The 72,089-nt window shown below is 45.9% G+C and overlaps 5 non-coding genes and 2 pseudogenes across 5 annotated transcripts; 3 read left to right on the plus strand and 4 right to left on the minus strand.

Moving 5' to 3' along the window:
- Positions 1–12,895: 12,895 nt before the first annotated feature.
- Positions 12,896–13,009, minus strand: LOC125993388 (U5 spliceosomal RNA). The gene has a single exon (XR_007490182.1). It is a non-coding gene; the product is annotated as a U5 spliceosomal RNA (small nuclear RNA).
- Positions 13,010–14,411: 1,402 nt separating this feature from the next.
- trnas-gcu (transfer RNA serine (anticodon GCU)) lies at positions 14,412–14,493 on the plus strand. Its single transcript has one exon. It is a non-coding gene; the product is annotated as a tRNA-Ser (tRNA).
- A 4,757-nt stretch (positions 14,494–19,250) lies between these two features.
- LOC125993384 (U5 spliceosomal RNA) lies at positions 19,251–19,362 on the minus strand. The gene has a single exon (XR_007490179.1). It is a non-coding gene; the product is annotated as a U5 spliceosomal RNA (small nuclear RNA).
- Positions 19,363–26,094: 6,732 nt separating this feature from the next.
- On the minus strand, positions 26,095–26,204 carry LOC125993377 (U5 spliceosomal RNA). The gene has a single exon (XR_007490171.1). It is a non-coding gene; the product is annotated as a U5 spliceosomal RNA (small nuclear RNA).
- A 19,112-nt stretch (positions 26,205–45,316) lies between these two features.
- On the plus strand, positions 45,317–45,482 carry LOC125993390 (U1 spliceosomal RNA). Its single transcript, XR_007490184.1, has one exon. It is a non-coding gene; the product is annotated as a U1 spliceosomal RNA (small nuclear RNA).
- Positions 45,483–46,783: 1,301 nt separating this feature from the next.
- On the plus strand, positions 46,784–46,868 carry LOC125993370 (U5 spliceosomal RNA; annotated as a pseudogene).
- A 4,618-nt stretch (positions 46,869–51,486) lies between these two features.
- On the minus strand, positions 51,487–51,694 carry LOC125993361 (U2 spliceosomal RNA; annotated as a pseudogene).
- Positions 51,695–72,089: the final 20,395 nt, after the last annotated feature.

Here is a 72,089-nt window from a genome sequence, read left to right on the forward strand (position 1 = left end):
CATATGCAAAAGTTTCATTCGTATGCAAAATCAATTTCAAGATTTTCCTTTATAAATCATTGGCTGTTCAGATCAGCAATATCAGTTAAATATATCATATAACGGACAGAGACAAAGATATTTGAAAAGTGAAATGAAGTTCATGGGAGTTACAGATTTGTCAAGAAGAATGGTCCAATATACCTTCAACCAGAATCCACACTCACATTAGAAGCAGCTATAGAAGCTTTAGGAAGTATCTAGAGCAGTGGTTCTTAACCTTGTTGGCGGTACCAAACCCCAGCAGTTTCATATGCGCATTCACCAAACCCCTCTTTAGTGATTTTTATTTTTTTTTTTCAAGACAGAGATGTTTTTACTGGTGCACAAAATGAGCCGTGCATAAACATCACCTTGTTCAAAGAATAAAACAAACACAATGCATGAATTCACAACAAATGACATACCAGCAAATCAGTGTGACTTCTGCTTTTGCCTTTGCGAGACCAGTTCAGATATGTGGATATATAAATCAAGTGTGTTCGGACCTCTGCAGTGGAGGCTCTGTCGAACCCCTGAAAACCACTCACCGAACCCCCAGGGTTTGACCGAACCCAGGTTAAGAACCACTGGTCTAGAGGCTGTTATTTCTGCAAAAGGAGGATCTACTAAATTTATGTACCTGCCTACCTTTGTTGAAATAATGATTGCACACTGTCTGCAAATCCAATAAACTTCTTTTCACTTCTCAAATATCACTGTCGCCATCCACCGTGTATGGATTCGGGCTAGCCCCCAAGATTAAATTGGGCTAGTTGATCAACAGCAATGTTTTAAAGAAGGGTTCGTCTGGGAGTTGAACCCAGGACCTCCCACACCCAAAGCGAGAATCATACCCTTAGACCAACGAACAAGAATGAGGGCTTGCGGACCATGTTACATTCCGTGTAACGTTGGCCTGTCAAACGCTCCACATAATGATAGACAACAGTGTTTGCAAGAGGAGCTTGTCCGGGAGCTAAACCCAGGCAATCATGCACCCAAAGCAAGAATCATGCAAGAATCATTCCCCTGTACCAATGAGCCCCATAGTCGACCAGCTGACCCCGTTACATTCCGATTGGTAGCCCATGTGACATGGACCTGAAGACTGAATGTCAGTGATTAATGGAATAAATGGAATCTGGTTGGCCTAATGCTCCTAATTCCCTAACTTCAAGCCCTAACGCTAACTCTAAAACCCTAATAATAACCAAACCCTAATAATTAACCCCTAACCTGCTAACTCGCTAACGGTAACCCCCTCACATTTAACCCTAACCTTCAATGCTCCCCCTAAAGGTAGTGCCCTCTAAACTTGAAGGCAGGCATATATGAACCAGACCAGCAGATTGTCCCATTTCAGTACTGTTTTAGAAACCTTTACAGATGGTTAAAATCCACATAATAGGTATATGCGCATGTGTTCCGTGAGCGTTCTCCTTTCTGTCCCCTCCCTTTCCTTTCTTCCGCCAAGCAGTGCATCTTGCCCCAACACAGGGCATGTTCCTCGTTAGTATCGTGAATAGTATCTCTGCTTGTTGCGTGAAAGACCGGGGTTCGCTTTTCAACCCAAGTGCGTTAACCTATGTTTGCAGCAGAGTTATTATATAGCTGCATTGGTTGTGCGTGCGTCTGAACTTGAGTGACCTTTAAGTTTTTCAAATTGAACTGAAACGTTCATCTGTAGCCACCTTCTACTAAATCAGTGGTCCCCAACCTCTTTTGTGCCACGGACCGGTTACGTGTCAGAAATATTTTCGTGGACTGGCCTTTATATAAATAAATAACACATTTATACACCGTATGTTTCGGACTATAAGTCGAGGTTTTTTTTCATACTTTGGGTGGGGGGGCGACTTTTACTCAGGAGCGACTTATATGTGAATTTTTTCACAAATTTTTACTTTATCATTAACACTTTACTTATTTACTAGTATAGTTGATCACTTCACATGTTATTTTCACTTTTTAACCGCATGAGGGGGCACTATGGCTGTGGAATAATTGGAGCCTCACTGACAATGAGTTCCATTTACTGACTTCCGAAGTCGGGAGATTTAGTGATTTGGAGTTATACAGATTATTCGATAAACTTGTTATTTATTTTATAGTTATTTGATATATAGTTTATTTAGAGTAGCAACGTGTATGTTGTTAGACTTCAGTAGTTTCCGATTTTTTAGGGAGGCCGTGAAGGCAGCAGGGCGTGGGGGGGGCGGAAAGAGCGATCCTGGGCGCTTGCGTGTGTTGGCTCACATGTTGAGCTCTTGATTTGTGAAATAAAGAGCCGGCCTGTTACCAAACCCACGTCTTGCCTGGTACTTCTGTAACGCTACGATATAGTTATATATGTAGATCTGTGGAATAATTGGAGCCGCCAACTGAAAATGAGGCTGACATCAGCGCCGCACGTAGGTCCGGAATCGACAGCTGTTTATTTTGGGGGTTTTTTTACACATAGGATGAATATTCCGGTGGATTTAATGATTTGGAGTGACACGGATGGTTTGTTAAAATTGATGTTTATATTACATTTATTTGATATATCTAGTCTGACGTCCGTGGCACACGTATTCTTTCCGGCGTCAATTTTTTTTCTTTTTTTTTTTCTCAAGTGACACGGAAGACGAAGATTCTGATGGATTTATTGATTTGGAGTGACATGCATGGTTCGATAAAATAGTTGTTTATATTTTTGTTATTTCATACATAGTTTATATATTGTTATATGGGCCTGTAGCAAAATTTGAACTGCAACGCGCCGCTGACATCGGACTTGTTGACTTGACTTAAATCACTGACATTCAGTCTTCAGGTCCATGTCACATGGGCTACCAATCGGAATATAATGGGGTCAGCTGGTCTAGTATGGGGCTCATTGGTGCAGGGGAATGATTCTTGCCTAGGGTTCTTTGATTACCCGGGTAAAACTCCCGGACGGACTCTTCTTTGAAACACTGTTGTCTATCGTTGTATGGAGTGTTTGACAGGCCAATGTTACACAGAATGTAACATGGTCTGCAAGCTTTCTTTGAGGCTCGTTGGTCTAGGGCATGGGTGTCAAACTCATTTTTGTCGCGGGCCACATTGTAGTCAAAGTTTCCCTCGACGGGCCATTATGACTGTCAACCCAAATAAATAAACGCCTCATATTATATACAGTATAAGCTACAAAACAAACTGACAAATAATTGCTTTTTCAAATCAGACTCGTGGAAACTTTTCACATATTTCAAAAATAATTTTAAGAAGATTCTTAAAAGTTCCGACAATTTGCAATGTTAGTATGACATAGATTTAATGCACAATTTGTCGTTGCGGGCCACAGAAAATGATACGGTGGGCCATAACTGGCCCCCGGGCCTCGAGTTTGACACCAGTGGTCTAGGGGTATGAATCTTGCTTTGGGTGTGAGAGGTCTGGGGTTTAACTCCCAGATGATCCCTTCGTTAAAACATTGCTGTTGATCAACTAGCCCCATTTCATCTGAGGTGCATGTCACATGGGCTGTCAATTGAAACGAAACGGGTTGTGTTCATTTACCTTGGGTCTCTTGAATCTGTTGTTTCGATTCTCATCACTTGAATCTGCTGTTAGGGTTTTCCAGGTTATCTTTATCATAGGATTATGTTGGAATGTAGACTGTAATGATTAAATCAATCCTGTCTGGCCCTCACAATGTAATAATTAAATCAATCACGTCTGGCCCTCACAATGCAGAGTCTGTTTCCCACAATAGTGTAAAACACCCCCTGCTCTGATCTTCAGGGGTTCACCAAACCTGTCCACTCCCACCCCCACTCTGTTCCTCCTAATAAATATGCCCTTGCAGGGAGGAGACTTTTAGACTTCATTCCTGTAGCGAGTGAACTCTCCACCTGCAGGTGTCTAAAAGAACTTGCCTGTCTCCTTGTGGTTCTTGCAAAATAAGTTGGAGTAAGCAAATCTCTAACATTTTGGTGCCGAAACCCGGGACCCTCATACCCATCATCTGGCTGACGGAGGACGACGCGCTGTACACCGTCGACGGGCCAGCGTCCACTAGCCGGACCTGGTAAAGAAAGACCTGGGAAGGAAATTTTTCGCTGGGCCAGCATCTTAGGTCTGCCTTCGTCTGACAGAGGTGGATTGACGGGACCCGGCAGTGCAACGAACCAGGGGACAAGTAAGTTAAAGGCTTGAAATTGTGTTGTGTTGTTAAACGCGTAACACATAGAGGTGCACGGGAGATAGCTTGGGTTCAAGTCCCAGTGGAAGAAACAGGCTAAGAAAGGCAGAGCTTCTTTTTCGTTCATCGAAGAAGTGTGTAGACTCTTCTTTGTCTGTTTTTCCGAGCTGAGGGATCTGGCTTGGGTTAAAGTCCCAGTGGAAGGAACGTGCTAAGAAACACGGAGCTTCTTTTTTGTTAATCAAAGAAGGGCGTAGATTTTTCTTTGTATGTTTTTCCAAGCCAAAGAATAGCTTGGGTTCAAGTCCCAGTGGAAGAAACGGGCTAAGAAAAACAGAGCTTCTTTTTCTTAATTGAAGAAGGGCGTAGATTTTTTCTTTTGTCCGTTTTTCCAAAGCTGTTTGGGAGGGTTTTACACCCATCCCTGGATAGGCCTAAAAAAGCGCTGGAGTTTGTGTGATTGAGTGTGTGACTGGTAGGATAAATTGACTAAGAAGCAGTTCTAGCGTTGATCCATGGCAATAAAACAGGCTAGTAATTTGTTGAAAGGTCAATTTAAACCTGCATTGAGGATCCTCAAAGAAAAAAAAATTGAAAAAAAAAAAAAATTGTAAAACCTTAAGCTACTAAAATTAAGATGGGAAATAAAAACGGTAAATCTCTACCTCTTGACGGAGATGAGAAGTACATGGCGAGTAGATTTCTTAATTGCATGCAATATATGCCGAAGTGGAAGAAAAAGTATGGAGTAGAAGGGAAGTTGAGAGTTGAAGTGTGGAAGATAGTAGTTGATGTTTTAGAAGAGAGTGTGGATAAAAAGAAAAATGGACTGAAAAAGAAAACAAAAGAAAGAGAATTGGATTGTGCTAAAGTGTGGTTGAAAGCTTCACAAGAGAGAAAAGAACAAATCCAAAAGACAAAAGATAGAAAGATGAAAGGTGATGAGGCTGAGACTATGTTTGTCAGGCCGGAAGACAATGAGGCCGGAGTGCGCAGGCGCACTGCCGCGGCCACGGCTCCCGCCGACGCTGAAGGCGCAGCTCGAGCAGAGGAGCAAGAGGGGCCTTCCGCTCGTACACAAAACTTGTATCCAAGCTTAACAAACCTGCAGCCCCCCCCATATAACAACAAAAGAAGTCAGGGTCACATTACTAGAAGTCCTGTACAAACAAGAAGTTTGACCACTGCTGCTAGATTTTCTCAAAATTTGGACAAGGTTGATGTGTGCCCAATGATACAGGTGCCAAACCCTAATGTAGGGGAAGGCCAACTCCCACATACATATGTTTTCCGGCCATGGACTTTGGAAGAGGCAAGAAAAGCTGTTGAAGGGGTTACCCCTGTTGCTGAAGACCCAGCTATATGGGCAGAGGACATGGCTGGAATTATACATTCCTATAGACTGAATGGACATGAGGCAGGAGAAGCTGCAATGTCCTCCTTGGGAAAAGACTGGGCAAAGGTTAGGGGAAATTATACAGGTAGAAATAATCAAGGGCCTTTTCCCTATCCCGTTGAGGGAAATCAATTGGGAGGGGAGTATGCAGCACAATGGAATGGTCTTGTGCAAAGAGTGCGAACTATATTTCAAAGACGAGCGAATTATGGTCATTTGGCAGGAATAAAACAGAAGCTTGGCGAAGATACTGATGATTTTCGTTTGAGATTTGAAAAAGAATTCAGGGTGCATAGTGGCATCCCATTCAATGATACAGCTGAGAGTGCTTATCAACAACAGCTTAAAAATGCGCTCCTCACTAATTTCCGCCCTGAAATAGGCAACTGGGTGAGGAAACATTTGGTGGAAGTGGATGTTGCAAGTGTGACAACAACTATGCAATGGGCCAGACATGCTGAAAAAGTGATCAAAAAAGGCAAAAGTTCTGATGTATTTCATCTAGATAATGATGATGATGAACTAGATGAAGATACAACAGTCTTCTTCCAAGGGTCCCAGGAGGTTAGAGGGAGAGGTAGAGGCCAACAAGGTCGCAGGCCGCCATATAATTCAAAACCCCCACGAGATTCTGACAACTGTTGGAACTGTGGGAGACGAGGACACTTCGCACGAGAGTGTCGTTTTGCAAAACAATATCAATCAAAGGGTAGAGGAAATAGCAGAGGAGAAGCCAAATTTTTAGCATGACAAGCTTCCTCCTCTTTGACCGCTTATGCTCATACAGAGAAAGAAAGAATAGATGCCCATATGACAGCAAAACATGTCATTGTCAGATTATTAGAATTTTTTTTAGATTTTTAGAAGTCCTGTCCATCCAAGAAGTATGACAATGCTGTTTGTATGCCCAAATTACAAATGACTAGAGCTCAAATTGTGTTACACTGAAGTTAAAATATGCAAATCAAGTGGTAAAGAAATGCAACTTGCTTCTAGAAGATAAATAAATAAAATTAGAATGTGCTGTCCTCGTGTGCATGGGAGGGACCAGCTCATGATCGACCACAGGAAATGGCCAGCCTGTGACGAATCATTGTTGCTGGGAACTACCTTTTGCATGCGAGAGCTGTGCATGTGTGTGCGTATATGTTAAAATGATGAACATTGGCTAAAGTTTTAGTATAAAAAAAAAATTGCTAGACTGTGGTCTATCCAATTTGCACCGCAGAACAGAAATGATTTTGAAAGATAAAAATGAGAGGAAAAAGAAATCTGTTTGCAAGCAGAAACTAATCCACACTAGTCGAGCCCACATGAGAAATTCGAAAAAAAAAAAAAATGACAGAACATGCTTTCAGGAATTGGAAGAAGCTAAATTGTGAATTTAAGATTTTGCAATGCTACATTTAATAGGAATAATTGATTGGTTGTGTTATAAGATTATACAAAATTCTAAATGCAAGCTAAATCTGAGAGATTGGGTTCTTCAAATTTAAAAACAAAGAAAAAATTCAGATTAATTTGCCAGTTGGTTGTTATAGTTAAGTTTTTTTGAATTGGTGGATTGTTCTACCAGGAAACCTGAGTTGAAAATGATATATGAATGTTGTGTGGTGAGCTTGGATGAATTGGGACCAATGTAATAGAAAGACTCCTTTTTGGAGACTGCGTGTGAGATGCAAATGAACATTGATGAATGATAGCCTGAATGAAAAGAAATTACAGGTTGAATGTTAGAAAGAAACACGTAGCTTTTGGATTGATAATTAACTAGAAAAAAACTGGAGAACCAGTAACACATGTAGAAGATGTGTGAACTGAGAAATTGAGAAGCGTTTTGGAAAGAAAGTCAAATTAAATGATGATGGAATCGTATGTAGTAAAGAACGCATTCTCCCAAAAAGTTTGTCAAGGTGTGAGGCATGGGCGTTGCCAAGCCTCAAAAGGGGGGGGAGCGAGTAGGACAGATAGTGGAAGATAGTAATAAGACAACACTTTATGATGAATTTTCGAATACATTTGGTGTTATATTGTGGTAATTTTTTTGTTCTGGTGTAGATAGTTTAGCAACACGAGAGATTTAGAGGTTCAAAAGAAAGACAGTTAAAAGAAAACATTTTTGATTTGGACAATTGCAGGCTAACAGGAACATGAGAAAGATAAGAACTACGAGGTGGGATCCAATTTCATTGGGGAGATTGAGAATTCACAGCACCATACTCTAAGTCACATTTTTGAGCAAGCATGACAATAACATGTGAGAGGTCAAGACATACAGATCAGGGCTTGATGTGGAAAGCAGACCTCGATGAGTTGATTTTCAATAATGATACAGAAGACAACATACTGTCTGATTAAATTGGAACTATAGATAAAATGTAGCTCAAAAAAATAGGATGAGTTGCAGGATTTACGATATAAAAACGAGACCTCTGTTATTAGAAGAATTTGAAGTTTGGTAAACAAACATTACCAGCAAATTGATGGAAGCAGCTACATTTGGAGATAGTCTTACAAGTGTTCAAACCAGCCTGTCATTCTCAGTGTCAGGGCCCCTGAAACCCAATCCGAGTCTTCGCCTGCAGCCGTGAACAACTACAAAATGGTGCCTGGCTCTGAAGCACCTTTGACCTTTGGCGAAGGACAAGAAAAGACTGCTGTTGTGCTTGGAGGAGGACAAGTACACTCTGGAGGAAATACAACATCCTCGGGGACGAGAAAAGACAGTGAAAAGCGGAGGAACTCACAATGATGAAAATTGACTCATTTGAACAATGGACTCATTCAAGAGTGATGGATGGGGTCGCTCTGAAGCAACAACAAAAGAACACCAACTTGATAGGGTGAAGTGCGGCAAAAAGATATGGACTTGGAGTGTCCGACAACCAAATCGCACTCCTTGCTACGGCGTTCCCAAATTTGGTGGAGCTTGGTTCAAAGTGGAAGGGAGGTTCATTGTGCACTGAGTTTGACAGAACTGAGGAGATTTGATAAATAAATAAATAAATAGAAATTTGAAAAATACGTAGGGCTACAGATTATAATCAGAGATTGAACGGATTTGGATAAAACAAATAGGCTAAAACGGTAGGAAACAAGAGCAAGATCTTATATTTTGGCTCATCAAGCTTAAGACGTAGAGGTCGAGTTATATAAATTTTAGAACAGGACATTTGGCAGTCAGGAGGAAGCTAGGTTGCTCAATGTACCTACTCAATACAATAGTAAGGGTTTTTATACCACAGTGGAGGTTGGATGGTCAGAAAGTTAGGTACGTTCAATTTTTGACATTCACACAGTCATGCATAGGAGTCACAAGGCGACAGTTAACAAGACAATGACTGCAATAGGGGCCACCTACGACTGCACCGACATGAAAAAGTAGAAGTGAGAGAGCAGAGTATGGGATTATATGCTAAAACGTCTGCTATACAGTTACCAACAGGAGATTCTATCAAGAGAAGCTACATGAGAGATGGATTAGAATCTCTTTGTCTGCGTGGGTGCGTGTGTGTGTGTGTGTGTGTGTGTGTGTGTGTGTGTGTGTGTGTGTGTGTGTGTGTGTGTGTGTGTGTGTGTGTGTGTTCACACCCTGTGTGGGTGCGAGCGTGTGAGGACAAAGAAGGCATGGATAAGACAATCTCTTTTAAACCAGGAGGCAATAAATGGGAACGCCCCTGTCATAAATAGTTTTTGGTTAAAGGGAATCATTAGGAAGTGTTCAAACTCTTCCCGCAAACATTCCTATTTGCCAGTTAAATGGGCACTACAATTGACTACGAGAGTTGCAAACAACAGATGAAGAGCAGTCCTTGGCAGATTATATGATCAGGACGCTCAAACTGTGTCAAAGACAAATTTACTGCCGCTTGATCTTTCCTCCTCACAGGTCGACAACCCCATAAATCCAGTAGACTGGGTCTACATCGAGGTCATCAAAGGAAGGAACTGGGCCAGCCACGACGGGAGGGACCATTCCAAGTCTTGCTGACTACACATGTTGCACCCAAGGTTGCAGGACCCACAAATGCATTAACGACGACTGCTCTCCAGGAGGAAACTGGATGGGAGCTTTGGACATCACCGCTGTGTGCCAGGATGAGAGAGCTGTTTTCAAGGTGTAAGGGCTCTACTACCAACATGGCTGCACCATCGGACGGGACCTACTTCAGCCAGAAGTTCAGAGGCACTGCCCCACCTGCATCCTATGAGTGCACGTGCCTGTTCAGTACGGATCATGGTTTTGTGGTCACAGGAGTTGTCCGATGCTGCCTGCCAACTGGACAAGAGTGTGTGCGCCAGTGTGTGTGACAGACCTCACCTACAGACTAGAACATCATCAGCTGACGAAAACACGAGCACATATACAACTTCTTAGACGTGACAGACGTGATAATGATAATGAGACGTGGATTGCGTAGATGCTGTTCTGTTGAGCATGTTTTACAGAAACTTGATGATTTGACCATCGAAAATGCTTCGCAAGTGATGGATACAATGATGTACTGTTTCTGTGTTTTTGTTTTTTATTGATAGCATTCTGGTCGTCTTAGGCAAAGGGACCGTGTAAGAATTTTCCTGCTAATGACATCTGGCCAGCAGGTTTTTCGCTTACACAATAAGTTTGATCTGGGGTATTAAGGTAATGCCTCATCTTCACTGGAAAGTGTTGCTATCATTGTTTGTTGTTTTTATTTTTCCTATTCTTCTTTCTTCATTATACATATATATGTGTTTTTTTCTTACTTGTCTTTGTTGTTTGGGGTAGCATAATCATATGATAAAACAGGAGGGAGATGTTAGGGTTTTCCAGGTTATCTTTATCATAGGATTATGTTGGAATGTAGACTGTAATGATTAAATCAATCCTGTCTGGCCCTCACAATGTAATAATTAAATCAATCACGTCTGGCCCTCACAATGCAGAGTCTGTTTCCCACAATAGTGTAAAACACCCCCTGCTCTGATCTTATCAGAGGCCGGGGGTTCACCAAACCTGTCCACTCCCACCCCCACTCTGTTCCTCCTAATAAATATGCCCTTGCAGGGAGGAGACTTTTAGACTTCATTCCTGTAGCGAGTGAACTCTCCACCTGCAGGTGTCTAAAAGAACTTGCCTGTCTCCTTGTGGTTCTTGCAAAATAAGTTGGAGTAAGCAAATCTCTAACATCTGCCGTCATGTGTCATCCATTGCGCCACTCACCCTACAAGACTGTATCGACTGTAAACTTGTGTGGAAAACTGTCATTGTCCAAAGGAAGGCTGTTTAGCAACAGTGACCAGCAGACAAATTCAACAAGGTCATTTGATTATACCATAACCCGGATTCGAATCGAACATTAACCACTACACGATCATGGCCTGTACGCAGTAGCGTTAATAAGATGCACATGTTGGCCATGATCGTATAGTGGTTAGTACTCTGCGTTGTGGCCGCAGCAACCCCGGTTCGAATCCGAGTCATGGCACACTCCAATTACTGTGTGGAATTTGTCCCTTTCTTACTATTGCTAAACAGCCATCTTTTGGACAATGACGATTTTCCACACGTTTGCGGTCGATAGCCTTAACTTGTAGGGCGAGTGGCGCAATGGATAAAGCATCATGGCGTATTCAAATAATGTCACCCATTTTTTATTTTTATTTTCATTTTTTGCAAAAGCTTACAAGCCACATATTCCCGTGGGGCTCGTGGAGCAATGGATAACGAACGCATCTGTCTACAGATCAGAAGATTCCAGGACTCCTGGCCAGCTCACATGCCATTTTGTGGTCAACATTAGCTATGTGTAATTTCTGTGAACTATTGGGTTGAAGTAACTCACAGACACTGTCAACCAATAGTCTTTCCAATTTTGTCTCATCTCGAGACTTAGGGATCTTCGGATCTGCGTAGTTATTGGATAGTTCCACCAACATTTTAACATCAACAATCTTTCATGGTCTGCTTGAGTGTCGTGGCTGAAGATCCTAGAGAAAAGACCCTAAACATGCAACTGCATGTTGGCCATAATATAGCATTGAGGCGGCTGCAACCCCAGTTTGAATCTGGTTAATAGCCGAATGAACTTGTTGCAGTTATTTTTTATTCACCCTCAACAGTCTTACGTTGGACCATGACAAATTTACATACACGCAAGCTTACAGAAAATGACAACTTCCCGTGGGGCTAGTGGCTCGTTCCTTGCTCTGAACGGACAGCCAAAACGATTCCTAACACTTACTAATTAAGTCCTAACCAATTCCTGTGTGTGTATGGGGGAGGGGGGGGGGGGGGGGGGGGGGCAAAGGAACCAATCAGATGGCCCGAATCCATGCATGGCCGATGACGGCAGTGATCAACACAGTGATATTTGAGAATTGAAATGAAGTTTATAGGATTTGCAGACAGTGTACAATCATTATTTAAACAAAAGTAGGCAGGCGCATACATTTGGAAACCCCAACAGAAAAATGACATCAATATTTAGTAGTTCCTCCTTTTGCAGAAATAACAGCCTCTGAACCAGTGGTTCTTAACCTGGATTCGGTCAAACTCTAGGGGTTCGGTGAGTCGGTCTCAGGGGTTTAGCAGAGCCTCCCTCCACTGCGGAGGTCCGAACACACCTGATTTATAAATTCGTGATAACGCATATCTGAACTGGTCTCGCAAAGGCAACAGCAGAAGTACTACTGATTTGCTGGTATATCATTTGTCGTGAATTCATGCATTGTGTTGGTTTTATTCTTTCAACAAGGTGGTGTCCATGCACTTCTGCATAAGTTCCGCTCTAGTCTTCTGGCCCAACTCTTTCGTACATATGATGACCATGGAAAGTTCTTTGCGAATGATCAATCTTTGCCTTTCATGTTCATCGGGACTACCCTTTTAATAGGTACCTACACTGTGTATTTGGATAGAGACTGCTGAAAGGGGACACATATATGCCTCGTGAACTACATGCATTACTGCGGGTGAAGAAGAGTGAACAAATAAGTCAGCAGACAAGCTTGCCGATTTATTAGTGCCCAGAAGAGCAGCACTCTGTTCCGTACTGTAACCTGCTAGGTTTGTTCCCGGTTCTTTATCTTTAATGCTCGATATGCTAACAGCAATTACCAAGAGGCAGCCTTCACAGTTTAACTCTTTAATGTATGCCAGAATGATCGATGCACAGCTGTGGAGCCCTTTCTGCCAGATGCGAAAGAAGGTCCCTCTCTCAGCGCCAAGGTTCCTGCTCTTATACTACTCTGGGCCGCCTTCCTGCAAGGAGGCGACTCTGCCTAATCTGTATGATAACGTGTGACCTTGTCGTCTTAACTGAGAGCGAATTCTACATATGTGCAAAGGGTGTCATAGAGAAGAGAAAGCTCTTATTGTTCCTCCCCACGGAAATCTTTAGTAAAAGGCGAACGATTTATTCGATCTGAAGAGAAAAAAGAATGAGCTGATAATCTGGGTGAAAACGGGCCACCCCACTGCTGGTCTCACCAAATTCACAGGCGGTCTCACACTCAAATTGCAGCAACCATTCCTTCTAATACAAACAATAGACGTTCATAGATTTACTATACTTAGAAGGCCTCAACCTAAATAGAAGGTTTAAACGAACGAGTATTTTGTGTTCATTAATGTCTTTTTTACTTAAAACATTGTTGGCGCACAGGATTGTAGGTACCTGATCGAACACATTCTTTCAAACAGCGATTGGGCGTCTATTTTGAGTATTGAAGGTAAAAACAGTTGTATGTCTTGGTACGTGTACTTTTGATATCAGAGAATGGGAAATGATCCCATATCTGTGTTTTATTTGAAAACATGTGATTTCATAACGACACAAATCGGGAAAGAAAATACGATCGTAATTTCTCAAATGATTTCTCAAATTTCAGAAGTGCTCGATATCTCTCGTGTCGCAAATAATTGAGGCTTTTGTCGTTGCAGTGGAGGTGAATTTGGAGTGTAATTCACCTCCACTGCGACGGTGGCGTTCGAGATTTGACATTTGAATATAAATCTGTCCGTTACATTCCGATTGGTAGCGAATATGACATGGACCTGAGGACTGCATTTTAGTGATGAACGAATTCTGATTAATATCATAGCCGGTTTGGGCGTGCCCTTTCAGGGTCATATTTTGTTTCTACCGCTGCCTCGTGGCAGCCAGGCCTAAAAAAAGATGGGAACACCTGAAGGAGGGAGTTTCACCAAGATGAATTTGGAAGAACTTTATGAAATAAAGTTGATGTTAAAACATAGGTGGACGTAATGTCTGGAAGCCTGCGTTCAACAGAAGGCTGTTTGGCAACAGTGAACAACGGACAAATTCAGCAAGGTAATTTACTGACGCCATGACCCAGATTCGTTCCGGTGATGCTACGGCCACAACACTATACGATCATGACCAATATGCAATCGCATACAATAAGTTTAGGGTCTTTTCTTTAGGATCTTCAGCCAAGACACCCATGAAAGAATGTTGATGTTAAAATGTCGGTGGAACTATCCAACTGTGCAGATCCGATGATCCCAAAGATTTGGGGTGAGACAACATTGAAAAAACGTTTTGCTTTGTTTACAGTGTCACTTATTTTGTGGCTTACCTTTTCTTCGTTACACATCTAAAGTATCGTATCATTTTACCTTGCGGCTTATACTACACCGTACATACCATATCACGTCGCCTATTCAACTCATGCATGAGATGCGATCGCTGAAATATTTAGGCGATGGGTTGCTACTCCATTGTGCTCTCCACTCATCATTTCATATCACATCCTCGTCGGTTTCACATTCACATCCAAAGTATCTTGGCACAACATACGTAACATGACTTATCAACACTAGACGAGGTGGCCGAGAGGTTAAGGCGATGGATTGCTAATTCGTTGTGCTCTGCACGCATGGGTTCAAATCCCATCCTTGTCGAAGGCTTGCTTTGAGAGAATATTTGCCACAAACTAAACAGGAAAGAGGGTTCTTACCTGTGTATGTGTTTTGAACTGTTGCTTCTCTGAGAATCTTTGACCACAAACTGAGCAGGCAAAAGGTTTTTCTCACCAGTGTGGGTTCTTGTGTGTCTTTTGAAGTTTCCCATCTCTGAGAATCTTTGGCCACAAACTGAGTAAGAAAAAGGCTTTTCACCTGTGTGTGTTCTTGCATGTGTTTCTAAATTTACCTTCTGAGAGAATCTTTGGCCACAAACTGAGCAGGAAAAAGGGTTCTTACCAGTGTGGGTTGTTGTGTGTCTTTTCAAGCTTCCTTTCTCTGAGAATCTTTGGCCACAAGCTGAGCAGGAAACATTTTTTTCACCTGTGTGTGTTCTTCCATGTGTTTTTAAGTTTACCTTCTGGGAGAATCTTTGAAATTCTGCTGGAATGTAATGGGGTCAGCTGGTCTACTATGGGGCTCATTGGTGCAGGGGAATGATTCTCGCCTAGGGTTCTTTGATTGCCCGGGTTAAACTCCCGGACGAGCTCTTCTTTGAAACACTGTTGTCTATCGTTGTGTGGAGTCAAAGTCAAAGTCAAAGTCAGCTTTATTGTCAATTTCTCCACATGCCAAAGACACACAAAGAAACCGAAATTCCGTTCCCCCCTATCCCACGGTGACAAGACATGGCTCACAACAGACAAACAAGTAAACAAGTATAACAAAAGCGTGCTGAATAAATAATGAATAAATAACACAACAATAATAAATAAATAAATAAATAAATAAATAAATAAATAAATAAATAAATAAATAAATAAATAAATAAATAAATAAGAGGAGCAGAAAAAAAAGGAGCAAGTGCGCGTACAGCAGACATTCCCGAAAATAGCGCAACAGTGCCGCACGCTACGCAGAAGGGGGTAGCGAGTTCAGGGCCCTAACAGCCTGGAGAAAGAAGCTGTTGGCGAGTCTGGTGGTGCGGGAGCGCAGGCTCCTGTACCTCTTCCCAGAGGGCAGAAGGTCAAACAAAGAGTGAGCCGGGTGACTCACATCTCTGGCAATCGAGGATGCCTTGCGGGCGAGATGGGAGGTGTAAATGTCCTTCAGGGAGGGGAGCGAAGCACCAATAGTCTTACCAGCCGTATTCACTATGCGCTGCAGGGCCTTCAAGTTCTGTTCAGTGCAGTTACCACCCCAGACAGCGATGCAACTGGTGAGGACGCTCTCAATGGTGCCATGGTAGAATGTAGACAGGACTGCCTGAGGAGCACATGCACGCCTGAGCTTCCGCAGGAAGTACAGGCGGCGCTGAGCTTTCTTTGCCAGTGACGAGGTGTTTGCGGACCAGGAGAGGTCCTCACTGATGTGCACCCCCAGGAACTTGGTGCAGCTCACCCTCTCCACCACAGCACCGTCGATGATCAGCGGCAGGTGTGTTGTGTGACCCTTCCGGAAGTCAACAATGATTTCCTTGGTCTTATTGACGTTCAGCAGGAGGTTGTTGTCCCTGCACCACGTGGTCAGAAGGTCAACTTCCGACCTGTACCGAGTCTCGTCGCCTTTCGTGATGAGACCCACCAGAGTCGTGTCGTCAGCAAACTTCACTATGTGGTTGTCGCTGTAGGTCGCAGTGCAGTCATGCGTCAGCAGGGTGAAGAGCAATGGACTGAGCACGCAGCCCTGGGGGGCCCCCGTGCTCAGCGTGATGCTGCCGGAGATTTTGTCGCCAACACGCACCACCTGAGGCCTCTGACAGAGGAAGTCCAGTATCCAGTTGCAGAGGGAGGTACTGAGGCCCAGCTCATCGAGTTTGCAGATGAGTCGCTGCGGCACAATGGTGTTGAAGGCAGAGCTGAAGTCCACAAACAGCAACCTCACATATGAGTCCTTTCTCATATGACAGGCCAATGTTACACAGAATGTACCATGGTCTGCAAGCTTTCTTTGAGGCTCGTTGGTCTAGGGCAGGGGTGTCAAACTCATTTTTGTCGCGGGCTACATTGTAGTCAAAGTTTCCCTCGATGGGCCATTATGACTGTCAACCCAAATAAATAAACGCCTCATATTATATACAGTATAAGCTACAAAACAAACTGACAAATAATTGCTTTTTCAAATCAGACTCGTGGAAACTTTTCACATATTTCAAAAATAATTTTAAGAAGATTCTTAAAAGTTCCGACAATTTGCAATGTTAGTATGACATAGATTTAATGCACAATTTGTCGTTGCGGGCCACAGAAAATGATACGGTGGGCCATAACTGGCCCCGGGCCTCGAGTTTGACACCAGTGGTCTAGGGGTATGAATCTTGCTTTGGGTGTGAGAGGTCTGGGGTTTAACTCCCAGATGATCCCTTCGTTAAAACATTGCTGTTGATCAACTAGCCCCATTTCATCTGAGGTGCATGTCACATGGGCTGTCAATTGAAACGAAACAGGTTGTGTTCATTTACCTTGGGTCTCTTGAATCTGTTGTTTCGATTCTCATCACTTGAATCTGCCGTCATGTGTCATCCATTGCGCCACTCACCCTACAAGACTGTATCGACTGTAAACTTGTGTGGAAAACTGTCATTGTCCAAAGGAAGGCTGTTTAGCAACAGTGACCAGCAGACAAATTCAACAAGGTCATTTGATTATACCATAACCCGGATTCGAATCGAACATTAACCACTACACGATCATGGCCTGTACGCAGTAGCGTTAATTAGATGCACATGTTGGCCATGATCGTATAGTGGTTAGTACTCTGCGTTGTGGCTGCAGCAACCCCGGTTCGAATCCGAGTCATGGCACACTCCAATTACTGTGTGGAATTTGTCCCTTTCTTACTATTGCTAAACAGCCATCTTTTGGACAATGACGATTTTCCACACGTTTGCGGTCGATAGCCTTAACTTGTAGGGCGAGTGGCGCAATGGATAAAGCATCATGGCGTATTCAAATAATGTCACCCATTTTTTATTTTCATTTTTTGCAAAAGCTTACAAGCCACATATTCCCGTGGGGCTCGTGGAGCAATGGATAACGAACGCATCTGTCTACAGATCAGAAGATTCCAGGACTCCTGGCCAGCTCACATGCCATTTTGTGGTCAACATTAGCTATGTGTAATTTCTGTGAACTATTGGGTTGAAGTAACTCACAGACACTGTCAACCAATAGTCTTTCCAATTTTGTCTCATCTCGAGACTTAGGGATCATCGGATCTGCGTAGTTATTGGATAGTTCCACCAACATTTTAACATCAACAATCTTTCATGGTCTGCTTGAGTGTCGTGGCTGAAGATCCTAGAGAAAAGACCCTAAACATGCAACTGCATGTTGGCCATAATATAGCATTGAGGCGGCTGCAACCCCAGTTTGAATCTGGTTAATAGCCGAATGAACTTGTTGCAGTTATTTTTTATTCACCCTCAACAGTCTTACGTTGGACCATGACAAATTTACATACACGCAAGCTTACAGAAAATGACAACTTCCCGTGGGGCTAGTGGCTCGTTCCTTGCTCTGAACGGACAGCCAAAACGATTCCTAACACTTATTAATCAAGTCCTAACCAATTCCTGTGTGTGTATGGGGGAGGGGGGGGGGCAAAGGAACCAATCAGATGGCCCGAATCCATGCATGGCCGATGACGGCAGTGATCAACACAGTGATATTTGAGAATTGAAATGAAGTTTATAGGATTTGCAGACAGTGTACAATCATTATTTAAACAAAAGTAGGCAGGCGCATACATTTGGAAACCCCAACAGAAAAATGACATCAATATTTAGTAGTTCCTCCTTTTGCAGAAATAACAGCCTCTGAACCAGTGGTTCTTAACCTGGATTCGGTCAAACTCTAGGGGTTCGGTGAGTCGGTCTCAGGGGTTTAGCAGAGCCTCCCTCCACTGCGGAGGTCCGAACACACCTGATTTATAAATTCGTGATAACGCATATCTGAACTGGTCTCGCAAAGGCAACAGCAGAAGTACTACTGATTTGCTGGTATATCATTTGTCGTGAATTCATGCATTGTGTTGGTTTTATTCTTTCAACAAGGTGGTGTCCATGCACTTCTGCATAAGTTCCGCTCTAGTCTTCTGGCCCAACTCTTTCGTACATATGATGACCATGGAAAGTTCTTTGCGAATGATCAATCTTTGCCTTTCATGTTCATCGGGACTACCCTTTTAATAGGTACCTACACTGTGTATTTGGATAGAGACTGCTGAAAGGGGACACATATATGCCTCGTGAACTACATGCTATATTTATTACTGCGGGTGAAGAAGAGTGAACAAATAAGTCAGCAGACAAGCTTGCCGATTTATTAGTGCCCAGAAGAGCAGCACTCTGTTCCGTACTGTAACCTGCTAGGTTTGTTCCCGGTTCTTTATCTTTAATGCTCGATATGCTAACAGCAATTACCAAGAGGCAGCCTTCACAGTTTAACTCTTTAATGTATGCCAGAATGATCGATGCACAGCTGTGGAGCCCTTTCTGCCAGATGCGAAAGAAGGTCCCTCTCTCAGCGCCAAGGTTCCTGCTCTTATACTACTCTGGGCCGCCTTCCTGCAAGGAGGCGACTCTGCCTAATCTGTATGATAACGTGTGACCTTGTCGTCTTAACTGAGAGCGAATTCTACATATGTGCAAAGGGTGTCATAGAGAAGAGAAAGCTAATAAAGCAAGAGAAGGGTTGCAGCGATATAACGGCATAGCTCAAGCTACCCAGCTAAACACATGTGCCAAAGAGGCCTATTCTAACAAACCGTTGGTGAGAATGGCTAGAGATAGACTCTTATTGTTCCTCCCCACGGAAATCTTTAGTAAAAGGCGAACGATTTATTCGATCTGAAGAGAAAAAAGAATGAGCTGATAATCTGGGTGAAAACGGGCCACCCCACTGCTGGTCTCACCAAATTCACAGGCGGTCTCACACTCAAATTGCAGCAACCATTCCTTCTAATATAAACAATAGACGTTCATAGATTTACTATACTTAGAAGGCCTCAACCTAAATAGAAGGTTTAAACGAACGAGTATTTTGTGTTCATTAATGTCTTTTTTACTTAAAACATTGTTGGCGCACAGGATTGTAGGTACCTGATCGAACACATTCTTTCAAACAGCGATTGGGCGTCTATTTTGAGTATTGAAGGTAAAAACAGTTGTATGTCTTGGTACGTGTACTTTTGATATCAGAGAATGGGAAATGATCCCATATCTGTGTTTTATTTGAAAACATGTGATTTCATAACGACACAAATCGGGAAAGAAAATACGATCGTAATTTCTCAAATGATTTCTCAAATTTCAGAAGTGCTCTATATCTCTCGTGTCGCAAATAATTGAGGCTTTTGTCGTTGCAGTGGAGGTGAATTTGGAGTGTAATTCACCTCCACTGCGACGGTGGCGTTCGAGATTTGACATTTGAATATAAATCTGTCCGTTACATTCCGATTGGTAGCGAATATGACATGGACCTGAGGACTGCATTTTAGTGATGAACGAATTCTGATTAATATCATAGCCGGTTTGGGCGTGCCCTTTCAGGGTCATATTTTGTTTCTACCGCTGCCTCGTGGCAGCCAGGCCTAAAAAAAGATGGGAACACCTGAGGGAGGGAGTTTCACCAAGATGAATTTGGAAGAACTTTATGAAATAAAGTTGATGTTAAAACATAGGTGGACGTAATGTCTGGAAGCCTGCGTTCAACAGAAGGCTGTTTGGCAACAGTGAACAACGGACAAATTCAGCAAGGTAATTTACTGACGCCATGACCCAGATTCGTTCCGGTGATGCTACGGCCACAACACTATACGATCATGACCAATATGCAATCGCATACAATAAGTTTAGGGTCTTTTCTTTAGGATCTTCAGCCAAGACACCCATGAAAGAATGTTGATGTTAAAATGTCGGTGGAACTATCCAACTGTGCAGATCCGATGATCCCAAAGATTTGGGGTGAGACAACATTGAAAAAACGTTTTGCTTTGTTTACAGTGTCACTTATTTTGTGGCTTACCTTTTCTTCGTTACACATCTAAAGTATCGTATCATTTTACCTTGCGGCTTATACTACACCGTACATACCATATCACGTCGCCTATTCAACTCATGCATGAGATGCGATCGCTGAAATATTTAGGCGATGGGTTGCTACTCCATTGTGCTCTCCACTCATCATTTCATATCACATCCTCGTCGGTTTCACATTCACATCCAAAGTATCTTGGCACAACATACGTAACATGACTTATCAACACAAGACGAGGTGGCCGAGAGGTTAAGGCGATGGATTGCTAATTTGTTGTGCTCTGCACGCATGGGTTCAAATTCCATCCTTGTCGAAGGCTTGCTTTGAGAGAATATTTGCCACAAACTAAACAGGAAAGAGGGTTCTTACCTGTGTATGTGTTTTGAACTGTCGCTTCTCTGAGAATCTTTGACCACAAACTGAGCAGGCAAAAGGTTTTTCTCACCAGTGTGGGTTCTTGTGTGTCTTTTGAAGTTTCCCATCTCTGAGAATCTTTGGCCACAAACTGAGTAAGAAAAAGGCTTTTCACCTGTGTGTGTTCTTACATGTGTTTCTAAATTTACCTTCTGAGAGAATCTTTGGCCACAAACTGAGCAGGAAAAAGGGTTCTTACCAGTGTGGGTTGTTGTGTGTCTTTTCAAGCTTCCTTTCTCTGAGAATCTTTGGCCACAAGCTGAGCAGGAAACATTTTTTTCACCTGTGTGTGTTCTTCCATGTGTTTTTAAGTTTACCTTCTGGGAGAATCTTTGAAATTCTGCTGGAATGTAATGGGGTCAGCTGGTCTACTATGGGGCTCATTGGTGCAGGGGAATGATTCTCGCCTAGGGTTCTTTGATTGCCCGGGTTAAACTCCCGGACGAGCTCTTCTTTGAAACACTGTTGTCTATCGTTGTGTGGAGTCAAAGTCAAAGTCAAAGTCAGCTTTATTGTCAATTTCTCCACATGCCAAAGACACACAAAGAAACCGAAATTTCGTTCCCCCCTATCCCACGGTGACAAGACATGGCTCACAACAGACAAACAAGTAAACAAGTATAACAAAAGCGTGCTGAATAAATAATGAATAAATAACACAACAATAATAAATAAATAAATAAATAAATAAATAAATAAATAAATAAATAAATAAATAAATAAATAAGAGGAGCAGAAAAAAAAGGAGCAAGTGCGCGTACAGCAGACATTCCCGAAAATAGCGCAACAGTGCCGCACGCTACGCAGAAGGGGGTAGCGAGTTCAGGGCCCTAACAGCCTGGAGAAAGAAGCTGTTGGCGAGTCTGGTGGTGCGGGAGCGCAGGCTCCTGTACCTCTTCCCAGAGGGCAGAAGGTCAAACAAAGAGTGAGCCGGGTGACTCACATCTCTGGCAATCGAGGTTGCCTTGCGGGCGAGATGGGAGGTGTAAATGTCCTTCAGGGAGGGGAGCGAAGCACCAATAGTCTTACCAGCCGTATTCACTATGCGCTGCAGGGCCTTCAAGTTCTGTTCAGTGCAGTTACCACCCCAGACAGCGATGCAACTGGTGAGGACGCTCTCAATGGTGCCACGGTAGAATGTAGACAGGACTGCCTGAGGAGCACATGCACGCCTGAGCTTCCGCAGGAAGTACAGGCGGCGCTGAGCTTTCTTTGCCAGTGACGAGGTGTTTGCGGACCAGGAGAGGTCCTCACTGATGTGCACCCCCAGGAACTTGGTGCAGCTCACCCTCTCCACCACAGCACCGTCGATGATCAGCGGCAGGTGTGTTGTGTGACCCTTCCGGAAGTCAACAATGATTTCCTTGGTCTTATTGACGTTCAGCAGGAGGTTGTTGTCCCTGCACCACGTGGTCAGAAGGTCAACTTCCGACCTGTACCGAGTCTCGTCGCCTTTCGTGATGAGACCCACCAGAGTCGTGTCGTCAGCAAACTTCACTATGTGGTTGTCGCTGTAGGTCGCAGTGCAGTCATGCGTCAGCAGGGTGAAGAGCAATGGACTGAGCACGCAGCCCTGGGGGGCCCCCGTGCTCAGCGTGATGCTGGCGGAGATTTTGTCGCCAACACGCACCACCTGAGGCCTCTGACAGAGGAAGTCCAGTATCCAGTTGCAGAGGGAGGTACTGAGGCCCAGCTCATCGAGTTTGCAGATGAGTCGCTGCGGCACAATGGTGTTGAAGGCAGAGCTGAAGTCCACAAACAGCAACCTCACATATGAGTCCTTTCTCATATGACAGGCCAATGTTACACAGAATGTACCATGGTCTGCAAGCTTTCTTTGAGGCTCGTTGGTCTAGGGCAGGGGTGTCAAACTCATTTTTGTCGCGGGCCACATTGTAGTCAAAGTTTCCCTCGATGGGCCATTATGACTGTCAACCCAAATAAATAAACGCCTCATATTATATACAGTATAAGCTACAAAACAAACTGACAAATAATTGCTTTTTCAAATCAGACTCGTGGAAACTTTTCACATATTTCAAAAATAATTTTAAGAAGATTCTTAAAAGTTCCGACAATTTGCAATGTTAGTATGACATAGATTTAATGCACAATTTGTCGTTGCGGGCCACAGAAAATGATACGGTGGGCCATAACTGGCCCCGGGCCTCGAGTTTGACACCAGTGGTCTAGGGGTATGAATCTTGCTTTGGGTGTGAGAGGTCTGGGGTTTAACTCCCAGATGATCCCTTTGTTAAAACATTGCTGTTGATCAACTAGCCCCATTTCATCTGAGGTGCATGTCACATGGGCTGTCAATTGAAACGAAACGGGTTGTGTTCATTTACCTTGGGTCTCTTGAATCTGTTGTTTCGATTCTCATCACTTGAATCTGCCGTCATGTGTCATCCATTGCGCCACTCACCCTACAAGACTGTATCGACTGTAAACTTGTGTGGAAAACTGTCATTGTCCAAAGGAAGGCTGCTTAGCAACAGTGACCAGCAGACAAATTCATCAAAGTAATTTGATTATACCATAACCCGGATTCGAATGGAACACAACCATTAACCACTACACGATCATGGCCTGTATGCAGTAGCGTTAAATAAGTTGCGCATATTGGCCATGATCATATAGTGGTTAGTACTCGGTGTTGTGGCTGCAGCAACCCTGGTTCGAATCAGGGTCATGGCATACTCAAATAACTATGTGGAATTTGTCCCTTGCTCACTATTGCTGAACAGCCATCTTTTGGACAATGACGATTTTCCTCACGTTTGCGGTCGATAGCCTTAACTTGTAGGGCGAATGGCGCAATGGATAAAGCATCATGGCATATTCAAATAATGTCACCCATTTTTTTTTTGTTTTTCATTTTTGCAAAAGTGTTACACACAAGTTTATAAGCCACATATTCCTGTGGGGCTCGTGGAGCAATGGATAACGCATCTGTCTACAAATCAAAAGATTCCAGGACTCCTGGCCAGCTCACATACCATTTTGTGGTCAACATTAGCTATGTGTAATTTATGTGAACTTTTGGGTTGAAGTAACTCACAGACACCATCAAAAAATAGTCTTTCCAATTTTGTCTGATCTCAAGTCTTAGGAATCATCGGATCTGCGTAGTTATTGGATAGTTCAACCAACATTTTAACATCGACATTCTTTCATGGTCTGCCTGGGTGTCGTGGCTGAAGTTCCTAGAGAAAAGACCCTAAACATGCAACTGCATATTGGCCATAATATAGCAATGAGGCGGCTGCAACCCCAGTTTGAATCTGGTTAATAGCAGAATAAACTTGTTGCAGTTATTTTTTATTCACCCTAAACAGTCTTACGTTGGACCATGACAAATTTACATACACACAAGCTTACAAAAAATGACAACTTCCCGTGGGGCTAGTGGCTTGTTTCTTGCTCTGAACAGACAGGCAAAACGATTCCTAGCATTTACTAATCAAGTCCTAACCAATTCCTGTGTGTATGGGGGGGCAAAGGAACCAATCAGATGGCCCGAATCCATGCATGGCGGATGATGGCAGTGATCAACACAGATATTTGAGAAGTGAAATGAAGTTTATAGGATTTGCAGACAGGGTGCAATCATTATTTAAACAAAAGTAGGCAGGTGCATACATTTGGAAACTCCAACAGAAAAATGACAGCAATATTTAGTAGATCCTCCTTTTGCAGAAATTGTTAAGGATCGGACAGTACAGCCAAGTGCGTAACGACGGACTTTATTTGAAGGGGATGATGGGAACAGCTGGCGCTGGAGCGGCGATCGGGCTGGAGAGGACAACGATTCTGCGAGGGTTTCGAGTAGTCAAGTGAGTCAATTCTCTCCGGGAATGATGAGCGAAGCAGCATCAAGGGACAGACTGGCACTCGGGTCTGCGCTGGCAGCGCTGATATAGCGCTGTCCATGAACCCGTGGCAGGTGACGGTGATCCCACTGACAGGGGGGCGTGGTCCCGTCGCAGGTGGCACCAGCACGTGACAGAAATAACTGCCTCTAAACCAGTGGTTCTTAACCTGGATTTGGTCAAACTCTAGGGGTTCGGTGAGTCGGTCTCAGGGGTTCAGCAGAGCCTCCACTGCGGAGGTCCGAACACACCAGATTTATAAATTCGTGATAAAGCATATCTGAACTGGTCTCGCAAAGGCAATAGCAGAAGTCACACCGATTTGGTGGTATGTCATTTGTCGTGAATTCATGCATTGTGTTGGTTTTATTCTTTCAGCAAGGTGGTGTTCATGCACTTCTGCATGAGTTCCGCTCTATTCTGGCCCAACTCTTTCGGTGCAGCCGTTGTACATATGATGACCCTGGAAAGTTCTTGGCGAATTATCCATCTTTGCCTTTCATGTTCATCGGGTCTACCATTTTAATAGGTATCTACACTGTGTATTTGGATAGAGACTGCTGAAAGGGGAAGCATATATGCCTCGTGAACTATATTTATTACTGCGGGTGAAGAAGAGTGAACAAATAAGTCATCAGACAAGTTTGCCGATTTATTAGTGCCCAGAAGAGCAGCACTCTGTTCCGTACTGTAACCTGTTAGGTTTGATCCCAGTTCTTTATCTTTAATGCTCGATATGCTAACAGCAATTACCAAGAGGCAGCCTTCACAGTTTAACTATTTGATGTATGCCAGAATGATCGATGCACAGCTGTGGAGCCCTTTCTGCGAGATGCGAAAGAAGGTCCCTCTCCCAGCGCCAAGGTTCCTGCTCTTATACTACTCTGGGCCGCCTTTCTGCAAGGAGGCGACTCTGCCTAGCCTGTGTGATGACGTGTGACCTTGTAGTCTTAACTGAGAGCGACTTCTACATATGTGCAAAGGGTGTCATAGAGAAGAGAAAGCTAATAAAGCAAGAGAAGGGTTGCAGCGATATAACGGCATAGCTCAAGCTACCCAGCTAATCACATGTGCCAAAGAGGCCTATTCTAACAAACCGTTGCTGAGAATGGGTAGACGGGGAAGCCTGTAAGTGAGTCCGTCACTCGCATACTCCATCGCTTCTCGGCCTTTTGGCTAAAATCAAGTGTAGTCTCGGTTCTTGGGTTTGAGGGATTAAGAGAGCTGATCATAGAAGAGAGAATTTTAACCATAAAAGTGGTGCCAAAGAGGCCTATTCTAACAAACCGTTGGTGAGAATGGGTAGAGATAGACTCTTATTGTTCCTCCCCACGGAAATCTTTAGTAAAAGGCGAAAGATTTATTCCATCTGAAAAGAAAGAGAGATCTGATAATCTGGGTCAAAACGGGCCACGTCACTGCTGGTCTCACCAAATTCACAGGCGGTCTCACACTCAAATTGTAGCAACCAGTCCTTCTAATACAAACAATAGACGTTGATAGATTTACTATACTTACAAGGACTCAACCTAAATAGAAGGTTTAAACAAGTATTTTGTTTTCATTAATGTCTTTTTTACTTTAAACATCTTTGGCGCACAGGATTGTAGGTACCTGATCAAACCTTCTTTCAAACAGCGTCACCTATCGATTGGGCGTCTATTATGAGTATTGAAGGTAAAAACAGTTGTATGTCTTGGTACGTGTACTTTTGGTATGAGAGAATGGGAAATGATCCCATCTCTGTGTTTTATTTGAAAACGTGTGATTTCATAACTTTATTCAAATCGGGAAACAAAATACGATCGTAATTTCTCAAATGATTTCTCAAATTTCAGAAGTGCTCTATATCTCTCGTGTCGCAAATAATTGAGGCTTTTCTCGTTGCTGGCATGGTTTGGAGTGTAATTTACCTCCACTGTGATGGTGGCGTTCGATATTTGACATTTGAATATAAATCTGTCAATTTACTTTAGAAAGTAAATGTTGTTTTCTAGAAATCTATACTGAGATGTATGAGGAACAACAATCGGGCGTATTCTTAAAAAGACAGACCTACAGCCGACAAAAAGGTTTTGATACGTTCATATCATATGACGAGTCAGGAACGTGGTAATTCCATATTATTTTGCATTGACTAATTTGGTTAATACAGTTTAGCAAGCAAATGCACAGTTCCATAGTACAGTTAATAACATGCTCAAAAGCATTCAGTGTGTCACAGCACCGCAGACCTAAACTCCATGTACGTACGACTGCGTGTGATTTTTGTTTTAATCAGAAAGACCAGGGGAGAGCGCGAACGCAGTCCACGACTGTTGTGTTTATACGGAGTAGAGATGAACACGAATGCAACTTCTTTATTCAGCAACTTTTTATTTTCTCCCCACTCATGTCTTACATAGCAGTACAATGCCCCTGGCGCACCACAGAGCCCCCAACTGTCAACATTATTTGAGACCTCCAATAACAAACTATATAATATTATAGTTTCAACATACGATAATACCACATCTCCCTTTTTCCAGGGATCATAGGGTAGACTGCCTTTGTCTCGTCAGACCTTAGAGCAGTGGTTCTTAACCTGGGTTCGATCGAACCCTAGGGGTTAGGTGAGTCGGCTTCAGGGGTTCGGCAGAGCTGGTATGTCATTGCCCCGCCCCCGCCCCGCTACCCCCCCCCCCCCCGCCCCCCCGCCCACGGATGGCTGAACACACCTGAATATCGTGTAAATTCGTGATAACGCATATCTGAACTGTTCTTGCAAAGGCAACAGCAGAAGTCACACTGATTTGCTGGTATGTCATCCCCCCCTATATAGAGGGGTTCGGTGAATGTGCACATGAAACTGATGGGGTTCGTTTAACTCGCCCCCCAAAGAGGGGTTTGTTGAATGCACATATGGACCTGATGGGGTTCGGTACCTCCAAAAAGGTTAAGAACCACTGCCTTAGAGGATTATTCTGCCTCTTGTGTAGAAAGGTCTGTTGCTAACTTTTGCCAAGGTCTTTCAGGGCACCCTGATGGCACGAGTGCCTCTTTTGGGTTGTGTCGCTCTTGTATGCATGTCCTGCAGTTCAGTACCATTTTGTTCACTTGCTGGCTGAGTCCCGGCCACCACACAGATTGACGTGCACGTGATTTACATTCCAGGACACCTAAGTGTCCTTCGTGTAATTTGAACAGCACGTCGTTCCTCATTGCGGAAGGTATTACCAGTCGTGTGTCCTTTAGCATCTTTCACTGTTAATGTGGCTCGCTCCGGCCAGTCATTTTTTAGCGCTGGTTCCTGTTTTGCATGTGCTGGCCATCCTTCCATGCACATGGTCATGACACGCGAGCAGACACTGTCGGCTTTCAACTGCTCTTTCAGGTTTTCTGTATATGATGAGCTGACAGGTAGACTCTCAGTGACACAGTCCACAAATATGTTTGTGCTCTCCATCAGCTCCTGGTCATCAGTGGACATGCGTCATTTTACAGGTTGCACGTGAAAGTGTGTCTGCTGTCCAAAGCGACTTTCCTGGTACGTGCACGATGGAGTATGAGTAGCGCATCACCCTCATCCTGAAACCCTGGATTCTCTGTGGCAAAAGATCCAGTGCTTGGGCTCCAAGCAGGATGAGAAGGGGTTTATGGTCGGTCTCCAGGCAAAACTCCTTTCCAATGAGGAAATCCCGAAACCGTTCACAGGCCCATGTGAGGCCCATGTGAGGCCCAGAGCTTCCTTCTCCACCTGTGTGTATCGTTGCTCAGTTGGAGTGAGTGACCGTGATGCGTAAGACACAGGCTTCCATCCTTCCCCTCATTTCTGAAGAATTACGCCCCCCAACCCATATGATGATGCATCAGCAGATACTTTGGTGTCTCTGCCCGGGTCATACATAGCCAGCACCGGAGGAGAGGACAGAGCTTTCTTTAGGTCTTCAAATGCTGCTTTTGTCCTTTTGGGGCACGACCACCATGCCGGCACACCAATCAGTTGGCTCCTTCACCCGACTAATGACGCCCAGAGCTTCCATGCGCTGGAGCTCTCTCTTGACTTCACCCACCAGTGGTAGTGGAATCCTCCTGGTTTTTTTTACTGAATATGGCACGGCACCTGGCTTGACCTTTATGGTGTATGTTTGTTGTAGCTAACCCAGACCGCTGCGCAACTTGGGGTAACTTGCCTTGAAAGTCTCCATGTCTATGCTGTCGACTCGGATAAGCAAGCCAAGAAATGTGCTCTGGTTTTGATCAATATATCAGTGTTTTTTTTCATTTGCCGTTCTCATCCCTGATGTTTAGCTCTGCTTCAAAATGAGGCTTGTCATCTTTCTGTGGCAACTGTGATTTTTTTCTGTGGCTCATCACCTGACACCTACCCACAGTTTGCGGTGTATTTGTCTCCCTAGACTCAATATATATATTTGTGTGTGTATATATAAACAGTGATCTCCAAGAACCACCATCATGTGTTTTTTTTTTTAACAACGATTACTTCTAGAACATTCCTTGAAAATAATACGTCCTCATCAGTGAGTTGTTTTAGAACAGGCCTGTCGGCTACTCATGTGGTAGTTGGGGGCTGCCTTTTGCCGATGGGCACAACTGTAGTGAATGCAAACTTCCTGTGTTGCAGAGAAGAACCAGCGGACACACATAGTCATTGCTTTTCTTTTTGTACCTTTAATCAGAAATCTGCTATTGGCTGTAATGAAGATTTGGCACACAAAACGTACCTATATTCCTGGACTTGGACTCGGTCGGACTCTGTCATTTTTGCCGGACTCGGACTCAGACTCGGTGCTGATTTTGACCGAGTCCACCGAGTCCGACAATAAAAAAATCACGTTCAATTTTATTTTCATCATGCTGCTCAGAATGCGAGTAGGAATACTGTCCACAGCCCTGCTTACGATCAATGCGGCCACGTTGAGTTGCACTTAGGCTAATGTTTACATTATGTACCAATGTCAAGGACGATTATGTCACCCAGCTTATATCATTGATGTGTTTCGATAGTTGTGGGGTCGTCACTAATTATTTGTGTTTAGATAAATGTCTGAGCTATAATGGTGTAATTAATGATTAAAAAATATTATCTTACATGTCCCGTGTTTCAGAATGGTTATTTAATTGGGCAAGAGTGTTTTCAAGCGTTTTGCCTCATGCCAATGGCACTCAGGGCTAAGGGTGGGCTTCAATGACCATTTTTGTAAAGCCACGCATTTAATACCATGTCAAATAATATATTAGAGTGTAGGTTATGTTCCAATGTATCCACTTCTATCGGTTAAATTGTCAACCGTACATTTATGACTATGCCTCGAGTGATCTACGTTATGAACTAGCACAACTCCGGTGGGGCAGGGAAAATGTTATCGATCCGACGTCCGATTGGAACGTCGCCTCACTTTTACGTCCGCCCTCTCAGCAAGGGATCCTATATAAGCCGAACCAGCCAGTGTGAAAGCAGTTGCGTTCGTTCTGATAGATTTTGATCTAAATTAGCCTTGACTAAAGACGAAGCAGTCACATGAATTAACGGAAAAAATTGACAGCCGGACTGGGACCCGGACTCGGACTCGGTGGTCAAGAGGCCGGACTCGGTGCAAAAATCCGACCGAGTCCACAGCCCTGGCTCAAACCTCATTGAATAAAGTACATAAGCAGACAAGTATATTCACATATTAAATAAATAAAAGAAACATTTCAAACATATAATTATACCTACACACCAAATCAATAAAGAAGACATTGTCACGTGCTGGTGCCACCGGCGACAGGACCACGCCCCCCTGTCAATGGAATCGCCGTCACCTGCCACGGGCTCATGGACAGCACTATATCAGCGCCGCCAGCGCAGACCTGAGTGTCAGTCTGTCCCTTGATGCTGCCTTGCTCATCAGTCCCGAAGCTACGGACCCGCTTGACTACTTGGAACCCCCGCAGAATCGTTTGTCCTCTCCAGCCCGATCGCCGCTCCAGCGCCCGCTGTTCCCATCATCCCCTTCTCCAATAAAGTCCGTCGCTACGCACTTGGCTGTACTGTCCGTTCCCTTACAGTACAGACTGACCAACGCTATGCAGCCAGCGAACGACGAGACGGCATTGAGTCGACTGGAGCGAGCCGAGACCGCCGTCAGCAGCCTGTCTGCCGACATCCGGCACCTGATCAAGGTTGGTCAGCAGCAACAGCTACAGCAGCAGGAGATGGCCCAAGCCCTCCAGAGACTGTCGGTGGCTGCGTCCCCGGCTGTCACGGTACCCCCGCACCGCTCGTCTGCCGAGGCCAGGACGCTCGTGGACGTCCCGGAGCCCCGCCTTGGCAACATCGAGAAGTTTAACGGCGATCCCAAGCACGTGAGGGCATTCGTGATGAACTGCCGCATAATGTTCAGCCTCCAGCCAATCACGTTTTCGTCGGAATCAGCCAAGGTCGGGTTCGTCCTAACCCACCTCACGGGCGAGGCGCGGCTGTGGGGCCTGGCCGAATATGAAAGGATGGCCCCGGCTTGCGATTCCTTCGACGCCTTCGCGGAGGAATTGCTCCGCCTGTTCGACCTGGGATCCGCCGCCGAGGACGCCGCCGAGGAACTGGCGACGCTGCGTCAAGGTAGCCGATCGGTCGCAGAGTACGCCCTTAAGTTCCAGACGTTGGCCGGCAGCAGCGGATGGAACACGCCGGCGCTCGTTAGCACCTTCCTAAACGGACTCGCTGAGTACATGAAAGATGGACTGGTTGCGTACGATCGCCCGCGAACCCTGAGGGGCGCGATGGACTTGGCGGCCCGAGTAGACCGGCGGATCCAGACGCGGCGGCGCGATCGGGAGAGGAGGTCCCCGCGAAACCCGTGTGGTCACATTCCTCCGTCTGCTGGGGACCCGCCAACCACACCACCCGCCGAGCCCATGGATCTGGGAGGGGCTCGGGTTCCCTCGGAGGAGCACCGTCGACGCCCCTCACTGGGCTTGTGTTTTTACTGTGGGGAGGGGGGCCATCGGGTGGCGGGGTGCCCGTTAAAGAGGCCGGAGCTCACGCGGCGTCGGGGGATCCGCGTGAGCTCGACCAGCACCGGCTCTCCCAGCCCCAGCACGCTCACGCTACAGGCACGCGTCCAGCTCGCGGCGGGCGACCAGAACGTGGCGGCCTTGGTGGATTCCGGCGCGGAGGGGAACATCATGGACATTAGCCTGGCACGCAAGTGGGGTGTCGGCTTCCTCCCTCTGAGCCCGTCTATTCCCGCACGTGCCATTGATGGCCGTCTGATCGGCGAGGTGGCTTTCGTGACGGAACCAATTAAGTTATTGCTCTCGGGCAATCACCACGAGACCATCCAGTTTTTTCTTCTCTCCCTCCCAGGACAGCAGCTCATACTGGGGCACCCTTGGTTGCGGCAGCACAACCCGGTGCTGGACTGGGAGGTGGGGGTTGTTCGGCAGTGGAGCGAACGCTGCCATCAGGCGTGCCTGAAGGCGGCCACCAGCCCACTCAGCAGAGCCCCGCCGAGGTACAGTCCCGACATCCCCAATGTCCCAGCGTTTTATCACGAGCTCAAGGAGGTTTTTAGTAAAGCCAGGGCCACTTCTCTTCCTCCACACCGGTCCTACGACTGCGCTATCGAGCTGTTACCCGGCACCTTCCCTCCCAAAGGACGCGTCTACTCCCTGTCCGCTCCTGAGCGCCGGGCTATGGAGGAATACATCCGGGAGTCCCTGGCAGCCGGTATCATACGACCGTCCTCTTCACCTGCGGGAGCGGGGTTCTTCTTCGTGAAGAAGAAGGAGGGCACGCTACGCCCGTGTATCGACTACCGGGGACTAAACGAGATCACTGTGAAGAACCGATACCCTCTGCCTCTTCTGTCTTCCGCCTTCGAGAGCCTTCAGGGAGCCACCATTTTCACCAAGCTGGATCTTCGCAACGCCTACCACCTAATCCGCATCCGGGAGGGAGACGAGTGGAAGACGGCTTTCAACACCCCGAGCGGACACTACGAGTACTTGGTGGTTCCGTTTGGGCTCACCAACGCCCCAGCGGTTTTCCAGTCACTGATTAATGACGTGCTACGAGACATGCTGGACAAATTTGTGTTCGTTTATTTAGACGACATCCTCATTTTCTCACGCTCGCTCCCTGAGCACATCAAGCATGTACGGGCGGTGCTGCGCCGTCTCCTTGAGAATTCGCTCTACGTGAAGGCGGAGAAGTGCGAGTTCCACGCCTCCTCTGTCAGATTCCTCGGCTATGTGGTGCGTGAGGGATCCATCGAGATGGACCCTGGGAAGGTGCAAGCGGTCACGTCATGGCCTGTTCCCGAAACACGCAAGCGACTGCAACAGTTCTTAGGGTTCGCGAACTTTTATCGCCGTTTTATCCGTGGATACAGCACAGTGGCCGCGCCCCTCACCTCCCTTACCAGCCCCGCCTCCCCGTACAAATGGACGGAACGGGCAGAACGGGCATTTCAGGAGCTTAAGAGGAGGTTCACATCCGCTCCCATCCTCAGGGTTCCCGATCCCGACAGACAGTTCGTGGTAGAGGTGGACGCCTCGAACGTGGGTGTCGGGGCGGTGCTGTCTCAACGTAGCCACCAAGACGATCGCCTCCACCCGTGCGCCTTCTTTTCTCGCCGTCTGTCGGCCTCGGAACGAAACTATGACATCGGGAATCGGGAGCTCCTCGCCGTCAAGTTGGCCTTGGAGGAGTGGCGGCATTGGCTGGAGGGCGCCACCACTCCGTTCATCGTCTGGACCGACCACCGCAACTTGGAGTATCTGCGATCGGCCAAGAGGCTGAACGCAAGACAAGCACGGTGGGCTCTGTTCTTTGACCGGTTTGAGTTCTCTCTTTCCTATAGACCGGGTTCCCGTAACGCGAAGGCGGACGCCCTGTCGCGTTTGTTTCCTGGGGGGGAGGAGGGACAGGGTCCGCCTCCCACTATCCTCCCGAGCTCAGTTCGGGTGGCGGCTCTTACATGGGAGATCGAACGCCAAGTGGAAGCCGCATCACGCGATCAACCCGGCCCCAGCAACTGCCCGGAGGGTCGCCTGTTCGTCCCTGAAGGTCTGCGGTCGTCCGTGCTGCAATGGGCGCACGACTCACGCCTGGCCTGTCATCCCGGCGCGGCACGCACGAGGTACGTGGTGGCACAGCGTTTCTGGTGGCCCACCTGGCAAGTGGACACCAGCGATTACGTCAGAGCCTGCTCAATTTGTAACCGCTACAAGACGTCTACTCGTCCTCCGGCCGGGCTGCTTCAACCCTTGCCGGTCCCCCAGCGTCCCTGGTCTCACCTGTCGATCGACTTTGTCACGGGCCTCCCCCCCTCTGAGGGAAACACGGTGGTCCTCACGGTGGTGGACCGTTTTAGCAAAATGACGCATTTCATCCCTCTGCCTAAGCTCCCATCTGCGAAGCAGACGGCGTCCATCATGGTGCGGGAGGTGTTTCGCCACCACGGTCTCCCACAGGACATCGTGTCAGACCGAGGACCTCAATTCGCTTCCACCTTCTGGACGGAGTTCTGCCGACTCCTCGGCGCCACGGCCAGCCTCTCCTCGGGGTTTCACCCTCAGTCCAACGGTCAAGCGGAGCGCCTGAACCAGGAACTGGGCAGGTCTCTCCGATGCATGGCCGCCGGGGACCAGCGCGGGTGGGTCCAACAGCTTCCCTGGGTAGAGTACGCTCACAATTCCCTCCCCAGCTCGGCTACTGGACTTTCGCCTTTCCACTGCGTCTTCGGGTACCAGCCACCCTTGTTCGCCCACCAGGAGCGTGGTGCGGCGTGCCCGTCGGCCCAGGCTTGTGTCCGCCGTTGTCATCGCGCCTGGGCGAGGGCCCGGGTCACTCTTCTCCGCTCTGTTTCAGGCTACGCCCGCCAGGCGAACAAGCACCGGACACCGGCTCCGGAGTACAGAGTGGGGCAGCGTGTGTGGCTCTCGACGCGGGATTTGCCGCTGCGAGCAGGATCCCGCAAACTGGCGCCCCGCTTTGTTGGACCGTTCCCTATTCAGAAGGTGATTGGCCCGGCCGCAGTCCGTCTTCTCCTTCCAGAGTCCCTGAAGGTTCACCCCACGTTCCACGTGTCCCGTGTGCGGCCCATCCATGAGAGCGCGTTGGCGCCGGCGCCCGTTCCGCCGCCGCCGCCCCAGCTCGTTGAGGGGGGCCCGGCTTACGCTGTCCGCTCCCTGCTCCGATCGCGGCGGCGCGGTCGTGGTCTCCAATACCTCGTGGACTGGGAGGGTTATGACGACGCGCACCGCTCCTGGGTTCCGAGCCGCTGGATACTCGACCGTTCGCTCATCACGGAGTTCCATCGCTGCCATCCGGACCAACCGGGTCCTCGGCGCGGGCGCCCGAGGAGGGACGAGGGGAGGTCTTGCCCGCCGGTACCGGGGTCTTCTGCTCCCGTTTCGGCGGTGTGCTGACCCCCCCACCTGGTCGCCCGGGGAATTGCCTTCCTTTTTTGTTTTTTTTGTTTTGTTTTTGGTTCCTGGGGACGTCGGGAGCCGTCCCTTGTGGGGGGGGGTTCTGTCACGTGCTGGTGCCACCGGCGACAGGACCACGCCCCCCTGTCAATGGAATCGCCGTCACCTGCCACGGGCTCATGGACAGCACTATATCAGCGCCGCCAGCGCAGACCTGAGTGTCAGTCTGTCCCTTGATGCTGCCTTGCTCATCAGTCCCGAAGCTACGGACCCGCTTGACTACTTGGAACCCCCGCAGAATCGTTTGTCCTCTCCAGCCCGATCGCCGCTCCAGCGCCCGCTGTTCCCATCATCCCCTTCTCCAATAAAGTCCGTCGCTACGCACTTGGCTGTACTGTCCGTTCCCTTACAGACATAACTAGACATTTTTGATAAGTGGTAATGAGAAAGGTTTTTATAACTTTATGATCTGATATATATATTTCTGAGCACTTTGAAATAACAAATGTTTTTTGATATATTGCCTGAATAGCTTAATGACCCTTAAGGAACTGTTCAATGCATGCCTGATGATTTTCTAAATCACGGACACTGCCAAAGTCGTCTAAAAATGTTCAGTACTTGATTGTATCTTATGTTTTGACTAATTCTAGACACCAGTTTTCGATTACTACTGAACGTTCTGGACAGAGGGAAATATTTTGCCTAACAAAGAAAAGATATGGTTGAAAGCATGATTAAACTAAGAATATGATGACGTAAGCAAGTACATGGAGATCAAAAGAACAAACAAACAAAAACATGGTAAGTGGTGAGTACAAACTTTGCATGGTCAGGGAACATTAATAAATAGGTAGATGATGTCACAGCCAAAAGCTCACATAATTCCGTACAAAATGACAAAATTGAAAGAATGATGAATGGATGAGGTGGAACAGTATATGTGCAAGAATGTTTACAGGAAGGTCACTTGGAGATAAAACCAGCAGGTGCCAGAGGGAGACAGCCAAGCCAAAGACGATCGTCAAGGCTGAAAGACGGAAAGGACAACAACAGCCCCCACAAATCGAATCTCCCATAATCAGCACCCAACCCCACGGAACCAGCTCTCACCGAACCAGCACCCACTCCCATGGAATCAAACTCTCCTGTGAACTTGCCCCACCCCAAAGACTCATCACCCATCAAACTCGGCCCACACTGGCCGACTGAATATAAGCTGACCAAAGAACCTTGAAGGTGGCCTTTTCTGAATGGAGACTTTGCGCTCTTGAAAGGCCCAGCGCTGTATTGTACTTTCCTGAAGACAGAGCTTTCTGAACAAGAATTGTGATTGAACTCAACCAACCTGTGTAAGTCTAATTTCTGCTTCAGTGTCTTAGCATTTTCCTAAATCTGAAGAAATCAAACGAGCACACAGTGAGTAAATTGGATAACTGGTGATTGGCAATGACTTTTGCCGTGAGGCGCAGATAGTGCACTCCCTAAATTGTGGACAAAATCCAACAGGTGCATGAACTCAATCTGTTCTTCAACAGATTTGATTCCGCCTCCCCCCCACCCCTTCACCTCGCTCCGCATCTTTTTCTACCACCTTCGACACTCCAGCCCCCCCGCCAGCTCACCAACCCCCTCCCCCGGAGTCACTCTTCTGTCTCCTGTCTCCACTCCATCACCCCGGTCTTCCGACATCCCCCTCTTCTTTACAGATCTTCAGGTTCACTTCAGAAAGATCAAAGCAGGGAAGACCCCGGGCCCAGACGGCATCTGGCCGAGACTGCTCAGGGATTGTGCGGACCAGCTGAGTGGTGTGGTCAGGTACCTGTTCAACCTAAGCCTGAGCCTGAACAAGGTCCCAGTACTGTGGAAGACCTCCTGCGTGGTCCCTGTACCAAAGGTGCCATGCCCCAAGGAGCCTAACCACTTCAGGCCTATTGCCTTGACTTCCCACCTGATGAAGACTATGAAGAGGATCATCCTGGGTCACCTGCGTTCACGAGTGGGAGCGCAGCTGGACCCCCTGCAGTTTGCTTACCTGCCTGGTGTTGGGGTGGACAATGCATTGATTTATTTACTGCACAGAACACTGCTTCACCTGGAGGACAACAGGAGCACTGGGAAGATCATGTTCTTTGTTTTCTTCAGCGCTTTTAACACCATCCAGCCGTCACTGCTTAGGGTGAAGATGGAGAAGGCGGGTGTGGACCAGTGCCTGACTGCATGGACAACGGACTTCCTCACCGACCGGCCGCAGTTTGTGAGGTTACATCGCAGTGAGTCCGACGTGGTGCACTGCAGCACTGGTGTCCCCCAGGGTAGGGTGCTCCTTTCCTTTTCACCCTGTTCACGTCAGACTTTACCCACGACACCGCACACTGCCAAATCCAGAAGTTCTCCGACGACATGGCCATTGTTTGAAATGTCGCAGAGGGGAACGATCTGGAATATAGGTTGGTCATCAAGGACTTTGTCAGCTGGTGTGAGCTCAACCAGCATCAGGTGAACAACACCAGCAAGACGAAGGGGTTGATTGTGAGCTTCGGGAGGACAGCACCCATCTTCACTCCAATGAACATCCAGGGATCGGACAGTGAGGTAGTGGAGAACTACAAATTCCTGGGTGTTCGCCTTAACAACAAACTGGACTGGACTGGACTGATCACACCCATATCCTGTACAAAAAGGGCCAGAGTCGCCTCCATCTGCTGAGGAGACTGAGGTCCTTCGGTGTGTGCAGGGCTCTCCTCCGGACCTTCTATGACTCTATGGTGGCCTCGGCCATCATCTACGCTGTGGTCTGCTGGGGTGGGGGCAGTAGTGACCGGGACAGGGGGGGACTGAATAAGATGCTCAGAAGAGCGAGCTCTGTTCTGGGCTGTCCCCTGGACTCCATTGAGGTTGTGGGTGAGAGGAGGACGTTGATTAAGCTTAAATCCATCATGGACAACACCTCTCACCACCTCCATGAGAGTGTGCGGTTCCTGAGCAGCTCCTTTAGCGGCAGACTTTTGCACCCTCGGTGTAGGAAGGAACGGTTCCTCAGGTCCTTCATTCCCTCTGCTGTCAGACTTTACAACATGCATGCCGCCTGATAAAATGAATGTGTTTCGTCTCTACTAGCAGCACTTGTGTTTATCCTTGTCTGTTATTTACCCTTTTTTGTAATTCTGGCACTTGTTTTATTCTTGCACTCGTATTATTATTGCACTGATATGCGCTGCTGTGACAAGTGAATTTCCCTGCTGTGGGATGAATAAAGTTCAATCAATCAGTCAAGAGTTGGTTCAGACTGAAGTCAAGTTTTTGATTTCAAAGCATGACACGTTAAATTGACTATGAAAGGGATCGTCTGATCCGAAGTCAGGTGCCTTATCCATTAGGCCACATCGCCATGTGAAATACTCCATGTTTTCAGTGTGGCCTTGATAAGACTGTTTAACGGTTCCCAACAAGCAAGGATGCCCAATGTGGGAACCGAACCCACGGCCCTGAGTTTAAGAGTCGCATGTTCTCCCCACTGAGCTAACCAGGCTTTTCGACCTTGGAATTGTTTCATTTTTTCATTTTTTTTGAATGGGTTAGGGGAAATAGAGAAATGTTTTAAGTGTGGCCTCTGAAACACATCTATTGATAAGACTAAAGAATCAAAGGTTCCCGACAAGTGTGGGCTGCCCAATATGGGGATAGAACCCACAACCCTGAGATTAAGACTTGCATGCTCTACCACCTGAGCTAACCAGGCTTCTCCTATTAAGAACTGTTTCATTCTTTCACTTTTTTTAATGGGTTTGGTTCACGAAAACCAGAAGCCACGTTTTAAATCTGGCCTCTGAAACACATTCGTTGATAAGACTAAACATTTAAAGGTTCCCAACAAGTGGCAGCTGTCCAATGTTGTCTCTAGTTGGAAACCCCAGCCCGAGTTGGAAACCCTAATTGGAAACCCTTGCCCCAGTTGGAATTCCTAGTTTGAAACCCTACCCGGAGTTGGAACCCTAGTTGGAAACCCTAGCCCTAGTTGGAAATGCTGGCTCTAGTGTGCAATAGAGAAAGCATTTTTTCTTTTGGTTTTTGTCACTTTGTTGCACTGAAAATGGAGATTGGGGGGGAGTCAGCACAACAAAAAAGAAATCAGAAACCAAAACCTTTCTGACAGTATAGAAAAGAATAATAAATAATACATAGAATAAGGTTTACTGTCTGTGAAGTTGAGTTTAATTGAAATGGCCAGTGGTTGAATCAATTTTACAGTAAAATAGCTCTGTAAAACCAACTATTCATGGCCTCGGTAGCGCAGGCGGTAGCGCGTCAGTCTAGTAAACTGAAAGTCGTGAGTTCAACCCTCACATGGGGCTATGTCTTATTTAGTCCTAACCCTAACTCGAGCCCTTGTTGGAAACCCTAGCCCCAGTTGGAAACCCAACTTTGAGAATGGTCAGACAAAAGTACCTTTTTCTTTTGATGAAGTTCAGTTTGATGGAAATGGCCGGTGGTTGAATCAATTTTACAGTAAAATAGAATTTTAAGACAGGTGCCACAAATTCTCGTTGGCGCAGGCGGTAGCGCGTCAGTGTCGTAATCTGAAAGTCGAGAGTTTGATCCTCACACGGTGCATGATTTATATATATTCCAACCCTAAATCTAGCCCTACCTGTAAACCCTAGTCCTAGTTGGAAATCCTAGCCCTAGCCTAGTTAAGTTTGATCAAAATGGGCGGTGGTTGAATCAATTTTACAGTAAAAAACAATTGCACAAATTGCAAATGCATAGCCTCGTTCGCGGAAGTGGTAGTGTGTCAGTCTCATAATCTGGAGGTCGTAAATTCGACCCTCACACAGGGCACACTTTTATATAGTCCTAACTCTAGCCCGAATTGGAAACCCTCATCCTCGTTGGAAGCCCCAGTTGGAAACCCTGGCCACAATTTGAAACCTTAGTTGGCTTCCCTAACCCGAGTTGGAAACCCTAGTTTCAGAATGCTCAGACTAAAAGTCACTTTATCTTTCTGTGAAGTTCAGTTTGATTGAAATGGCCGGTGGTTGGATCAATTTTACAGTAAAAAAGAATTGTAAAACTGTAAATGCACAGCCTCATTAATGCAGGTGCTAGCATGCCAGTCTCACAATCTAAAGGTCAAGAGTTCGGTCCTCAGGTGGGGCAGACTTTTTATATACCTAGTCCAAACTAGCCCTAACCCTAACTCTAGCCCTAGTTGGAAACCCTAGTCCTAGTTGGAAACCTTAGTTGAAAACCCTATTTTCAGTAGGGAGCAGGTTGCTCAGACTAAAATAACTTTTTCTTCTTTTAAGGGGTAGGGCAGCAAAGTAAGCAGGGATTGTGAATATCAGCAAGCACAGGTTGCTCAACTGGAGTCAAGAGAAACAAATTAAAAATTGTACATCAGATGAAAAATGTGCCTCTTTCTTTTGGCTTTTGTCACTGACATTTGGGGTCACCACAACAAAGATCAAAACAGCACAAAAACAGTTTACCTATATTTTGTCACGTCTCGCCCCCAACTGCTCCACTATGTGTCTGTCTTGGTTTCTGTCTGTGTGCTCGCCCCTCCCCTCCTGTGTGCCCATGATCAGTGTGATTGTTCCCACCTGCCTCTCGTTACCTGTCGTGTATAAAAGTCCTGTCTGCCCCTCTCTCCCTGTCGGATCATTGGTTTTGGTTTTGGTTGCTGTCGTTCGGTGTTGGCGTGCTGTCTTGGTGCCGTCGTGTCCTGCTGTCTTCTTGTTTCACGTCCCGGTCAGTCAAGTTATTGTTTAGGTCATGTCAGTTTACCGAGTCTGTATTTTGAGTTGCTTCGGTGGACCCTGGTCCGGGCTGCACTTGGTCGTCCTGCTCCATGCTCCACACCCGACCGTGACAGAATGATCCGACCATCACAGCGGCCAGCGCTTGGACCACCCTTCACCACCAGCTCCCGCTGCGACGCCCGATCCACATCCGAGCATGTTCCAGCGCCATGGGCTTGCAGCCGCCATCGGATCTTGCTCCAGCGACGCCGGGCTCACGGCCGCCATCGGAATTCCCCCCCGGCGCCATCAGCTCTGCGACCGTCGTCGGACTTCGCTGCCGCGACACCGGACCCGCGGCCGCTATCGGAGTGCCCCCCCGGCGTCATCAGACTCACGGCCGCCATCGGGCTCCACCCCAGCGTCGCAGGACCCGCGAACGTCGCCAGACATCCAAGCCAGCTGCGTCGGACCCGCGATCGTCCCTGGCTCCGCTCCCTCTGCTGCGGCGCGTGATGGCTCTTGCCGCCGCGCACAGCCCCGCCTTCCGAATGTCGCCGATCACTGTACGGACTTTGTGAGTGGCCGCCGATCGCGGTACAGACTTCCCAAGGCGCCGCCCCAGTGCGGTTGTGTTTCCCCGAGTTTCCGCGGAGTGCGGTTCTGTTTCCCCAAGTCGCCGCCCGTGTGCTGTTGTGTTCCCCAAGTCGCCGCCCGAGCGCGGTTCTGTTCCCGAAGTCACCGCCAGAGTGCGGCTCTGTCCCCTAGGTCACCGCCAGAGTGCGGCTCTGTCCCCTAGGTCACCGCCAGAGTGCGGATCTGTCCCCGCAGTCACCGCCCGAGTGCGGATCTGTCCCCGCAGTCACCGCCCGAGTGCGGTTCTGTCCCCTCAGTCGCCGCCAGAGTGCGGATCTGTCCCCGCAGTCGCCGCCAGAGTGCGGATCTGTCCCCGCAGTCGCCGCCAGAGTGCGGATCTGTCCCCGCAGTCGCCGCCAGAGTGCGGATCTGTCCCCGCAGTCGCCGCCAGAGTGCGGATCTGTCCCCGCAGTCACCGCCAGAGTGCGGATCTGTCCCCGCAGTCGCCGCCAGAGTGCGGATCTGTCCCCGCAGTCGCCGCCAGAGTGCGGATCTGTTCCCCGAAGTCGCCGCCAGAGTGCGGTTCGGTTCCCCCAAGTCACCGCTCGAGTGCGGTTCGGTTCCCCAAGTCGCCGCCCGAGTGCGGTGCGGTTCGGTTCCCCAAGTCGCCGCCCGAGTGCGGTGCGGTTCGGTTCCCCAAGTCGCCGCCCGAGTGCGGCGCGGTTCGGTTCCCCAAGTCGCCGCCCGAGTGCGGCGCGGTTCGGTTCCCCAAGTCGCCGCCCGAGTGCGGCGCGGTTCGGTTCCCCAAGTCGCCGCCCGAGTGCGGCGCGGTTCGGTTCCCCTAGTTTTTTTTTTTTTTGGGACGTCGGGAGACGTCCCTTGTGGGGGGGGTTCTGTCACGTCTCGCCCCCAACTGCTCCACTATGTGTCTGTCTTGGTTTCTGTCTGTGTGCTCGCCCCTCCCCTCCTGTGTGCCCATGATCAGTGTGATTGTTCCCACCTGCCTCTCGTTACCTGTCGTGTATAAAAGTCCTGTCTGCCCCTCTCTCCCTGTCGGATCATTGGTTTTGGTTTTGGTTGCTGTCGTTCGGTGTTGGCGTGCTGTCTTGGTGCCGTCGTGTCCTGCTGTCTTCTTGTTTCACGTCCTGGTCAGTCAAGTTATTGTTTAGGTCATGTCAGTTTACCGAGTCTGTATTTTGAGTTGCTTCGGTGGACCCTGGTCCGGGCTGCACTTGGTCGTCCTGCTCCATGCTCCACACCCGACCGTGACATATTTTCCTCTTTCAATTTGATGATACACTAGACATGAATACCTGTTTAGATTTGAAATCTTATCCATTAGGCCAGATAGCCATACAGGAAATTCTGACAAGTGATAGCAGTGCAATGATTTTTGAGCATATACAGTAAATCTACAGCCTAGATTCAAGTGGAGTTAACTGACTGGATCAGAAGATTAAGGGGTTCAAGTCCCTTCGTTGTCAATTTAATGAATGTCAAGAGGAAAGTAGCCTAGTGGATAATGTGTCTAACATTAAATAATAGTTTTTATTTTGTTTCTGCATTACCCAATACATCTCCTTCACATTGTGACACATTCTCCCATTATCTGTCTGTGTTAGGTAGAGAAAAAGATTTTAAAGGAAAGGTAAGTATTGTTGTGTTGTGTTTTGTTGTATTGTGTGTTGTCATTACCGTATTTTCTGGACTATAAGTCACGTTTCTTTTCATAGTTTGGGTGGGGGGGCGACTTATACTGAGGAGCAACTTATACGTGATTTTTTGTCACAAATTTTCAAAATAAAAAAAAAAAACGAAAAATGGATAAACGAACCGTGATGTAGCAAGGGATTACTGTAGTTTGAACTGCAAGTGACATCAGCGGCGCGGCGGTTGTTTACTTAAAGGACAAAGGATTCGATCACGGGATGACGAAGATGACGAAGGGCCCCATGTACTACCGGCATCTTTAGTGGCTTTGCTTGTAAGTGACACAGAGGACAGAGAGTTTTTTTTTCCCAATGATCATCACACACACATCTGGGTGTGGTGAGATTTGTCCTCTGCATTCAACCCATCCCCGTGTGATTTTGATCCATCCCCTGGGGGAGAGGGGAGCAGTGAGCAGCAGCGGTGCCGCGCTCGGGAATCATTTGGTGATCTAACACCCAATTCCACCCCTTAATGTTGAGTGCCAAGCAGGGAGGCAATGGGTCCCATTTTTATAGGTATGACCCGGCCGGGGTTTGAACCCACAACCTTCCAGTCTCAGGGCGGACACTCTACCACTAGTTTGAAGGATTTAATGATTTGGAGTGACACAGAAGGTTTGAAAAACTATTATATGTTTCACGCACACCCGGTCCTATTCTATGGAGCTCTCTTCGACCTCTGTGGCTGGAAGTGCCACCTCCAGGGATGGAAGTCCACGCTGCCACACGCCTGGAAGTCGATGCCGGTGCTTGGGGCTGTGTGGCGGTGAACTGTTTATGTTATTGTTATTTGATATATTTGTCATTTTCAAAACTTGTTCAGGAAAAAAAATATTATTCAGTGGTAATGTTGGACGTTTTCAATAAATACAAATTCATACAGTTTTAGGGTTCTCAGGTTAAAAAAGGCAATGCATGCACGGGGGCCCCCAGGGCTGCGTGCTTAGTCCATTGCTCTTCACCCTGCTGACGCATGACTGCACTGCGACCTACAGCGACAACCGCATAGTGAAGTTTGCTGACGACACGACTCTGGTGGGTCTCATCACGAAGGGCGACGAGACTCGGTACAGGTCGGAAGTTGACCTTCTGACCATGTGGTGCAGGGACAACAACCTCCTGCTGAACGTCAATAAGACCAAGGAAATCGTTGTTGACTTCCGGAAGGGTCACACAACACACCTGCCGCTGATCATCGACGGTGCTGTGGTGGAGTGGGTGAGCTGCACCAAGTTCCTGGGGGTGCACATCAGTGAGGACCTCTCCTGGTCCGCAAACACCTCGTCACTGGCAAAGAAAGCTCAGCGCCGCCTGTACTTCCTGCGGAAGCTCAGGCGTGCATGTGCTCCTCAGGCAGTCCTGTCTACATTCTACCGTGGCACCATTGAGAGCGTCCTCACCAGTTGCATCGCTGTCTGGGGTGGTAACTGCACTGAACAGAACTTGAAGGCCCTGCAGCGCATAGTGAATACGGCTGGTAAGATTATTGGTGCTTCGCTCCCCTCCCTGAAGGACATTTACACCTCCCATCTCGCCCGCAAGGCAACCTCGATTGCCAGAGATGTGAGTCACCCGGCTCACTCTTTGTTTGACCTTCTGCCCTCTGGGAAGAGGTATAGGAGCCTGCGCTCCCGCACCACCAGACTCGCCAACAGCTTCTTTCTCCAGGCTGTTAGGGCCCTGAACTCGCTACCCCCTTCTGCGTAGCGTGTGGCACTGTTGCGCTATTTTCTGGAATGTCTGCTGTACGCACACTTGCTCCTTTTTTTGCTCCTCTTATTTATTTATTTATTTGTTGTGTTATTTATTCATTATTTATTCAGCACGCTTTTGTTATACTTGTTTACTTGTTTGTCTGTTGTGGGCCATGTCTTGTCACCATGGGATAGGGGGGAACGAAATTTCGGTTTCTTTGTATGTCTTCGGCATGTGGACAAATTGACAATAAAGCTGACTTTGACTTTGACTTAAACAGTTCTACGAATCCTGTTTCATCCACTGAGTGTGTATGTGTGCCACACGTTTTTAGCAATTAAGCCCGTGACTGAAAATGGCGTGTGCGGTAAAGACGTCGGCCCATGATCAAGAAGGTGGTTCACCCCATGTGAGGCTCAGCCATTGCACTACGGTTGTGCTGACCTCTGCAAATTCCCCTACTGTGTGAATCTTGACTGCATTATTTCTGGTAGTGGGGGACTGTGTTCGCGCTCTCCTCTGGTCTTTCTGATGAAAACAAAAATTAAGCGCAGTAGTATGCACATGGAGTTTAAGTCTGCGATGCTGTGACACACTGAACGCTTTTGATTATGTAATTAACTGTACTCTGGAACTGTGTGTCAGGGTTCTCCAGATTATTCTTATCGTATGATTATGTTGGAATGCAGCCTGTAATAAATAACCTAGCTAGATTAGTTTTATGCTTATGTTGGAATGCAACCTGTGATAAATCACCTAGCGTGTCCCATCCTACACAAAGTCGTAAAACACCCCTTGCTATGTTTTGACTAGAGGTCAAGGGCTTTCTCTATTCAGTCCACTCTTACCCCCACCCTGTTTCTCTTAATAAAAATGCTCTTGCAGGAGGCGAGAGTCAGACCTCCATTCGAACATCGCTGTACGCACAGCGACGAATGGACTCTCCACCTGCAGGTGTCTAAAGGGACTTACTCGTCTCCCGTGTGGTTCTTGCAAAATAAGTTGGACTGAGCGAATCTCTAACACTGTGCATTTGCTCGTTAAACTGTATTCACCAAATTAGCAAATGCAAAATAATATGTAATTACCACGTTCCTGACTCGTCATATGATATGAACGTATCAAAACCTTTTTGTCGGCTGTAGGTCTGTCTTTTTAAGAATGCGCCCGATTGTTGTTCCTCATACATCACAAGTATGGATTTCTAGAAAACAACTTTTACTTTCTAAAGTAAAATGACAGAAATATTTTCTAATGTCAAATATCAAACGCCACCAACGCAGTGGAGGTGAATTACACTCCAAACCATGCCAGCAACGTCAAAAGCCTCAATTATTTGCGACACAAGGGAGACATAGAGCATTTCCGAAGTTTGAAAAATCATTTGAGAAATTACGATCGTATTTTGTTTCCCGATTTGTGTTGAATAAAGTTATGAAATTACAAATTTTCAAATAAAACACAGGGATGGGATCATTTCCCGTTCTCTCAGACCAAAAGTACACGTACCAAGACATACAACTGTTTTTACCATCAATAATCAAAATAGACGCCCAATATAATTGAAAGAACGAGCGCCATCAGTGTTCGATCAGATACCTACAATCCTGTGCGCCAACAATGTTTAAAGTAAGTGAGACATTAATGAACACAAAATACTCGTTTAAACATTCTATTTTGCTTGAGTCCTTGTAAGTATAGTAAATCCATCAACTTCTATTGTTTGTATTAGAAGGAATGGTTGCTGCAATTTGAGTGTGAGACCGCCTGTGAATTTAGTGAGACCAGCAGTGGGGTGGCCCGTTTTGACTCAGATTTTCAGATCACTCGTTTCTCTTCAGATCGAATAAATCTTTCGCCTTTTACTAAAGATTTCTGTGGAGAGGAACAATAAAGAGTATACCATTTCCGTGGAGAGGAACAATAAGAGTATATCTCAATTTGTTGATGCTCTGCGAAAGAATATCAATATTGCAACGGATAGCCGCCTATATCATACTCCGTGCAACAATCATACGTTCACATAATTTATACCGGCACGTGTGAACATGTTCACATAAACAGAGAAATTATGCCGAGTGCAGACAGACAATCACGTTTAAAACCTCGTTTATCATCCATCCATTTATCCATCCTATTCCGCTTATCCGGGTTGGGTCGAGGGGGAGACAGCTTTAGGAGGGACTCCCAGGCTTCCCTCTCCCCAGCCACTTCATCCAACTCAACCCGGGGAATCCCAAGGCGTTCCCAGGCCAGCCGAGAGACATAGTCTTTCCAGCACGTCCTGGATCGCCCGCGAGGTCTCCTACCGGTGGGACATGTCCGGAACACTTCCAAAGGGAGGCGTCCAGGAGGCATCCTGATGAGATGCCTGAGCCACCTCATCTGGCTCCTCTCACCGTAGAAGAGCAGCGGCTCTACTCCGAGTCCCTCCCGGATGACCAAGCTTCTCAAGGGAGAGCCCGGACACCCTGCAGAGGAAACTCATTTCGGCCGCTTGTATTCTGGATCTCGTTCTTTCGGTCACGACCCAAAGCTCGTGACCATAGTTGAGGGTAGGAGCGTAGATCGACCGGTAAATTGAGAGCTTTGCCTTTTGTCTCAGCTCTCTCTTCACCACGACGGATTAGTACAGAGTTCGCATTACTGCCGACGCTGCACCAAACCGCCTGTCGATCTCGCGCTCCATCCTGCTCTCACTCGTGAACAAGACCCAAAGATACTTGAACTCCTCCACTTGGGGCAGGATCTCATCCCCGATCCGGAGAGGGCATCCCACCATTTTCCGACCGAGGACCATGGCCTCGGATTTGGAGGTGCTGACCCTCATCCCGACCACTTCACACTCGGCTGCGAACCACCCCAGTGAGAGCTGGAGATCACGGCTTGAAGAAGCCAACAGCACCACGTCATCTGCAAAAAGCAGAGACGCAATGCTGAGGTCCCAGAACTGGACCCCCTCAACGCCTTGGCTGCGTGTAGAAATTCTGTCCATAACCATTATGAACAGAATCGGTGACAAAGGGCAGCCTTGGCAGAGTCCAGCCCTCACTGGGAAAGAATCTGACTTACTGCCAGAAATGCGGACCAAACTCTGGTATTGGTGATACAGGGACCAAACCGCCCTTATCAGTTGGCTCAGCACCCCGTACTCCCGAAGCACCCTCCACAAAACTTCCCGAAGGACACGATTGAACCCCTTCTCCAAGTCCACAAAACACATGTGGACAGGTTGGGCGAACTCCCATGCCCCCTCGAGGATCCTGCCCAGGGTGTAGAGCTGGTCCACTGTTCCATGGCCAGGACAAAAGCCACACTGCTCCTCCTTAATCCGAGGTTCGACCTCCCGACAGACCATCATCTCCAGCACCCCTGAATAGACCTTACCAGGGAGGCTGAGGAGTGTGATTCCCCTATAGTTGGAACACAACCTCCGGTCTCCCGTCTTAAAGAGGGGAACCACCACCCCAGTCTGCCAATCCAGAGGCACCGTCCCCGATGTCCACGCAATGCTGTAGAGGCGTGTCAGCCATGATAGTCCCACAACATCCAGAGCCTTTAAAAACTCTGGGCGGATCTCATCCACCCCCGGGGCCATGCCCCAGAGGACTTTTTTGATTACCTCAGTGAGTTCGACCCCAGAGATTGGAGAGTCCACCTCAGAGTCTCCAGGCCCTGTTTCCACAATGGAAGGCGTGTCGGTGGAATTGAGGAGGTCTTCAAAGTACTCTCCCCACCGACTCACGACGTCCCGTGTCGAGGTCAGCAGCACGTCATCTCCAGTGTAAACAGTGTTGACGGTGCACTGGTTCCCCCTCCTGAGACGCCGGATGGTGGACCAGAATTTCCTCGAAGCCATCCGGAAGTCATTCTCCATGGCCTCGCCAAACTCCTCCCACGCCCAGCTCGGGCTCCTTTTCAGTCAGAGAGGCGATATTCCATGTCCCAAGAGTCAGCTTCTGCAGCCAGGGATCGGTCCGCCAAGGTCCCTGCCTTTTTCCGCCGCCCATTTTGCACTGCACCCGACCCCTTTGGCCCCTCCGGCAGGTGGTGAGCCCATGGGAAGGGGGACCCATGTTTCCTTTTCGGGCTGTGCCCAGCCGGGCCCCGTGGGCGAAGGCCTGGCCACCAGACGCTCGCCTTCGAGCCCCACCTCCACGCCTGGCTCCAGATGTGGGGCCCGGTGACCCGCGTCCGGGCGAGGGAAAACAAAATCCATTTATGTTTTTCTTCATAAGGGGCTTGTGAGAGCCGTGCTTTGTCTGGCCCTTCACCTAGGATCCGTTTGCCATGGATGACCCTACCAGGGGCATGAAGCCCCAGACAAGATGGCTGCTAGGATCATTGGGGCGTGCAAACCCCTCCTCCACGGTAAAGTGATGACTAACGAAGGGGCTTCGTTTATCAATGCAGTTTAACTTCTGGTGGGACCCATTTGAATTGGCACATGCCAGTCTATTGTAATTTGGCAAAAAATATTGTTTTTAAATAAAAAACAATAACCAACCCTGTCAATTGCACAAGCACTCCTCTTTACTGTTCACAAGCACAATCACAAGTACAAGTCGTCTTCATCCATAAGCACATGAGTCTTTCCTTGTTAAAACACAGCAGCCCTACAAAAAATGTTCCATCAACTTTTAGTGTCTTAATAGACAATGATGGTATTTATTTAAATATTGAAACAAAATATCTACCTCCTTCAATGTTACACGTGAATGCACATACAGAGAGAAGTTTTATTCATTTTGATAAGGCTACATGAAGCAAAATATAAAGGTGAATACACACTGTTTTCGTGCACCATTTTAGCCCAATTCCATCATTTCCTTGTCTGTCTGTGCCTCCTTACCAGCAAATTTCTGGAAGTCCACATGGCGTCTTTGATGGCAGCAAAAGTGAGCCACTGCTTTGTAAAGTCTTCTTGCTTGATTTTCAACGGGCTCACCCCATAGAGTACAAGGTTCAAGATTCAAGATTCAAGAGTTTTTTATTCGCCATGTTTGAGCGTGCCAAACAAGGAATTTGACTTCGGTAAATCACAGCCTCTGTTCAACATTTAGGTGACTAACAACAACATGTGAAAAATGAAAGATATTCTCAAACATCCCCTGATCTTAAACTGATCTTAAACTCCCAAGAGGGCAAGGAAAAACTCATAACTCCAGCTAGGGGAAATGAGAAACCTTGAGAAGAGACCACAGATGGGAGGGTCCCTCTTCGAGGATGACCAGGCTGCAATGGATGCAGAGAGGACACATAGTACAAACAGTGTAAACAAAAAAGGTGTGGAAAGCGGGATGTTATTGCACAGTAATGATTCTGAGACTCTAAGAGTGGTGTGAGTTCATCAGAGCGACAGCCTGGGGGAAGAAGCTGTCTCTGTGTCTGCTGGTTTTAGTGTACAGAGCTCTATAACGGCGTCCGGAGGGGAGTAGTTCAAACAGGCTGCAACCTGGGTGCGAAGGGTCTGTTGAGATGTTGATGTCTGCATTCAACACTTCCCTTGCCGGGAACTGCAGGTCGCCCACAGGTATACGGCAGCCATGAACTACCTGAGCAGGTGCCACACTGACTCCTGGGCGCCACAGCCAGGTCGGGGGCACGTTGAGAGCGCTGATATGCCCCGGGAGTGCATAACGGACCTGACTGGGAGGCCATCATGGGCCACCATCCACGACAGGTCCCAACAAGTTTGTTTCGAGAGGGCGGGGTGGTTGACGTTGTGCCAAACTGTTGTGGGCTCGCCGAATGCGGGTCCGAGCACTGGACAAACCACTTCCCGCTGTACGACAGAGATCATAGATCTGTGACTTGTTAAAATGTCACTATTTTCTTGCTCTAATTTAAAGTTCTTCAAAAACTTTTTGGTGAAGAAATAAGAAGGTGGCGCGTTAAAAGACACAGGAATTCATTGGTCGATGGGTATTAGCTTTAGTTTCCGGAGGTATGTGTCACGTCTCGCCCTGCTCCACTATGTGTCTGTCTTGGTTTCTGTCTGTGTGCTCGCCCCTCCCCTCCTGTGTGCCCATGATCAGTGTGATTGTTCCCACCTGCCTCTCGTTACCTGTCGTGTATAAAAGTCCTGTCTGCCCCTCTCTCCCTGTCGGATCATTGGTTTTGGTCATTGGTTTTGGTCATTGGTTTTGGTTCCTGTCGTTCGGTGTGTCGTCCTGTCTTGGTGCCGTCATGTCCTGCTGTCTTCTTGTTCCACGTCCCGGTCAGTCAGTCAAGTTATTGTTTAAGTCATGTCAGTTTACCGAGTCTGTATTTTGAGTTGCTTCAATAAACCCTGGTCCGAGCTGCACTTGGTCGTCCTGCTCCATGCTCCACCACCCAACCGTGACAGTATGAGCCCATCCAGAATCGTGTCATTGCTTGGCTTTTCGATGCATTTGGTGTAACGAGCGCGCTTCGCAGGTGCAGGGCAACATATCTGCTTCCGAGGAAGAGTTTTAAGTTCGGGACTCCTTCTCCTCTATTTTTTTTCTTTTTCTTCATGGTGTCCCTCTTCAGTCCCTCTGACTTGGATTTCCAGGTGAAGTAAAAAATGGCTCGGTCCAATTCTAAAAGCAACTTACTTGCTGGGATGAAAACAGAACTGATTAGTAAAAGCAAGGGTAAAATCACCACTTTTATGGTTAAAATTCTCTCTTCTACGGTCAGCTCTCTTAATCCCCCAAACCCAAGAACAGATACTACACTTTATCTTAGCCAAAAGGCAGAGAAGCGATGGAGTATGCGAGTGAGGGACTCGCTTACAGGCTTCCCCGTCTACCCATTCTCACCAACGGTTTGTTAGAATAGGCCTCTTTGGCACATGTGATTAGCTAGGGAGCTTGAGCTATGCCATTATATCGCTGTAACACTTCTCTTGCTTTATTAGCTTTCTCTACTCTATGAAACCCTTTGCACATATGTAGAAGTCGCTCTCGGTTAAGATGACAAGGTCACACATTATCACACAGGCTAGGCAGTCGCCTCCTTGCAGGAAGGCGGCCAGAGTAGTATAAGAGCAGGAACCTTGGCGCTGGGAGAGGAACCTTCTTCTGCATCTCGCAGAAAGGGCTCCACAGCTGTGCATCAATCATTTTGGCATACATTAAATAGTTAAACTGTGAAGGCTTTCTCTTGGTAATTACTGTTAGCATATCGAGCATTAAAGATAAAGAACTGGGAACAAACCTAACAGGTTACAGTACGGAACAGAGTGCTGCTCTAATGGGCACTAAAAAATCGGCAAACTTGTCTGATGACTTATTTGTTCACTCTTCTTCATCCGCAGTAATGCATGTAGTAGTTCACGAGGCATATATGTGTCCCCTTTGACCAGTCTCTATCCAAATACACAGTGTAGATACCTATTAAAATGGTAGACCCGATGAACATGAAAGGCAAATGAGAATTTGCCAAGAACTTTCCAGGGTCATCATATGTACAACGGCTGCGCCAAAAGGAGTCAGGCCAGAAGAATACAGCGGAACTAACACAAGATTTGAACGCACGCCTTAGTAGAGACTGAGAGCCTAAATCCAGCGCTTCAGCGACACTACCTACCAACTGCAGTTTCAACATTGAATTTTGTTGACATTTCTAATAAAATGTGAAAGTGGATAAAAAGTTGGTTTCTCCACCAGCATCCAGGTTAGTGCTGCCCGACTGAGCTTTGTTCATAATGTAATGAGTGACAGTCAGAATCCAGTTACGAGTTGGAACCGAATGCTTGTTAGCCGATTAGAGGACTTGATGAATTGCTAGCACTGAGCAGCAGAGTGGCGCAGCGGGAGCGTGCTGGGCCCATAACCCAGAGGTGGATAGATCAAAACCATCCTCTGCTGTTTGTCTGGTTTGGACCTTCTTTCAAGTCATGCTTTTGAGAAAAAATGTCGTGCGCATTATCTTTTCCACACGTTGGTTGTGCTGCACCTGGAGGCAGGGCTCGAAGGCGAGCGTCTGGTGGCCGGGCCTTCGCCCATGGGGCCCGGCCGGGCACAACCCGAAAAGGAAACGTTGGTCCCCCTTCCCATGGGCTCACCACCTGTGCGAGGGGCCAAAGGGGTCGAGTGCAGTGTGAGCTGGGCGGTGGCCAAAGGCAGGGACCTTGGCGGTCTGATCCCCGGCTGCAGAAGCTAGCTCTTGGGACATGGAATATCACCTCTCTGGCTGGAAAGGAGCCCGAGCTGGTGTGCGAGGCAGAAAAATTCTGACTAGATATAGTCGGACTAGCCTCCACGCACAGTTTGGGTTCCGGTAGAAGCCCTCTCGAGAGGGGCTAGACTCTCTTCCACTCTGGAGTTGCCCACGGTGAGATGTGTCGAGCAGATGTGGTGGGTATACTTATTGCCCCCCCGGCTGGGCGTCTGCACATTGGGGTTCACCCCGGTGAACGAGAGGGTAGCTTCCCTCCGCCTTCAGGTGGGGGGACGGGTCCTGACTGTTGTTTGTGTCTATGCCCACCCTTCTTGGAGTCCCTGGAGGAAGTGCTGGAGAGCGCTCCTTCTGGGGACTCCATCGTTCTACTGGGTGACTTCAATGCTCACGTGGGCAATGGCACCAGGACTTTGTAGTTGTGTCATCAGATTTGCGGCCGCATGTTTTGGACACTCGGGAGAAAAGAGGGGCGGAGCTGTCAACTGATCACCACCTGTTGGTGGGTTGGCTCCGATGGTGGGGGAAGATGCTGGTCCGACCTGGAAGACCCAAACACTCTGTGAGGGTCTGCTGGGAACGTCTGGCAGAATCTCCTGTCAGGAAGAGCTTCAACTCCCACCTCCGGCAGAGCTTTTCCCACGTCCCGGGGGAGGCGGGGGTCATTGAATTTATATAACTCGACCTCTACGTTTTAAGCTTGATGAGCCAAAATATCAGATCTTGCTCTTGTTTCCTACCGTTTTAGCCTATTTGTTTTATCCAAATCTGTTCAATCTCTGATTATAATCTGTAGCCCTACGTATTTTTCAAATTTTTATTTATTTATTTATCAAATCTCCTCAGTTCTGTCAAACTCAGTGCACAATGAACCTCCCTTCCACTTTGAACCAAGCTTCACCAAATTTGGGAACGCCGTAGCAAGGAGTGCGATTTGGTTGTCGGACACTCCAAGTCCATATCTTTTTGCCGCACTTCACCCTCTCAAGTTGGTGTTCTTTTGTTGTTGCTTCAGAGCGACCCCATCCATCACTCTTGAATGAGTCCATTGTTCAAATGAGTCAATTTTCATCATTGTGAGTTCCTCCGCTTTTCACTGTCTTTTCTCGTCCCCGAGGATGTTGTCTGTCCTCCGGAGTGTACTTGTCCTCCTCCAAGCACAACAGCAGTCTTTTCTTGTCCTTCGCCAAAGGTCAAAGGTGCTTCAGAGCCAGGCACCATTTTGTAGTTGTTCACGGCTGCAGGCGAAGTCTCGGATTGGGTTTCAGGGACTCTGACACTGAGAATGACAGGCTGGGACATCAAACTTGTAAGACTATTTCCAAATGTAGCTGCTTCCATCAATTTGCTGGTAACGTTTATTTACCAAACTTCAAATTCTCCTAATAACAGCGGTCTCGGTTTTATATCGTAAATCCTGCAACTCATCCTATTTTTGAGCTACATTTTATCTATAGTTCCAATTTAATCGGACAGTATGTTGTCTTCAGTATCATTATTGAAAATCAACTCATCGAGGTCTGCTTTCCACATCAAGCCCTGATCTGTATGTCTTGACCTCTCACATGTTATTGTCATGCTTGCTCAAAAATGTGACTTAGAGTATGGTGCTGTGAATTCTCAATCTCCCCAATGAAATTGGATCCCACCTCGTAGTTCTTATCGTTCTCATGTTCCTGTTAGCCTGCAATTGTCCAAATCAAAAATGTTTTCTTTTAACTGTCTTTCTTTTGAACCTCTAAATCTCTCGTGTTGCTAACCTATCTACACCAGAACAAAAAAATTACCACAATATAACACCAAATGTATTTGAAAATTCATTGTCATAACGTGTTGTATTATTACTATCTTCCACTATCTGTCCTACTCACTCCCCCCTTTTTGAGGCTTGGCAACGCCCATGCCTCACACCTTGACAAACTTTTTGGGAGAATGCGTTCTTTACTACATACGATTCCATCATCATTTAAGTTGACTTTCTTTCCAAAACGCTTCTCAATTTCTCAGTTCACACATCTTCTGCATGTGTTACTGGTTCTCCAGTTTTTTTTCTTCTAGTTAATTATCAATCCAAAAGCTATGTGTTTCTTTCTAACATTCAACCTGCTCAAAATCACTCTTTCATCGAAGTCGCTCTACTAATTTTCTATAGTAGTCGCCAACGACTTCAACCATTCAACCTGTAATTTCTTTTCATTCAGGCTATCATTCATCAATGTTCATTTGCATCTCACACGCAGTCTCCAAAAAGGAGTCTTTCTATCACATTGGTCCCAATTCATCCAAGCTCACCACACAACATTCATATATCATTTTCAACTCAGGTTTCCTGGTAGAACAATCCACCAATTAAAAAAAACTTAACTAAAACAAACAATTGGCAAATTAATCTGAATTTCTTTTCTTTGTTTTTAAATTTGAAGAACTCAATCTCTCAGATTTAGCTTGCATTTAAAAGTTTGCATAATCTTATAACACAACCAATCAATTATTCCTATTAAATGTAGCATTGCAAAATCTTAAATTCACAATTTAGCTTCTCCCAATTCCTGAAAGCATGTTCTGTTGTTTTGTTAACTCAGAATTTCTCATGAGGGCTTGACACTAACATGCACTAGTGTGGATTAGTTTCTGTTCGCAAACAGATTTCTCTCTTTTTCTTTCATTTTTATCTGTCAAAATTGTTTCTGTTCTGCGGTGTAAATTGAATAGACCACAGTCTAGCAAATTTTTTTATACTAAAACTTTAGCCAATGTTCATCATTTTAACATATACGCACACACATGCACAGCTCTCGCATGCAAAAGGTAGTTCCCAGCACCAATGATTCGTCACAGGCTGGCCATTTCCTGTGGTCGATCATGAGCTGGTCCCTCCCATGCACACGAGGACAGCACATTCTACTTTTATTTATTTATCTTCTAGAAGCAAGTTGCATTTCTTTACCACTTGATTTGCATATTTTAACTTCAGTGTAACACAATTTGATCCCTATTCATTTGTAATTGGGCCTACAAACAGCATTGTCATACTTCTTGTGTGGACAGGGGCTCTAACAATCTAAAACGATTTTTGATAACCTGACAATGACATGTTTTGCTGTCATATGGGAGAGGTTTCAGATCTTTTAAATTTCGATACATGATTTGCATAGGACCGGAAACTCCTCTTGCCCCTTGCTTGAGCCGCGGCTTGAGCTGCGGCCTTGCACCTGCTCACAGGGGCCTTATTGTCTCCTGGTCTGACAAACACTTGTGACCGCATCAGTTTTCATCTTTCTAGCTTTTGTCTCTTGAATTCGTTCTCATCTCTTTGTGAAGATTTCAACCACACTCTAGCACTTCTACCACTTCAGCATGTATTCCATACAATTAAGAAATCTACTTGCCATGAACTTCTCGTTTTAAAGAAGAGCAGAGCAAGAGATTTACCGTTCTTTTTTCCCATCTTAATTTCAGTAGTTTAAGGTTTTACATTTTTTTTCCAATTTTTTTTCTTTGAGGATCCTCAATGCAGGTTTAAATTGACCTTTCGACAGATTACTAGCCTGTTTTATTGCCGTGGATCAACGCTAGAACTGCTTCTTAGTCAATTTATCCTACCAGTCACACACTCAATCACGCAAGTTATCCCTGCCTACGCGAAGTCCTCCTTTTAAAAAAAAAAGGAGCTGCTTCATCCAGTGAGGGGACTCTACAACACCCCCCACCTTCCCTGGGAACTAAAGACAAAAGTCCTTGTCCCCAGCCCTGCCAACGCGAAGTCCTCCTTTTTTTTTAAAAAAAGGAGCTGCTTCATCCAGTGAGGGGACTCTACAACACCCCCCACCTTCCCTGGGAACTAAAGACAAAAGTCCTTGTCCCCAGCCCTGCCAACGCGAGGTTGTACTCCCTAGAACAGTGGTCGTCAAATAATGATTCACGGAGGTACTGAGATTTTAAAACAGTTTGAGAACCACTGCTCCAAAAGAGACACCTCATCCAGAGGGGGACTCTACAACACCCCCTCCTTCCACAAAACTTATTCCTGTGCACTTCTTCCTTTTTACGCGTTTCACAAGCAACAACACAATCACACAACTTCAGGCCTTTAACTTACTTGTCCCCTGGTTCGTTGCACTGCCGGGTCCCGTCAATCCACCTCTGTCAGACGAAGGCAGACCTAAGATGCTGGCCCAGCGAAGAATTCTCTTCCCAGGACTTTCTCTTCCAGGTCCTCCTAATGGACGCTGGCTTGTCGACAATGCAGCACGTCCTCCTTCGCCGGTCAGATGGTGGGTATGAGGATCCCGGGTTTCGGCACCAAAATGTTAGAGATTTGCTCACTCCAACTTATTTTGCAAGAACCACACAGGAGACAAGGCAAGTTCTTTTAGACACCTGCAGGTGGAGAGATCACTCGCTTCAGGAATGAAATCTGCCCTCCTTCCTGCACGTGGATATTTATTAAGAGAAACAGAGTGGGGGTATGGGTAGGCTGGCTAAAGCCCTTGTCCTCTAGTCTAAACATGTCAGGGGATGTTTTACGACCTTGAGATAAGGAGGACAAGGTAAGGTATTTATTACCTGTTGCGTTCCAACATAATCCTACGATAAAGATAACCTGGAAAACCCTAACACTAGTGCTGTGTTGCATTGGTGTGTGCATGAGGAGGCGGAGCTTCGCTACCGCCAGCTGACGCAAGAATATCAAGCGCTGCAACGAGCCTACGCGCTTCTCGCCCAGACCAGCGGAGGGGACTACGACGCCGAGAAGGAGATCAAGGTGGCGCCCCTTCCCGCAACCCCCGGCCGGGTCGCAGCCTCCCCGTTCTCACCCAGCCTCGGGTGTTCTCTGGTCTGAAAGGAGGAGGAGGAGCCTCCCTCCTCCTCCTTTCAGACCAGAGAAAAGCTGGTGGTAGAAATGGGTCACTATCAAAGCAGAGTAGCAGATCTGGAGTCAGCGCTGAAGCAACAAGGACAGGTAAGCTCATCAATGAGCACACCTTTTTCTCAGACAAAATAGCTACATTCTTCAGTCATTCATTCGTCTGGCATTACTGGACCAACCCCTCCCTGAACGTGGCTGGGAAAATGCGGAGAAAAGCAAATGTCATTTTCCAGTCAAACAAAGAATTTGTGGATGAAAATGACACAACATTCCAAAGCTGTCCACGCGTTTGTCTCTTCTAGAATGTCAAGTGGGTGGAGGAGAAGCAGCTGCTGCGTCAGAGCAATCAGCAGTTGGCCGAAAAGGTGACGGAAAGAAAGGCGCTGGGCGGAGTCGCTTGGCGTCACACCCGTCGGGAAGCCCCGCAGATGAGGTCTGACTGTCTTTTCAGGTCAGGCGGATGGAGGCGGAAGAAGCGCGTCTGAAAGAGCACATCCAGGATATCCGAGACCAAAACGAACTGCTTGAGTTCCGCATCCTGGAGCTGGAGGTGGGAAGACTCGCACAAGCGTGTTGAGGCCAGAGATGTGACAGACGGACGGACGGACGGATGCATGCCTCTGCCTTTCAGGAGAGGGAATGGCGCTCCCCCGTCTTGAAGTTTCTGCAAGTCCGTTTCCCAGACAGCCTCAGTCCTTTGCAGATCTACTGCGAGGCCGAGGGCGTGAGCGTACGTAAGGCGTCCCTCGCAACCCTAACCTTAACCCGAGGTCCCAGAACACCTTACATTGCTCCTTGCGCCTTTCCCCCGGACATCGTCATCAGTGATCTGATGAAGAAGCTGGACATCCTGGGCGATAACGCCGTAAGTGTATGTCGAACTCCTTATGTTCGCACTCCACGAGACTCGGCGGCTCAAATGTGACTTTTGGAAGGCTTTGCGCTGAAAGAAGCTTGTTGACGCTGTGCCTTTGGGCTCTTGCAGAATCTCACCAACGAGGAGCAGGTGGTCGTGATTCACGCCAGGACCCTTCTCACCCTAGCCGAGAAGGTAACGGGCACGTCCACGCACGCTCTCGCATTCTGCTTATGTGACAGCAGCCTTTCCTCAGTGGTTAGAATACATCAAAGTGACCAAGTCAGCACTTCAACAGTAGATGTTGGACATTGAAAGTGAGAAGGTAGACAGACACGCGACATCAGCCAAGGGGAACTCCGGCAATGTGCCCCAACAATTCTGACCTTGAGCTGTGCTAGGATATGTTCTGTAAGCAGAAGGGCTACCTGGATGAAGAGTTGGACTTCAGGAAGCGTTCCATGGACCAGGCTCATAAGGTAAGCCGCCCTCAAATCTCCCGCCGGACCACTGATGGACAAGGATTGCGGCCCAGAGGATCCTGGAGCTGGAGGCCATATTGTACGAGGCGCTACCGCAGCGGGACTGGCCCGCCACGGACGGCGAAAAAGCCAGCCACGCTGGCGTGAATGACGTGCTGACGCCGGATCAGAGAGAAGAGCTTAGGAGCGCCGTGGACCAATGGAAGCGAGCCCTGATGTGCGAGTTAAGGGAGCGCGACGCTTGCATCCTCCAAGAGAGAATGGATCTGCTGCACAGCGCGCAACAGGTAAGGGCCCAAAGCCAGCCCGGCACTTACTTGCACGCTTACTGGCTTTTGAAGGCCGCTTTCCATTTCTCCGTCCTAGAGGAACAAAGAGCTGAAAGAATTCATCGAAGCTCAGAAGAGACAAATCAAACAATTGGAGGAGAAGTTTCTGTTTCTCTTTCTATTCTTCTCCTTGGCCTTCATTCTGTGGCCCTAACACCAGCTGGTGAGTGAGCTCCAGCGGCACCGCACTCGACACTTCCGATACACCGCCAGCCGGTCTCAGACGTTGGCAGACGCTCCGATGCCGACGTATACCCCCCGCCACAGTGACAGAGGCACCGCGTCACACAGGCGCTCATCCAATCAGAAGGCAGGAAAGGCAAATTCACATGCAGGGCACTCTTGAACCAGAAGAGAGCGCCACAAAAAACGGTTGTTGCCCCAAACGCGCACTAAAAAGGGTCAGAATAACAAGAGTCCCACCGGCCAGCCGGGGCCACCCGTCCATCCATTTCTTCAGGGGGGAAAAAAATTGGAGTCACCGGTGAGTACATTTTGCATTTAGCTCTGCTTTTCTGCTTCTGTCTTCAAGTGTGTGGCATCCTGCGACCAAAGATTCAGCCAACCCCAAAGCGGTTGACCTCAACGTCCCACCACCATGCCGACCAGAGCAGGTGACGTGATGCTTTGGACATCCTTCCGTCTCAGATGCCCAAAAGTACTCTTTGCCACATCTGCGGCAATACGGTGTCTTTTCAAAGGTGCAAATAAATCCAGCGTGGGCGGAACACGCACTGTTAGAGATTTGCTCACTCCAACTTATTTTGCAAGAACCAAACAGAAGACAAGCAAGTTCTTTTAGACACCTGCAGGTGGAGAGTCCATTCGTCGCTGTCTGAACAGCGATTATCGAATGAAGTCTAAAAATCTCCTCCCTGCAAGGGCATATTTATTAGGAGGAACAGAGTGGGGGTGAGTGGACAGGTTTGGTGAACCCCCGGGCTCTGATAAGATCAGAGCAGGGGGTGTTTTACACTGTTGTGGGAAACAGAACAACTTTGATTGCTTCCCCTGCAGCTGGTCAATCAAGCAGAGGAAGCAACCACTTCATCTTACTCTGCATTGTGAGGGCAAGACGTGATTGATTTAATCATTACATTGTGAGGGCAAGACAAGATTGATTTAATCATTACAGTCTACATTCCAACATAATCCTACGATAAAGATAACCTGGAAAACCCTAACATCTCCCTCCTGTTTTATCATATGATTATGCCACCCCAAACAACAACGATAAGCAAGAAGAAAAAAAAAACACATATATATATATATATATATATATATATATATATATATATATACACGTATAATGAAGAAAGTAGAATGGTAAAAATAAAAACAACAAACAATGATAGCAACACTTTCCAGTGAAGATGAGGCATTACCTCAATACCCCAGATCAAACTTATTGTGTAAGCGAAAAACCTGCTGGCCAGATGTCATTAGCAGGAAAATTCTTACACGGCCCCGTTGCCACAGGCGACCAGAATGCTATCAATAAAAAAGAAAAAGAAAAACACAGAAACAGTACATCTGAGGGAAGAGCGCAAGGACAACTTTGTCTCCGACGGACCATACTTTATGGTCATCTGGAACGTTCGCACCCCAGACAGGGTCATGAGGGTCAAAGGTTGCAACTGCTCTGCGTCGAGTCCAGAAGAGTTGTGTGCTCCTGTCAGCTGATGATGCCATATCCTGTAGGTGTGGTCTGTCACCCACACTGGTGCACACACTCCTGTCCAGTTGGCGGGCAGCATCGGATAAACCTTGTGACCACAAAGCCACCAGCCATTCTGTATGAAGTATGTTCCGTTTGATGGTGTAGCCATGTTGGTTGGAGAGCCCTGACCACCTGAAATGGCTCTCTTATCTTGACACTCATCGGTGATGTCCAGAGCTCCCATCCAGTTTCCTCCTGGAGAGCAGTCGTCGTTAATGCAGACGTGGGTCTTGTTACCTTGGATGTAACATGTGTAATTCACTCCAGCTGGTCTCTCTGTGTAGGCCACTTGTGGTATTGTTCGTCCTTTAACAGTCACATTGAGATTTGCCCAGAAGTGTTCATCATAGGCACCGTCTGCAAGTCCAGAGTGGGATGGGTCGGCATCACTGATTGTGACTGCTCGGCGTTGATATCCAACTCCTCCCATGGATGCCATACGTTTCGCTTCAGTGACATTCATTGCTCTGGCCTCCAAGCGAACTTGCGTGGAGGAAGGGGGGAGTTTCGAACACGCATAGCACGCCTCCTGTGTGTGAGCTCTCACAGTGAACCTGAGGGTTGTCCACCTGTGAGGGGGAGAGATCAGGCGGCAGTAAATTTGCATTGGACACATCTTTCAGTTTGAGCGTCCTGATTAGATAATCTGCCCAGGACTGCTCTTCATCTGTTGCTTGCAACTCTCGTAGTCAATTGTAGTGCCCATTTAACTGGCAAACAGGAGTTTTTTTTGTTTTTTTTGTTTTTTTTTTTTGTTTGTTTTTTGTTTTGTTTTGTTTTTTTTTGAAACAAGCTCTACAAAAAAAAATGTTTGTTTTGTTTTGAAAATATTTTGAATATGAATCAAATCCATATGTTGTATAAAGCTGACTGACCTGCCCCACTATCCCTCCTCTTGAGCCATGTGACGCGCACCATGGCTCAATATTGCAGCCCATTTGCATAGGTTCTTTGGTAGGGTAGGTCATTTATAGATGCCCTTCTCTAATCTTGCCCCTGTTTTGACAACTAGCTTAGCAAGTAAATGGATGGCCTCCCCGAATGGGGAGCGACTCAGCTAGCAAATGATTAGACATTTTCACTTTGTTGTAGTTTCTTTAGTTACTTTTCAATCGTTTTCTCATTGTTTATCACAAGAATCTTAGAAATTTGAATACAAATCAAAACGTATGTTTTATTTTACTCAATTGTATGATTTAGAGAATCCATATGTAGTAAAGTTTTGTAGTACTACATATGATTTCATCATCATTTAGTTTGACTTTCTTTCCAAAACGCTTCTTAATTTCTCAGTTCACACATCTTCTACATGTGTTACTGGTTCTCCATTTTTTTTCTAGTTAATTATCAATCCAAAAGTTACGTGTTTCTTTCTAACATTCAACCTGCTCAAAATCATTCTTTCATCAAAGTCGTTCTACTAATTTTCCATAGTAGTCGCCAACGACTTCAACCATTCAACCTTTCATTCAGGCAATCATTCATCAATGCTCATCATATGTATCTCACACAGTCTCCAAAAAGGAGTCTTCCTATCACATTGGTCCCAATTCATCCAAGCTCACCACACAACATTCATATATCATTTTCAACTCAGGTTTCCTGGTAGAACAATCCACCAATTCAAAAAAACTTAACTAAAACAAACAATTGGCAAATTAATCTGAATTTTTTCTTTGTTTTTAAATTTGAAGAACTCAATCTCTCAGATTTAGCTTGCAATTAGAATTTTGCATAATCTTATAACACAACCAATCAATTATTCCTATTAAATGTAGCGTTGCAAAATCTTAAATTCACAATTTAGCTTCTTCCAATTCCTGAAAGCATGTTCTGTCATTTTTTTTTTTTTTTTTTTTTTTTTCTTCGAATTTCTCATGTGGGCTCGACACTTAACATGCACTAATGTGGATTAGTTTCTGCTTGCAAACAGATTTCTCTCTTTTTCCTCTCATTTTTATCTTTCAAAATCATTTCTGTTCTGCGGTGCAAATTGGATAGACCACAGTCTAGCAAAAATTTTTTTTTTTTTTTTTTTTTTTTTTTTTTTATACTAAAACTTTAGCCAATGTTCATCATTTTAACATACGCACACACATGCACAGCTCTCGCACGCAAAAGGTAGTTCCCAGCACCAATGATTCGTCACAGGCTGGCCATTTCCTGTGGTCGATCATGAGCTGGTCCCTCCCATGCACACGAGGACAGCACATTCTAATTTTATTTATTTATCTTCTAGAAGCAAGTTGCATTTCTTTACCACTTGAACTCTCAACTTCCTTTCTACTCCATACTTTCTCTTCCACTTCGGCATATATTGCATACAATTAAGAAATCTACTTGCCATGAACTTCTCGTTTTAAAGAAGAGCAGAGCAAGAGATTTACCGTTTTTATTTCCCATATTAATTCTAGTAGTTTTAGGTTATACAATCTCTTTGTCTCAAAAATATTATTATTATTATTATTACTATTATTACTTATTTATTTCTTTAACTATTGCTTTGAGGATCCTCAATGCAGGTTTAAATTGACCTTTCAACAAATTACTAGCCTGTTTTTTTGCCATGGATCAACGCTAGAACTGCTTCTTAGTCAATTTATCCTACCAGTCACACACTCAATCACACTAACTCCAGCGCTTTTTTAGGCCTCATGGCTCGGACAAACCAAAGCCGTATCTCATAGCTCGGATAAACCAAAGCCGAATCTCATAGCTCGGACAAACCAAAGCCGAATCTCATAGCTCGGACAAACCAAAGCCGAATCTCATAGCTCGGACAAACCAAAGCCGAATCTCATAGCTCGGACAAACCAAAGCCGTATCTTTAGCGCTTTAACTTACTTGTCCCCTGGTTCATTGCACCGCCGGATCCCGTCAATCCACCTCTGTCAGACGAAGGCAGACCTAAGATGCTGGCCCAGCGAAGAATTCTCTTCCCAGGACTTTCTTTTCCAGGTCCTCCTAATGGACGCTGGCTTGTCGACAATGCAGCACGTCCTCCTTCGCCGGTCAGATGGTGGGTATGAGGATCCCGGGTCACGGCACCAAAATGTTAGAGATTTGCTCACTCCAACTTATTTTGCAAGAACCAAACAGAAGACAAGCAAGTTCTTTTAGACACCTGCAGGTGGAGAGTCCATTCGTCGCTGTCTGAACAGCGATTATCGAATGAAGTCTAAAAATCTCCTCCCTGCAAGGGCATATTTATTAGGAGGAACAGAGTGGGGGTGAGTGGACAGGTTTGGTGAACCCCCGGGCTCTGATAAGATCAGAGCAGGGGGTGTTTTACACTGTTGTGGGAAACAGAACAACTTTGATTGCTTCCCCTGCAGCTGGTCAATCAAGCAGAGGAAGCAACCACTTCATCTTACTCTGCATTGTGAGGGCAAGACGTGATTGATTTAATCATTACATTGTGAGGGCAAGACAAGATTGATTTAATCATTACAGTCTACATTCCAACATAATCCTACGATAAAGATAACCTGGAAAACCCTAACACGCACGTCTTCGTTTTTTCCCGCTTTGTTTGTGTGTGTGTGTGTGTGTGGGGGGGGGGGGGGGGTTGTGCGTGTTGGCTTCACTTGAGTTCAATTTGGTATTTTGGTCAAAAGCGCATGTGGTGAAATTTCACAAAGTAGGATGGGCAAACACATTCCAGTAAACTATTAGTGTCAATTGGGCTCTCGAAATGGCAGGGAAAAGATGCACAGCAAAACGGAAATATGTAGATGAACACAGGACGTTTTTATCAGAGTGGGAAAGTTTCTATTTTTTGTTGAACGTGATGGCAAACCATTCTGCCTGATATGTCAGACCTCAGCGCATTTCAAAGATTCAAATCTTCAGCGCCATGCACTTCAGCTCACTCCATGGCTAACATTGATCAGGCGTCGAACCCGCAACATCATGCTTAAGAGGTGGACATGCTAACCAGTGCGCCATTATGTCAACGCATAATAACTAAGTCTACTGATCAAAACAGCGGTTACTATATGACGTCGCTACGTCGTGGTCAAGTGACGCAGACAAGACATCAATGGACGGACCTTCCTCCGAAATTAGAATCCGTGGGCAGAGTTAACTTGTTTAAAAGGGAGTGGGCAGAATAAATATTTAATTTATTTAAATCTATTTTGAGTGCACACCATTATGCCAATGCATAACAACTGTAAATCTACTAAATGGAATGTCTGCTGTACGCGCACTTGCTCCTTTTTTTTCTGCTCCTCTTACTTATTTATTTATTGTTGTGTTATTTATTCATTATTTATTCAGCACGCTTTTGTTATACTTGTTTACTTGTTTGTCTGTTCATTGTTCTTCATGTCTTGTCACCGTGGGATAGGGGGGAACGAAATTTCGGTTTCTTTATGTGTCTTTGGCATGTGGAGAAATTGACAATAAAGCTGACTTTGACTTTGACTTTGAAAACAAAACAGCGGTTGCTATATGACATCTGCCACGTTGTGGTCACGTGACAGACGTGACGTCGATGGGCGAAACTTCCGCCGGAATTCAAATCCGCGGGGAGAGTTAACTTGTTTAAAAGGGAGTGGGCAGAAGAATTATTTAATTTATTCAAATCCATTTGGAGTGTGCGCCATTATGTCAATGCATAACAACTGTAAGTCTACTAAACAAAACAGCGGTTGCTATATGACGTCTGCCACGTCGTGGTCACGTGACGCGGATGTGACGTCGACGCCTACTTTAAATCCCACCGATCACAGGACCCCTCGGCTGCATAACCGCGCCCCCTTCCCAACCAATCGGATTTGCTATACGCGAAAACGACGCCAATGGGCGGGCTCTTCCGCCAGAATTTAAATCCGTGGGCGTGGCTCGCAACAGGAAGTAGGAAAATGTTGACAAAGACACAGCGGATGGTAACATACGACTAACGAGAGAAATATTTTTATTTTCTGCTTGCAACTGGACCGTCCAGAGTGTACACGGTAAGTACAACTCATCGTTTTTAAAAAGAAGTACTTTTGTTGCCCTGAAAAGCGAGTGAGTGTGGCGTTTGGGGGGAACGTCGAATTTCGACGATTATTTCGACTGGTCAACGGTTGTAAATGATTGCGTTGATTAAAAACTTTATTTAACTCTACTCTTAACTTTGCCGTTTCAGATATGCGGGTATTACACCGCGGAAATGACGTCAATAGGCTGAACTGTCACCAAAATTCAAATCTGTGGGCGCAATGGCCTTGAGCGAGACAACGGATACAAACACGACGACTATCAACAGAAATATCTTTATTTTCTGCTTGCAAGTGGACCGTCTAGAGCACATATGTCAGAGTCAAGGCCCGCGGGCCACATCCGGCCCGCGAGAAGGTTTTGTACGGCCCCTGGGATGATCTTGATTTATTATTAGAACCGGCCCGCAGACCGCAGCAAGCCGGCAGCCCGCAGATCTTTCACACGCACCAATACTATATTTTCCCACAATGCAACGCTGAAGCACCGAGCAGTAGGCTGCTTGATTTCAGTGTTTATTAGCAAAGCAGTCGTCAGCATAACTGTAAAATTAACCCTCAGATACCCATCATAAATGGCAAAAAGGAAGGTGGACACTGAGAACCGGGGGTTTCAAACAAGGTGGGAGTCGGAGTATATGTTCGCGGAGGTAGCTGGAAAATCTGTGTGTCTTCTGTGTGGAGAAAGTGTGGCGGTACTGAAAGAGTATTATCTGAGACATTATGAAACGGAACACGCGGACAAAAACAAGAATATAGACATGGAACAAAGGCTACAGAAGGCCGAGGAATTAAAACGAGGCCTCAAATCTCGACAGGCTCTGTTCTAAAAAGCCAAAACACAAGGCTAGGCTGCTGTCAAGGCCAGTTTTATTTTGGCAGAAGAGATCGCTAAATTAGCCCGGCCATTTAAGGAGGGGGATTTCATCAAAAACTGTCTGATTAAAGTTTGTGTTTTTACTCAGTTCAAGTTTAAAAGTTAAAGTTTAATATTTTTTTCACTGCATGTTACTTATCCTTGAGGAAAGTGTTGTTTTTGATTAACAGATTTCTGCACTTTATTTTATTGTATTTCAATCCAATTATATTTTTAAAATATTTCAGTTGAGTGGATAATAGAAAATTGCTATTATTTTTTTCTTTGAAGTAAATTTAGCTCACTTTTGCTAAAATAGAAAATATAGGTTACTGGTGGTGCCTTGAATAATACAGGTTTCTTTCATTTAATGTTCATGTTATGGGGATTTTTATATAAAGGAAATTTGTCTTTTCTGTCTGTTGAAAATTAAAGATTATTGACAAAGCCATAAGAAAATATTGCTTTATTTATCTGATCATATTGGAATATATTTGTTAGGTTTTCAGTAGGTTCAATTAGGTTCACTAGACTACATGCGTCATTTAAAAAAAAAAAATTCAATGAACATTCGATCAGTCCGGCCCTCGGCTTGTAGCTAAATTTTTTATTGGGCCCTCCGTCCATTTGACTTTGACACCCCTGGTCTACAACTCTACGGTAAGTACAACTCATTGTGTTTAAAAATATTTACGTTTGTGTAGTTTGCGTTGCGTCTGTGAATGTTGGTTGAGGCTAAATGTTAATGTTCAATTTCCTTCCTTTAGGTTCCACGGTGTTTGTTGGCTGTAAGTTTTCCACTGCAAGAAGAGGCTCGTATCATTGACCAGGAGCCATAACATTCATGTTAAACACTTCCTATTTCATGTCTAACAGTACTTGATTTAACAAATAACCATAAATAAATACAGTGTGGGCACTGAAGTTAACATATGTGATTATACTGCCTAATCCGTCACCGAGTATATTGTTGCAAAGTAATAAAAGATCCAAAGTTGTAATTCAGAATAGTTTTCAAAAGAAGGCCATTAGAATTATATACAAGTCTGATTACCCTGAACATAATAACAAGCTATTAATTAAATCACAAATTCTTCAACTCAAAGATTTGGTAGATTATCAGACAAATAATGTCTAACAGTAATTGATTTAACACATCACGATAAGTAGATTGAGTGTGGGCACTCTCAAGTTAACATATGTGATTATACTGCCTAATCTGTTACAGAGTATGTTGTTGCCAAGTAATGTAGAATAGATCCAAAGTAGTAATCCAGAATAGTTTTGAAAAGGCCATTAGAATAATAAACAAATCTGATTACCTTGAACATAGTAACAAGCTAAGTGTTTAATATGTCCTATGAAGTCAAAATTGGGCACCATCATGTGGTGAAATTTGGAATTGCATCACATCCAATTTTGCCTGGGAACAAACAGATTAAATAAATCTTAGTTTTGAATAAGCCACTCCTTCTCAAACAAGTAAACTCTGCCCATTTTGCGCAGTAGATGTTCTGTTAATATCTAGTATTTATACAAAGTCATAATTTAAATTGCTTTCAACCTTCATTCATCGGTTCAACCAACATTACTCGCTCTTATTACCAATTTGTATTGATTTAACTAAGCGTTTAATACTTCCTATCAGGTCTCAAGTCAAGATTTGGCAAAATACAATTTCAGCAAATCCAATTTTGCCAGGGAACAAAAATAGATTAAATAAACTAAATAAGTCTTCTTCCCATTAAATACATCAGAAAAGTTTGTCTTGTAACCAGTCCTCTTCAAACAAGTAAAGTCTGCCCATTTTGTGCCGTAGATTTTGTGTCTATGCCTAGTATTTATAAAAAATCATAATTTAAACGACTTCTTTCCTTCATTCACTTTGGAAATTTGGAATTGCAGCAAATCGAATTTTGCCAGGGAACAAAAATAGATCAATTAAACTAAATAAGTCTTCTTCCCATTAAATAAATTATAAAAGTATGTCTTGTAACCAGTCCTTTTCAAACAAGTAAAGTCTGCCCATTTTGTGCCGTAGATTTTGTGTTTATGCCTAGTATTTATACAAAATCATAATTTAAAGGACTTCATTCCTTCATTCACTTTGGAAATTTGGAATTGCAGCACATAAAATTTTGCCTGGGAAGAAAAGTAGATTAAATAAATTTAATAAGTCTTACTACTTCCCATTAAATAAATTAAATATGTCTTACTTGTTCCCACTCCTTTTCAAAAAAGTAGTTTAAAACGAGGGCCCTTCACTCAACCTTTAACCTCAACCCCGCACGTCACATTGTGTTGTATCTGTGAATGTTGGTTGTGGCCAAATGATAGTTTTCTTTCATTCGTTTAGGTTCCAAGAAAACTTGATGTAACTCTACTTTTAACTGCCGTTTCAGATAAGCGGGTATTACGTCGCAGTCATGTGCCGCGGATATGACGTAATTGGCGGAACTTCCGCCAAAATTCAAATCTGTTGGCGCGATGGCCGTGAGCCACTGAGCAACGACGATTATCAACAGAAATATCTTTATTTTCTGCTTGCAACTGGACCGTCTAGAGCGTACACGGTAAGTAACACTCATTGTGTTTAAGGAGATTTACGTTTGTGTAGTTTGACTAAAGTTGTCGATGTAGCTAGCGTTCACGGTAATAGCAACGTGTAGCTGAGGCGCTAACCCTAGCAGAAGTGTAGCCGCGTTGCGTTGTACGTGTGAATATTGGTCGAGGCGAAGTGTTAATGTTTAATTTCATTCCTTTAGGTTCCACGGTGTTTGTTGGCTGCAAGTTTTCCACTGCAAGAAGAGGCTCGTATCATTGACCAGGAGCAATCTACAATTGTGAGTAACCATAACATTTATCTTAAACACTTCCTATTTCATGTCTAACAGTACTTGATTTAACAAATAACCATAAATAAATACAGTGTGGGCACTGAAGTTAACATATGTGATTATACTGCCTAATCTGTCACCGAGTATATTGTTGCAAAGTAATATAAGATCCAAAGTTGTAATTCAGAATAGTTTTCAAAAGAAGGCCATTAGAATTATATACAAGTCTGATTACCCTGAACATAATAGCAAGCCGTTAATTAAATCACAAATTCTTCAATTCAAAGATTTGGTAGATTATCAGACAAATAATGTCTAACAGTAATTGATTTAACACATCACGATAAGTAGATTGAGTGTGGGCACTCTCAAGTTAACATATGTGATTATACTGCCTAATCTGTTACAGAGTATGTTGTTGCCGAGTAATGTAGAATAGATCCAAAGTAGTAATCCAGAATAGTTTTGAAAAGGCCATTAGAATAATAAACAAATATGATTACCTTGAACATAATAACAAGCTAAGTGTTTAATATGTCCTATGAAGTCAAAATTGGGCACCATCATGTGGTGAAATTTGGAATTGCATCACATCCAATTTTGCCTGGGAACACACAGATTAAATAAATCTTAGTTTTGAATAAGCCACTCCTTCTCAAACAAGTAAACTCTGCCACTGGAGGCAGGCAGTGTCTGTCTGTTGAGGTTTTCACCTTGTTCTTCTCCTGCTGAAGTTCTAACTGGACGTCCATCAGTTTGGCTCTCAGCTCGTCATTGGCGGCCTGAAGGGTGCCCGTTCACTCCGCCTCGGCCCGCCCTGCCGGAGCTCGTTTGGACATCTCTTACTCGAGTCTCGCCCGGTCGTCAGTCAGAGATCACAACATTTGTACCTGGAGAGCACAAACGCAGTGCTGTTTTCCACTGGCTTCGGACTCAACTTCAATCGGTACCGTAACTTACAACATCGTAAACATAGATCTAGCTTGACTTATTCATTGAATAAATGCATTTAGTTCTTCAAAACTGCATCACGCAACATAGCGTGACCGAGACGGCCGTTATCCACCTGCGTGAAGTTATTTGGTGAAATGAATGAGATGTTTATGACACCATCGTTCTGTCTCTATGTAGATGAAGGGAAATAATCGATTGCTGAAGGTCCAAAGGTGTTGTGATAAACAAACATTTTAGTGATTAGTGACATATTTGTGATAAACATATTAGGCAGGATAATCACATATGTTAACTTGACTGCCCACACTGTATTTATTTATGATTATTTGTTAAATCGAGTACTGTTAGACGTGAAATAGGAAGTGTTTCACATAAATGGACGACGAAAGGGGTACTCACCATTGTAGCTCCTGCTGGTCAATGATACGAGCCTCTTCTTGCAGTGGAAAACATACAGCCAACAAACACCATGGAACCTAAAGGAATGAAATTAAACATTAACATTTAGCCTCAACCAACATTCACAAACGTAAATATTTTTAAACACAATGAGTTGTACTTACCGTGTACGCTCTAGACGGTCCACTTGCAAGCAGAAAATAAAGATATTTCTGTTGATAATCGTCGTGTTTGTATCTGTTGTCTCGCTCAAGGCCATTGCGCCCACAGATTTGAATTTTGGCGAGAGTTCAGCCTATTGACATCATTTCCGCGGTGTAATACCCGCATATCTGAAACGGCAAAGTTAAGAGTAGAGTTAACGTTTTTAATCAACGCAATCATTTACAACCGTTGACCAGTCGAAATAATCGTCGAAATTTGGCGTCTGTGGCTGGAAGCAGACGCCGAGTTCGACGTTCCTCCCAAACGCCACACTCCCTCGCTTTTCAGGGCTACACAAAAAAAACATTTTTCAAAACAATGAGTTGTAATTACCTGTACGCTCTAGACGGTCAAGTTGCAAGCTGAAAACAAAAATATTTGTCTTGTTAGTCGTCGTGTTACTAACCGCTGTGTCTTGTTTGCCAGCATTGCCGCTTTCCTACTTCCTGTTGCAAGTCACGCCCACGGATTATACTTTTGCCGTGA

This window comes from Syngnathus scovelli, unplaced genomic scaffold (genome assembly GCF_024217435.2).
Source record: "Syngnathus scovelli strain Florida unplaced genomic scaffold, RoL_Ssco_1.2 HiC_scaffold_28, whole genome shotgun sequence".
Taxonomy (NCBI): Eukaryota; Metazoa; Chordata; class Actinopteri; order Syngnathiformes; family Syngnathidae; genus Syngnathus; species Syngnathus scovelli.